A 70,760-nucleotide genomic window follows, 5' to 3' on the forward strand; every position below is an offset into this window, starting at 1 on the left:
ATACACAACACCCACTCATCACTCATGACAAACACCCTAATATTTATTGCCCAACACCAACAGAGCACAGGTGTGTGTGTGGCTGGGTTAGGCTGAGATTTAATTTCTCCCACTGGCCCACTCTCTGGGTGCTGCACAGTGGAAAATTTTTTGTTTTTATTTTCTCCAGAGGATTTGGGAAGGAAAAACCTGGGGAAAGCATAGAATGAAGGAATGGGTTGGTCCCAAACTCATGGTCTTGGGTCCAGGCTGTGTCCCATGGGGCTTCTGCTTCCATGAGCCTCACACAGCAGCACTCCTTTCCAGTCTGGGCCAGGGAAGGCTGCATCCCACTATACCTGCAGGCCCTGGAGGAAAAGTGCCCTCGGTGTGGAGTAACAGGTTTCAATAGTGTGTCACTAGATCCCCTGGACAGAGATCATTCAGGGAGCAGGGGCAGGAGCCAGGCAGCTGGGGACCCCAGGGAGGGGAGCTGTGGTTGGGACAGAATGTCTCAGTGACTTGGCCTTCTTCACCTGACCCAGCTTGTCCTGGCCTCAATCCATCATGGGGTAGCAACTGGTGTTGGGTGGTTGGTTCATGTAGGCGTGGCCAGGCATAGTGACTAGTCTATAATCTGGGGGATCGTGAAGAATCTCCACGGGCTGCCGATGTGGTGTCTGTATGGCTCTGCAGAACCTAGAAGATTCCTGGCTACTGACCGGAGAGACTTGACCTTCCGCCTACCTTCCCAGAGGCAGCTGACAGGGGAACCTTCAGAAAACTCTTTCCCTGTTTCAAAGATCATTTTGGAGACAGAGGAGGATCCTGGCCCCCACCCTGTCTGGGAGACTGGATGCTTGCTCAAGATTGGTGATAGATCCTTCACATCCCACGGTTGGGAAGATCTTGGGAAAGTCCGTGTTCTGCAGGATTCCAGCCACTAAGTCTCCTCAAAGCACATTCCAGGGCCTGATGGGACCTGAAGCTATAGACTGGAATGGTATGAGGTGGGACTGGTAGGGTGCTTGGAGGGACATGGTGGACGTTGGAGGGCAGGACTGGATCTGGCTGGACCACTGGGCAGTGCTAGGAAACTGACACCTCCCAGGGATAGCTACATCTTCCCAGGTACCTTCCCTTCAGAAAACGGCATCCTGAGCTGGTACAGGCCCATGGTGGGCAGACTGGACACTAGATACCAGTATGGAGAGAGCTCCCATATCAGTGCTAGAACAGTAGAGCCTGTGCTGTGGGAATTTTGCTCTTGGGCTCTAGGTCTTAAATGCTCCTAGATTCACCCAGAAAATGGAGTATTGGATGTCCTAGAGCAACTAGGTCTCAGAGTCTGCAGAAACCTGGCTGTGGATGGTGCAGCTCCTGGCCTTTGGGAGACAGGAGGATGCACAGGTTTGGTTTCTGTTTCCTTGTGGGTAGCTCTGAGTTATTTGGTCTGAAGGAATGGTGAGGGATGGCAAACACAGCTCCTGCCACACTGAACTGTGAGCCCAAGAAGAGTATATCGCTAGCCCCCACATCTGTGGGGTGGTGTCTGGGTATCTGTAACATCTTCAGTGGCTGAGGCTGGAAATTTAGCTGCCCTGCCTCCCAGAAGTTAGCCACCTGTCACAGGTCTTCATCCCTGAAGACTGAGGCCCCATATGCCACTTGCTGGAGGCCATGGGATTCTTACCATGAATGGTTTCCTTAGCATCTTTGAAGTAATAGTGAGACCCTAGGCAGGGGTGGAGATTAGACCCTGAATAACTCTTCATGGAAGGTCCATTGGAGGACGGGTGCTGAACACTCAATAGAGCCGTTGGTCCTACTAGCCTGGGCATCTCAGTAGGTAAGGACTCAGGATGGTTGACTATGGGGCCAAAGCTAATGCTATGGTGCCCTCCAGTTACCAAGGCCAAAAAGAGTGGACAGTTGTGACATTCTGGACTCGAGGATCACCTTTTCCCATTCTGGATGTATTGAGGTCTTTGTCTAAAGTTGAATTATGCTCTAAACTTCCTAGCCTCAGGGGATCTGGGGTCGTTTAGGAGCCTCATTAGAAGTGAGATGGAGTGCTTCTTTAACCCAGACTAGATGCTCAAGGATAAGTGTCCTGGGCCCTGTCCATCAAAGGTCATGCTCCCTGATGCCTGCTCAAACCTAGCACCCAAAGTGCCAGTTATTTTCATTGCATGCAGGGGGTAAAATGAGGTTGAAGATGCACGCTCCCGGGAGGACTAGGAAGAATCTGCTCAGAAGAAAGACTCTGCTTTCTCCCAACCCTGATCCTTTCCAGGCAGTCAGCGTTTGTGGAGGAAGATGGAAAGCTGCTGTCCGGTTCTCATCTCCCGCACTGGGCTGGGAATTGAAGGGTGACAGAGCAGGGTTGTGGTGTCAGTGTCTGCATCTGGCTTTGCAAGCGCCCGACCACAGGGGAAAGCGGAAGTTCAAGGAGGTTGGCAGACTTGCCCAAGATCCCCCTATAGACCAAGGTGCGCGGGTGTTGCTTCTCAACTAGGGGAGACAGTCGCCACGGCCACGCGACAGCTCATGCGTAGACACCGGCAGGATGTGGAGGTTTGGATGGGGCGAAGGTCCAAAGGAAGCCTAAAGACCGAGAGCTGAGGCAGGTGGCGGGAGCCCATGGTGAATGGGGTGCAGTGGGGGAGCGTGCCACCCGGCAGAAGGCGCGGGCCAGGGCATGGAGGGCAAAAAAGGTTCTATTCTCGGAGGTAGTGAGGACGCTGCCGCTCTCTTGCCAGAATCACAGACGGACCCCACAGCCTTGGAAAGGGATAAATGGAGGGGCAGACAGGGGTTCCTAGGGGAGGCGAGGTGGTCAGCCTGGGTCTGAGGGCGCGGAAGAGACCAGTGGGAAGGTCCGCGTTGGGTGGGGTCCGCGCCCGGGCCACCTATAGAACGGGTTCAGGCCCAGGCTCCCTGGTAAGCGGAGAATGGCAGTGACCGAGCCGTCGGGGCGCAGCAGCTGGGCGCCCCCTCCGGCAGCAGCGAGGGGTCCGGCGGGGAGGGCAGGGGCGGCGCCAGGCAGCGGTGACGTGCGCGGGGGACGTGCCGCGCGAGGGATGAGAGCACTTAAAGTCGCCCCCGGCTCGGCGCCGAGCAGCCCAGGCGGACAGAAGCGGACGCTGCGGCTGGCGGTGGCGGTGGCGGTGGCAGGTAGGCGCGGCGGGATGCTTGGCGCGTAGAGCGAGGCAGGGACCCTCCAGTGGCTCAGGGGTTGGGCCTTCGTTCCTCAGGTGCCGGATCCGGGCCTGGAGCTCTTGGCTCCCGGTCATCTCCTCTCCTAGTTCTCCAGCCCCGGGTCTCTCCTGACTTGGAGAACCCTCTCACCACTGCGTCTCCACCAAATGGCCCGGAGCAGCCAGTTGCGTGCTCGCATCCTGCCTCCCTACCTTCGCAGAAGCCTATCCATCCGACAGCCCTCGGGGGCTGGGCTTCATCCAGGAGGCAGCCGCTCTGAGCGACCAAACGTCCAGAGTATAAATAGCTCGGCCCAAGAGGGTTGGAGGGTGGCCAGGCGACTGGAGAACCTGGGCTATATTTGGTGGGAATGCTATAGACTTCTTGGAACCCTGAACCTCCAGCGGGCATCAGCAGTCCGCCCAGTGAGAGAGGAGGAGCACGTGCGCTTCGGAATGGCTGGGGGGAGGAATGCCCTCGGGTCTCTTCCTCCCATCTCCTCATTACATCTTACTAACCACCTTAAACTCGCTAACCCTCACCCAGCCACCACTATTAGCCCAAACTAGGCACATGAAAGTGTGGTTTCCCTCCATAATGGGATAGGTTTGCCCTATCCTCATTCCTTGGGAAAACCAGGTGCACAGCCTAGGTCTTTTGTTTGTTTGTTTGTTTTTTCCTGAGAAGTGGTTTACCTGGATGCCGGTCCAGTCAACAGGCAGCTTTAACTGCAAGGGAAGACGTTAACTCTGTCACTGATGGTTCTTGGAATCTGGGCAACAGGTAAGGGGGCAGCAGGACCCGACGCACAGGGCTGCATGTCCAGGCCGACAGGAACACTTTCTGTGATGATCAGAGTCAGGGCAACAGGGTGATCTGAGAGACAGTAAATGGCAAGGCTCCCCCATAAAACAGGGCCCAGTAGCTTGTCCAAAGCCGGGGGGGGGGGGGTTGGATTCTGTTGGTGGCAGGAGGTTTTCTCCCAGGGCCCTCAGCTTCATGCCACAGGCCCAAAAGTTGGCTGGTGTCCAGTGGGTGCTGAAAATGAGGACAGTCCCGAAAATGTTGGGACTCCCTCAGGATGGGCAGTGACTAAAGCACAGCTAGGATGGTGTGCAAGTGATGAGTCTACCCCACAAGGGGCACTGGGGAGACTACCTAGGTATCTGTGGATCCTTCTTGAACAAGGATTTTGCGGTATCGACAAAGCCTTGAACAACCATTGGTTTGGTTCCAAGACGGACTTGCCCACACCACCAGTGACCTTGGGGCAGGGCCTGCTTCCCATATAAACGATCTAGTACTCAATGCCTGGAAGCCTAAATTTGGAGGGGGAGCAAGGAGAAAGCATTGTTGAACGTACATCCATCAGGAGTGATACAGAAGGGGTCAGTTTGTGGGACCCTTAGTATGCCAGTGTGCCGGGATTACTGACTCTAGGGCCAGTTCTGCAGTGAACTGGCCCGGAAGTGGGGCCTGGTGAGGGACCAAGTGCAGGGGCACGTTGGGGCTCCAAGTCGGACCTTCTGGATGGTGGTGCTTAGCAATTGGAGACGCCTCTGGATCAGGCCTTGGTCCACTTGGCACTGGGCACTGGCACAGGGCCTGGGCAGGAATGGAGACAGCCCTAGTGGCATGAGTAGGCCCCCCGCCTCAGTTTCCATCGGTGGAATGGAAACCACTTATGAACTAGCTGCGAGACTGCAGTTCATCGGTCAGCATCTCAGAGGCTCGGCCGAGCGCCCCGGCTCGCTTCTGCGAAGGGCAGAGGGAAATGGCCCGCCTCGAAAGCCAATCTGTGGGTGAATTGTAGGGCCCCTTAGGGCATGTGGCGCCGCGCTCTGCGAGTAGGATAGGAGCGGAGAAGGACCGCCTACTCCAGGCAATACGGGCGGCGGCTCCTCCCTTGGCGCGGTCACGTCCCCCACGTCCCGAGGCCGCTTGGGTGGAGCTTCCTTCCCTTCCCGACCCTAGCCCGACCCGCTGAGCCCCGCCCAGGTCTGCTGGACCTTTACATCCAGTCGGCAGTTGGAGTGAGGGTAGATGGAGTGAGGCGGTCCTGTCGGTTGCCGCCTCTAACCCAAGCCCCACCCCCACCCATATTTCTGCCACCTCCAGACCTACCTCCTTGCCAGACAGTGATGGGAGTTGGGGGGCGCTTATGACTTCTGAGCCTCCCTTTAGCCTCGGATCCTGGCTTTAGGAAGGAAGACTGCAGGGGAATTGAGGGTTCCATGCATGGCCTTGTGAGGGAGGAGCCAGTGCAGTACCCAGCAGGCCTAGGTGGAACTTTGTGGGAAAGTGGCTCAGAGAGGATCCCACTCAGGAACCCTAACCTTGCAGAGAAGGGGCTCCCACAGCAAGATGGAGAAGGTCCCCAGGACTGCTCCATTTTTGTGACAGTCAAGCGTTGAAGGTTCCTCACAAGGTGTGGGACTCTGAGCCCAAGTATCCTACGACAGCCCTGCAGGGGTTCTGAGGTGTGTGTGGGGGTGGTTGGCTCTGGGCAACAGTGTCTATTCTGGCAAACAAGACAAGTATTTCTACCCTGCTGGTCCCTGCAAAGTTGATGTGAGCTGACAGGACAACTTGCCCTGGAGGCTGGGCGGCCAGGAGGGACGGGGTGGAGGGCCAGGCAACCCCTGTGGCTCAACCTCTGCTGCACCAATGCCTCTGCAGAAAAAGCCCCTAGGGGCTTTTCCACGGCATACCTTTACACACTGGTGGGCTCAGGGCTGAGGGCTCAGAAAGGAGAGGCACGCTGTTAGACCTGTTTGTACAATGGCAGGGGAAGGGAGGGAGGGAACTTGGAAGGAGGCCTTTCAACAGCCTCTTGCCCCTGCTACCGAGGTATTGGGGGCTAGCCTCAACTAGTTGCTTACTTGTTTTTTGGGGATCTGGAATGTAACCCAAGGAAGGTAGTTGCCTTAGTTCCTGCCACCTACTTAGACCACAAAGGCAGGGCCAAGCCTGGTCCCTCCTCTGATGGTGGGCACTTAAGGGGCACCTGAATAGACCAGAGACCAGAACTCAGGGCCTGGACCACTGTGGGCACCTGGTCTGCCTTCCTTGGACTGATAGTCCAGACCCTTGAATGCAAAAGGATGTTACAACGGACTCTCATGTACCTCTGCCATAGGCAACACTCACTGGTGTTAGGCCTTTCAAGGGCCTCTAGGGACCAGCTTTCGGGAGCACCCTGCAGCCTTTCCTGACCCAGCCCCCACCCCCAGATCAGTTTTCTGTGACCTGGAGGCTGAGTTATTTCTGGGCTGCTTCACATGCTTCCCTGGGAGGGTAAATGTCACTGAAAGGCCAGACAGCTAGGGTGTGCCCATGGATATGCTGTTGGAGGTGGGGGCCCCTGTGGATATAGACAGGGAAGCCCAAGGGTTAGAGCACTGGCCTGCATTTTGGCCCATCCATGCTGTTTCCCTGTGGATCTCATTCTCAAGGCAGGCTGGGAATCCTAGCCTTTTTCTCTACTGGGTGTGTTGAGGCCTGGGTGACAAAAAGCAGCCTAAACAGTAGGCTTAAACTCCACCCCTGGTTGGGAAATTTGATCTCCCTGAGAAGTCTCCTTCTCCAGGGTCTCTGGAGACAGGCTGGGGTGGGCACTGGCGAGGCTCGGCTCCGTTAGGGTAGTTAGCACCACACTGAGTAAGGACAATGCTGGTGCTGGGCCTTGGTGGAGAGCTTCCTGTCTTGGTGCCATCATCTTCTTGGCACTGAAGGGGGCCTTCCCTGTATTATTAGTCTTCACGGCAGCCATGGGCCTGAAAAGTTCCAGAACATGTACCCTTCAGACCTTGCTTGCCCTTCAAGACCCCAGTTCAGAGGGCCCATCATCTACAGCCGGTAGTTATGTCCTCATTTCTGTCCTTCTTGAATTCTGAGAGCTCCAGTGAGGGCCCAACCTTTATAAGAAACAAGCAAAGGTGGAGAAACTTCAAAAGGCTGGAATACCTGTTAGTACCTTGATAAGTGCTGGACATGCCTGATACAGCTCAGATGCTCAGGCCTGGGAGCTCTCATCCTCTGTGGGGGACCTCGGGGGCCCAGAGTTAGGTTAGTGCTCACGGCTGATTCTGGGCATGCTCTCCTCTTGGCTTTGCATGGAAATTGGATTTTATTTTATTTTGTGAGCACGGGGGGGTGGGGTGGGGGATTGGGGCACAGGCATCTGTGTGCCTATGTGTGTGTGTGTCATTGTTTATGGAGGTCAGGACAGCCTGTAGGAGTCAGTTCTCTTCCATCATGTAGGTCATGCTGTCAGCCTCAGGGGCAGGTGCCTTTACCCACTGAGCCACCTTGCCCACTCTGGCTTTATTTTAAAAAGTGCAACAGAAGGCTGGGCATGGTGATGCATGCCAGTAATCCTAGGACTCGAGTTAGAGGCAAAGGAGTTTGAGGCCATCCAGTGATACGTAGAGTTCCAAGCCAACTAGGGCTACATAGTGACATAGTGTCTCCACCCACACACACAAATAAAAAAACAAAAGAGGTAACAAACTTTTGTAAAGCCACAATCTGAACAAGCAGGAACCCCAGTTGGCCACCCTTCCCATTATCTCCTGGACTACCCCTTAAATTTTGGGCCTGGGGTCATCCTCATTTTTCTGTCTTTGGTTTCATCTCTAAATGGTATATCCCTAAAATGCACTCCCCCACTCCAGCTTTTAATTTCCCTTTTAAATAATCTTAAGGGTCTTTTAAACCCAGGCCTAATGGATAAGAGGTGCCTGGAACCTGGGGCTCCCACTGAGCATGTCCTCACTGGCATAAAATACTTCTCCTTTGGGTCTGAGTAGGGAGGGTCTCAGGCTGGGCCATGGCCAGATGGTCAGAAGCAGGGTGAAGCCTTCGAAGGTAGGTGTGCGTTCCCAGCAGAGCTGTGTGTTGTCTCTGAACCTTAGGAAAACCTGGGTGGAGTCACACCACATTTGGGCTTCCCAGGACACAGTCTAGTTTAGCATGTCTGTGCCCCAACCACAGGACTCTGCTCACAGGAAGAAGCCAGCAAAGGGGCAGGGCTGGAGCCTACAGATACATGCCCAGCCCTTCCAGGGTGAGCAGCCAAGGTAGCTCTCCTGGTCAGGGGTTTACATCCCAGTGCCAGCTGCCCTTAAACAACATCATGGTTTGATTTTCTCCCCAGAGTACTGTTTGGCAGCACAGCATTTGTGGAGACTGGACTGAATACTCAGGTCAGAGCCCCCCCCCCCCCCCCCCCCCCCCCCCCGCAGCTCAATTCTTGGTGAGATGGGGGGTGAGGCTGAGCAACCTCTGGGATTAGGGGAATACTGACTGGGGGTCAACACCCAAACAAAAACCCGGTCCTAGCTTTCAGACTTGCCCCTGAAATTCATGAAAAGGGAAGTTAGCACTGGGTGGGGGTAGGGTATGGGACACTTCCTGCTAACTTTAGCAGCTAGGGGCCAGAAGATCTGCCCCTGTTCCAATAGATTAACTATGAGCTGCAGCCATGACTGAGGCCTTCCTAGAATCCACCAGGATCTTCAGCCTCTCCCAAAAGCCACTGCCATGGGTGATTCTAGGCAGAGTTACAACTACTAAGCTCTACCCAGGGGAAGTAGGAAGCGCCCTCAGATACCATAGCCTGTGTTTCCTCTGCCTCTGCTCCAGACCCATGTCCTCCCAGTCAGTCAGAAAGTGGAATCCAGAGTGGGCAAAGAGTGCAGCCCAGCTCCTCAGGGGCAGAACAGGGCAGGGCTGACCTCATTTAGATTTAGAGCTGGGCAAAGTGCTGGGCACCCACCCCAGACATTCTGGGGGAGGACTCGAGAGTGTGCCTCAAAGGAGTGGGAAGTATAGGCTGCTGCCGGGATTACGTTGTGTGGCACAGCCTCTGCCCAGTATAAGTGCAGAAAACACCAGCCAGGCTGATTTCTTGGGTCTGTTCTTCCCAGGAGGTAATGTGAATCCTGGCCAAGCCCGAAAAAGTCATTGTACTTTATAGCCACCTGTGTGGGAACAGACAGCTGACTGAGGGGTCCAGACAGCTCCCCAAGGTACCGGTTAAGGGTAGCCAGGGGCGGGGAGCCCTGAGGTAGTGACATCAGGCTGCCCAAGGCTGAGCTGCTGTAGGAGTGGCCAGGTGCCAAATCTGGGACTTGCCAGGTGTCTTGCCTGTTTCTGTCCCTACCCTCCTCTGCTGGGCTGCGGCTGAGATGATCACCCTGGCAACCTGAGTCAGCTCTGTTTCTTTTCTCTCAGGGCAAGGTGAAACCAGCCCTCCTGGCTATGGGAGGAGCCGTGGTGGACGATGGTCCCACTGGAGTCAAGGCCCCTGATGGCGGCTGGGGCTGGGCCGTCCTCTTCGGCTGTTTCATCATCACAGGTTTCTCCTATGCCTTTCCCAAAGCAGTCAGCGTTTTTTTCAAGGAGCTCATGCATGAGTTTGGGATTGGCTATAGCGACACGGCTTGGATCTCCTCCATCCTGCTGGCTATGCTCTATGGCACAGGTGAGGTGGGGTTCACAGGTATCCAAGGGAGCACAGAGGAATGGGGTAAATCCTTGAGTGGGTGATCTTGCCAGAAAGGTATTGGTTCTCTGAAGGGCAAAGTGTCTCGGTCCCTGTCTAAGTGTGTAGGCTCCTCCCAGTGGTCAGGCTCCACAAGTGGTTCCTTCAAAGAGGTTGATGCCTGTTGACCTACTTAGGTCATGTGAGGAGCTGGGCTCTGCCCAGTGTCCACGAGTCACCTTGCACTAAGAACCTAGCCCCCAGTGCCCAGCACACCGGATAACTGAGGGTCTTACATATTCTGGTGGGCAGGGATGGGGCAGAGACCAGCCAGACGCCTGGCCCCTCCCTCAGCTACCTTCTCTACACAGGGCCACTCTGCAGTGTGTGTGTGAACCGTTTTGGCTGCCGGCCTGTCATGCTTGTGGGTGGCCTCTTTGCATCCCTGGGAATGGTGGCCGCATCTTTCTGCAGAAGCATCATTCAGATCTACCTCACCACAGGGGTCATCACTGGTGAGTTGGGTGGGACCTGCAGACCTTCTGCCCATGATCTGTTCTGAGTTTGGGGTAAAGTTGAGCACTGTTGGGCTTCTTGGCTGTACCCTTCCCTCCCATCCCTAAGTCTGACGAGATGCCTGGCCAGTGTCTGAGGCTCTGTACTTTGAGACCCATTAGATGCTCACCACCATTTGCAATGGACCTGCGCTCAGGGAAGTTGGGGTATGGATGAAGGTATGGGAGACACGGGGGTCTAAGCTGCCTTGCTTGGAAATCTGAGTCACAAGGTCTAAAGCTGCCTTCCCTGCAAGTCCTGGCCATGAAGATCTGGGCCTGGGGTTTCATACTGCCTTCTTTGTAGGCTTGGGTCACAGGGTTCCACATTGCCCTACTTGGAAGTCTGGGTTTGAGGTCTTACACTGTCCTCTCTTACAGGCCTGGGTCTGGCTCTCAACTTCCAGCCCTCCCTCATCATGCTCAACCGATATTTCAACAAACGGCGCCCTCTAGCCAATGGGCTGGCAGCAGCAGGCAGTCCAGTGTTCCTTTGTGCCCTGTCTCCACTGGGGCAGCTACTGCAGGACCACTATGGCTGGCGAGGTGGCTTCCTCATCCTGGGGGGCCTGCTGCTCAACTGCTGCGTGTGTGCTGCGCTCATGAGGCCACTAGTGGCACCCAAGGCGAGTGGAGGAACTGGGCCCCATGCACCCCAGCGGCCATCAAAGCATCTTTTGGACTTGAGTGTCTTCCGAGACCGTGGCTTCCTCATCTATGCAGTGGCTGCTTCCATCATGGTGCTGGGGCTCTTTGTGCCCCCAGTATTTGTGGTGAGCTATGCTAAGGATCTGGGTGTGCCCGACACGAAGGCCGCCTTCCTTCTCACCATCCTGGGCTTCATTGACATCTTTGCCAGGCCCACAGCTGGCTTCATAACGGGGCTCAAGAAGGTACGGCCCTACTCTGTCTACCTCTTCAGCTTTGCCATGTTCTTCAATGGCTTCACCGACCTGACAGGCTCCACAGCCAGTGACTATGGTGGCCTGGTGGTCTTCTGCATCTTCTTTGGCATCTCATATGGCATGGTAGGGGCTCTACAGTTTGAGGTGCTCATGGCTATCGTAGGCACTCACAAGTTCTCCAGTGCCATCGGTCTCGTGTTGCTGTTAGAGGCTGTGGCTGTGCTCATCGGACCCCCATCAGGAGGTGAGTGCTGCTGGGACACCAGAACAGGGCAAGGCCTGGCCTCCCTGAAGAGGGGCTACCTCCCCCCCCCCCTTCCTTTCATACCTGCTTTAGGAGACTAGAAATGGATAGGATCTGAGGCCAGCAGATGTCAGCAGTAAGTGCTGGCTCTGAGCCAAGACAGGCATAAACTTTTTACTTTTACTTTCTGAAGGCCAGCCAAAAACACTCCATTGAAATTGAGAATGGTTTTAGCCGGAGAGGGCGGCCTAGCTATCCTGGACTGAGTCTCTTACTCCACAGCCCTTTCTGATCCCCTTATAGCCTCTGGCTCCCTCCTTCTTTCTCCAAGAATGGTCTTGGGGTCCTCGGTTACTAGGTATACAGGGCCTTGCTAAGCCATGTTTCTTTCTAGGGGTCTGTGACTGGGAAGGGAGATATATGCCCCATGAGTGCAAACCTTCAAGGCCACTTCTATCCATCCTTTTTGATTCAGCCTTTGCTCTCATGGGCTGGAGAGGGCTGGGCAGATGCTGCTGGGGATGGAGTTCAAGGCAGACAGGGTGACTGCATGTGTGAGGCATTTCCTCAATGCCAGGAGATGGAGCCCTGGCCCAGGGTGGAAGCAGGGTACTCCCAGGAGCTTCTAGTGACCTGGGTCTTCTTTGCAGGCAAGCTGCTGGATGCCACGAAAGTTTACAAGTATGTGTTCATCCTGGCGGGGGCCGAGGTGCTCACCTCCTCCCTTGTGCTGCTATTGGGCAACTTCTTCTGCATCAGGAAGAGGCCCGAGGTGACCCAGCCTGAGGAGGTGGCCTCAGAGGAGGAGAAGCTCCACAAGCCCCCTGTGGACTCGAGGGAGGTGGAGCACTTCCTGAAGGGACAGCCTGAGAAAAATGGGGAGGTGGTTCATACCCCGGAAACCAGCGTGTGAGCGGCCTGGCCGGGCGGGCAGGGAGCAGGGAAGAGGTCCAGAGACTGGCAACGCTCATATTTATTTCACAAACAGGACCAGCTGAGGCGGGGCCATCTGCTCAGCTCTGGCTGCCTGGTCAGCGGGTCAGTGTTTTGCGGGGAGAGGTGGCGGGGTGGGAACCGTGTCGTTCCAAAGTGGATCTGCGGTGAAGCCAAGGAAGCCGCACAGTTACCAGCCGGCAGACCAGGGCCCCAGCCTGCTGAGCCCGAGCAGCCTGTGCCTCCCCGCCCCCCACTGTGGCCAAGGACCTAGAAACCCACACTTAGGAGACAACACGACTTTAATCAGAGGGCAGGGCTGGGACGGGCTGGCAGGTGGGTGCTGCCTGCAGGGTCCTCCCTGGCCCCACCATCCACCCCATCTCTGCCCTGGTCTCCTACATTGCCAATCATCCCTCTTGTCTAGGGGACAAAGCGCTCCTTCTACCTGAGAAGGTAGAAACAGTCCTGTGTGTAGAGGAGCACCAGAGGGCCTGTCTTCAGGAGCTGTCTGGTTCTGGGCAGTGGTCTGTTCACCCTGAGTCCCACCTTTGTTAAATAACAAACTGCTGATTCTTAAAAAGTGGTTCTGATCTTCATTAGCTCTCCCAGTTCTGCCTGCTGTAACCTTCTCTGCTGCCCCTAGGGTTTGTTCAGCAGCCACAGCGTTCACATAGCAGGAAGAAAAGGGGAGAGGGGAATATGAGGGAGGGAGAGGGGTGCCAGGGTGGCACTGGGAGGCCATGGGATCCCCCAGGGGTGAGGAGACTGAGCTGAGATACAGCATAAGCTCTGTTCACTGTCTGTGGGCTTCCAACGTAAGTTTCCTGCCTTCCGTTTATTCACCCCTCTGGAGGGCTGGTAAATTTCTCTATGTAGTCAGCACCTGCTGATCCTGTTCCCCGTCCTCTGTCCAGCCCATGCTCAGCACTCGGGTTTGCCCTGGGCACCTCGCACCCACCTGCCCTGTGGCCAGTGGCGGCCTGCGTGGCTGGAAGCCCGGTCAGAGGCCGCTGGGGCCGCCTCAGTAGGTGGTACGTCGTGGGCGCTGGGGACGGCAGCGGGCACCTTGGCGGGCCGCATGCAGCCGGAGAGACGACACATCCCTGCTCCTCTGCAAGGAAAAGGAGGCAGTGCTCATATTTGGTACCAGCCTCCCATACTCCCTGGTGAGTCTGGCTCTGCTCAGCTCCATGAGGAGGCCAAGGGCTTGCAGCTCTGACCCAGTCTCAAGATTGTGGGGTGCCTCTCCCATCTGGTCCTTTTGTTCCCTCTAGTAAGTCAGCTGGTGGCAGCTGTGGTCACATGCATCCTGGAGTCTCATTTGCCAACCTCACCAGAGCAAGTGGGAATGGCAAGGACCTCAGACTTAAAGACAGGCCAAGCCCCAACTGTGGCGTTAGCTGCCCCTAGAAACTAGAGGGAAAAGAGACAAAGTGATTGGGAGTGGGTAGCATTCTGATGCAGACACACTGGGCCTCGGTGGACAAAGCCTGCTCTGCCCACCTCAGCCAGCCTCACTCCTCAGGACCCCCAAGAGCCTTCAGGCCTGCTTCCTCTACTCCTAGGCCTAGCTGCAGCAATTATACTGATGGAATCATTGCCTGAGAGCAGCTCTTGGTAGGAAGGGCACGGGAAGGGCCTTTTCCCAGAACTATCATCTGCACTGATCAGACTATGATTTCCCAACCCCTTACACCCCAAATCAGCTCTTATCCTCACTAAGCTGCATCACCCTGAGTGAGAGCACCAGGTCATCCTACCCCTTCCATATGGCACAGATCCACAGTGGGCTGTAGTCTTTATAAAGGAGATGCTGGGTGGCCCTGAGACCCCTCTCAAGCCTGTATGTGCTGGTGGGACCCCACTTGCACCCCATGGTGGCAGCCTCTGTGCCCTGTAATGAGCAGGTGGTTTCATCTGTCTGCATTTCTGCAGAGATACTTTTCAACTGGACAAAAGCAAACTCCCTGTCCTCAAAGTATGGCTGCTGGAACACCTGGAGTGGTAACCATCCCAAAGAGATGATTTGTGAAGCCAAAAAGGCCTAAGGAGGGACTGTGAATGCTCTGGCAGCAGCTGGGGACACATCAGAGGACACACTGAATAGACTGCCCTGTAGGGGCTGAATGGAGTACCAAGGATATTCAGTATCCTCTGAAGACCCAAGCCCGAGTGACAATGGAGAGGCCTGTCCATCCAGACTCACCTATAACTGGGCCTGCAAAGGTCCAGGGAAAGAGATATCTCATCATCCCCAAATCAGAGTCTGAGCAAATGAGCTAGGCTTATGGGCTACTATTGCCCAACCTATTGGGTCTGTCTCCCCAAACCCTGTACTCTAGGCAGAGAACACATAGAGCTAAGTACGTGAATGACAAGTAACAGCCTACAGGCTAGTCATTCTACACCATCTGAGGAATTCAGGGTGGGCTTCTGAAGGCAGCTGCCCAGATGCATGGCTGTTTGTGGGACCACCCAGTCTCCAGTGTAGACAATGGCCTCTTGGATGTGCAGTTCACCCAGACTCTGGTTCCAAGACCAGTTCCTTTTACCTCTAGCACAAGCACCTTTACAGGAGAGGTGAAAAGTAGTACCTAACAGTGGATTGCTTATAGGACCTGTACTGTGCCTGGCTGCAACAGAAGGGAGCTCTAGACTCAGGGAGGTGCCAATATAGGCAAAGCTGGCACTAATTTCATCTCCTATTTCAGTGGTTCTCAACCTTGATAATGCCATGACCCTTTAATACAGTTCCTATTTTGTAGTGATCCCCAACCATAAAATTATTTTTCATTGCTACTTCATAACTAATTTTGCTATTATGAATTGCAATGCAAATATTTTTGGAGATAAGAGGGATGTCAAAGGGGTCATGACCCATACATAGGTTGAGAACCATTGTCCTAGCTCATGTGGGACAGTGGGACAACAGTCCCTTCTGGAATCCACCAAGCAGGCCAGAAGCCCACTTGGGATGCTCAAAGTACAGGCAGAACGGCTGAAGAGTAACTTGGAAGAGACTGGAAAGCTGAGGGTGGGGTTAGAGGGGCAAGAACTCAGGCATGATTGTGGGAGTTTCCCTCTCTAGCAAGTCCACACCTGCCATACACAGGGAACTAAGTGGGTTTTGGCCATAAATCCTGCCAGCACTTGACTGCTACAACTGAGCCTCCAAGTTCTACTGGCCAAGCTCATTAGGATGTGGGACAGATAAGAATTCCCAAGAGGCCAGGCGGTGGCGGCACTTGTAATCTCAGCACTTGGGAGGCAGAGGCAGGCAGATCTCTGAATTCGAAGCCAGCCTGGTCTACAGAGAGAGAGTTCCAGGACGGGTTCCAAAAGCTACACAGAGAAACGCTGTCTTAAAAAAATTCCCAAGAGGACAGGTCTCCACAACACAAACAGACCTAGTTCCAGCAACCTGATAGCTTTTCCCTGTCCCTCCCTCAAAAGGGTGCTGCTGTAGAAAATTCTTGTATACAGATGCCTTCTCCCTGTGCATGCCAGGAACAGTGGGACACACCCACCTCAGCTCCCCTCCCTAGCAAGGTGAAAATCTAAGGCACTAGGCACAGAGGGTTATGTAGGTTAGGGGCTTCTATCTCAAAAGGTGCTTATAAGGTGAGTGGAGAAGGGCTCACAGAACCATCACAACATCCCTAAGTAAACTCATAAGAATATCCACCCATACACCCCAGAGTCCAAGTGGGAGCCATCTTTTTGGCACCTACTCCAACTAGCTTTCCAACACTTATAGGCTGAGAAAGGACAAATAGGACTATCATCCTGAACAAGTTAGTTTTACTGGGTCTTTAATACCAACAGTCAGAAGGTTGAGGCAGAAGAATCAGTTCCAGGACAGCCTGGGCTACAGAAAGAGACTGTCTTAATCTCAGAGCCAGCACCCACACCAAGTTAACTTCCTTATGGCTTACACACTGAAAACTCAGCTGCTGAAAGAAAGACCACACAAGGGGGAGGGAAGAAAGGTAGAAGTCATTATGAATTTATTATTTACACAATTGTTAAAGTACACAAATACAGTGGTAGTACAAACGCACAGCTCAGAGACTGGTCACCAAGACACAGGTTGATACACACATTCTAACTACGCTTCCTGCGAGTGATGATGGGATTAAATGTTAGGCAAGAACCGTCAGAGTCACGCCCTGGAGGACCTCCAACGGACTAATCTCAGCGCAACCCCAACAGGGCCAGGCTGAACCCGGATCAGTCTCAAGGCCACCCTGACACCCCTCCGGCACCACAGGTATCTACAAAGAACACTTGCCAGGCAGGCCAGCCAATGAAGAGAGGAGGCCCAACTCTGATGATAAAAGAATTTGCAACAAAAATCTCAACCTTGCCCAACCCTCCCAACCTCCCTCTGCACTCCCAGACACACAGTCCCACCTAGTCAAGTCCCTGCACCCTAAAATGCTTGCAGAGGAACCAGCTCAGGACTCAGAAAGAAGCACCCACAGGCTCAGATGGCTGGCTGGCACAACTAACAGCCACATTCTGGGATGCTATCACACACCAGCAGTGTGACCCACCCCCCACCCCAGGCCAGTACTCAAGTACCAGGGAACTCTGGGAAGAAAGGAGAAGCCATGGTGGCCAGTATAGTACTCAGCATAACTCTCCACAGGCTGACAGGAAGAAATAAGAGATGGACCCCATACATGTACTGCATCCCATTTCTCAGATGGGGAGCTCAGGTCCTGCTGTCTCTTCATATCCGGTGCACATGGTGGGAAAGAGCATGTTGGCATCCTAACCGCCAGCGGCAGAGCAGCCCAGCCCGCTGATGTGTCCAGTTGAAGGTCACGAAGCGTGTGGTAGGCAGTCACCTGCTTCTTGGCACTTCAGGGTTGATTCCCTTTGGCCACTGGTCCCTCTGGGCAAACCATGGCGTCTAGGACAACCTGCTCCCTGGGCTCTGAGCAGAGAGGAGGTGACAGACCTAAGTGGCATCTGCATGGGAGTACTCAGTCTGTTCAGCAACTTCCCAAGTTCAAAGGCATAGAGGCAACCAACACTACCAAAACAGCAATCCTCTCCCCAGAAACCAGAAACACAAGCTCAGCTTTGAATCTTGGAACGCTCCAGCAGCCTATAGGGATCTCAAGGCCTCTGCATGTGAGTTCTTCAGAGTTTTGACTTCCTTCTTGCCTCCTTTGGGAAGAACATCATGCCATAGTGCCTTGCTGAGAATATAACCGGCACACCCTCGCTCCATGGCAGTTGCACTACCTGCTCTGATGATTACAGGCATATCAGTTTATAGTGGGGAAGGGTAAGCAAGATGCCCAAATTAGGCTGATGGGAGCCCACAAGACACACACGCACACACAACTGATGAGTATTTCCTTTCCAAAGTGAACAGCACAACACAAGAAAACAAAACAAACAAAACACACATCCTTGACACTCACATGTGCCCCTCTCTTGCCTGCCTCCATTTTACACAGAAGCTCCAAGCCAGCATGTCTCAGGATTCTTTAAGGTCAACATCTTTTTTGTTTAAGACCGCAAAAACAGACAAGAAAGAAACAATAAAAAGACAGAATTCTTTACACAGATTTAAGCCAGTAATTTTTAGCAAAATGATACAAAACTGTCTTAACCAAGTAGAAGACTGGTAGCTGCGGTGGGATCGTCAGGGAGTGCAGGTCCGCCACCACTGGTGGGAGCTGAGAGGCTCTTCACAGGGAGTTGGGTTCTCTCTGCAATGGTCTCCCAGCCTCTGCTCTTCATTCCAGCCCCATGATAACTGAGCTCACATGGGGCCACGGTGGCAGCCCCTGGCGATGGCAGCTCTTGGAGCCTGTCCATTTAGTTTGTGTTTTGATTCCCCATGAGCATCGCTGGGTGAGTGGCCTGGAGAGCTCCCGGCGTTAACATTTCGGGTTTAGACCGGGGGGCGTGTCACTAGTAAAGCCATTGGTAACAGAGTAGATCAGCCATGCATTGTCTGCCCTTCACAGCAAAAAGGAGAGTTCTCATCGGTGCACGACAGACTGAAGACCACTGGAAGCCACCCGACCGGGAATCTGTCGGAGCCAAAGCACAGGACAAGGTCAGCATGAGGCCAGAGGAACAGGCCAACCAGGCGTTTGGGCCCACATAACACAATAGAGCCTAGGAGGGAAGGGACACACTGCCAACTGGCTTCACTATAAACACCTTCACCCCTGGCTGCACAGAAAGGCCTCTGTAGCCAGGACAGGTGTTGAGCAGAACACAGGACAGGAAGATGGGGAAGAGGAGGCATGCAAGCAAGGAAACTGCAGAGCTGTGCTCCTGTAGATCTGAGTGGAGCAGTGACACTTGCTCCCAGCCTCCCTTCCTAGAAAGAACTTGGAGCTTTGAAACAGGCATATCCTTAGGGAAGACAGGAAAAGCAATTCTTATCAGCACATTTCCAAGGTGCATAGGTATTAAATAGAGCAGATCGCCCAGCAGCACAACCCCACCAAAGCTCAAGCCTCTGATGGAAGGATCACCAAGTGCCATGTGGCCAACAAGAAAGGAGCTCAGCGTGGACACCCAGCCATGCACTGATGGCAGGGTAGCAGGTAGCTGTGGCTGGATTAATACAGACAACAGCTGCATGGACAAGATGGCTGGGCAGGTACCGAGTTTGGAAAGAAACACAAAATGAGGACAGAGATAAATGAGAGAGCGGAAGAGGAATGACTGAAAAAGCCAGGACGAGCATAGACCACCGGGAGTCTGCATGTAGCAAGAGCTCAAGAAAGCCCAACACCAAGCATGGCACCACTCAGCCGAGTACAACAGACACATGTGCCAGCACATCTGCCCAGAGCCAGCCAGGCCTGAGGGCAGTTCCAGCATACCGAATGCAATCACAGGGAGGCGAGAGGACAAAGGTACAGCAGGATGGTTCCCTAAGGTCACTTGGTCCAGAGATTCTTAAGGATGCCACTAACCCCCCAGATTGGGCAGCTCACCACAGCTACTCCATATCCCACACATGAAGAAAAACAAGCAGAAGAAGCCTCACTCTACCTCCAGCACTTGGCATGCAAGCCCAGCCCACCAGTGAGCCCAGACGACGGGTGGTGAGTTGTTCCCACCTTGTCTGGCACCTGCTACTACCTGCAGAGCCCCACCATGAGCACACTCACCCAGTGCTGCCTTCCGATGGAGACGAGCAGCTACTTGCCGTGGTGTTCGAAAGGAATGCTATTCTGAGGTGGGGAAAAGACAGCTGTTGGTAAGTGTCCTGCTGGCCAGACCAGCACATGAGATCCTGGTACCCTGGCTGCCTGTGTTGAGCCTGAATCTTGATGTGGCCCCTGTCTTCACTAGGTCAAGACAGCAACAGACACTTTGGGGACTCCAGCTAATGGCAAGTCTCTCCACATAGTGCATGAACTCATCAGTCTCTCATGACCCTTGATAAAAGTGGCCATTGCTATTCCAGCAGAACCCTCCTAACTTTGTGCTCTACAGAAACGGCGGGGCTGAGGAAGCCCTACAAATCGGTTTGATAGCACTATGCAGCAGGTGGAAGGGATAGCACCTCCCAGGATACACCCATGGGACATACTCCCTCCTAATGAAAGCACAAGGATGATCTTATTTTAGGGCAGGTGTGGATTAAGTGAGGTATCAAAAGCAATAAGTGGCACATTTTGAACTGTGCTAGACAGGAGACCTTTCTTTTCAATGAAGGAAAAACAAATAATAGAGACCCAATGATTAGATGCCCTGCAAAGCCTATGTTCTTTTGTCTAATGAGAGCAAACTCACAGATATCAGGAAACATGAGAACATGGTCTCCCCGTAAGACATACCCAATGCAAGTGCCCTTCAGAGAAGGAAAGATGCCAAGGAAGAAGCAGCTGCCTGTGGTCAAAGCCTGAGTGAGGCTGAGGTCCTGCAGAGAAGAGGCCATCCCAGTGACCTGTACCATGCCTTATCATCATCAGAAGTGGACAAGGGCAGCAGATGCTTCTAAGGACTGGCTTTAACTGGGTGTAAGGACTTGTGGGTATCACATTCTAACCCATAGGATGCACAGCTATTAGAAAACTAGCAGCTGTAGATAAAAGGAAGCTCAGCAAAAGATATGTGCTGTTGCAACAAGGGCTTATACATGCACAGTATTCTCTAGCTCATTGTACTAAGTAAGTAGATGTCACCACTCCTACCTGAACCCTAACTCTCAAGGGGGAAGTTACTTCTGGCCTGCCAAGCCTGGAGGAACCCCACTAGTCTTTAATTTTCAAACCTCCAGGGCAGTGCTTGGCTGAGGGCCTAGAAAGAGTGGAGAGGGATGAACTGTTTGGAGAGGGATGCACATCTCACAAAGCACGACACACTGATGCTGGTGGTACTCTGCAATGAAAGGGATGCTCTGAAGGACAGCTGCCTCTTAGTGTCAGCAAAACTCCCCCCAAAGGTGCAGCTTTGAAGACAAATGAGCATTTGGAGACAACCATAATATAGGCATTCTCTAGAAAACCCCCAAGGTAGCCAAAGGAAAAACTAAGGAACTCTAGGAAGGGAGCCTCCCAGCTATGTTCAAGCCTGCTAATAGTTCTCCATGCACAAACAAGAAAGACCAAGCAACCAGAGACTGATTCAGAGGCCCAAGTTAACCATGTGGAGGAAAATGCTATTCTCTTGTCACCTTAAGGCCAAGGCAGCCACAGCCTTGGCAAGAAGCAGCAGCAGCTGGGCTGTACCCTGTGTCTTCTTGGTATCCATAGAACTTCCTGACTCTTCCATTTCCCTCCTGTATCACTAATTACCAGATGGTTCTTTTTTGTATTGAACTAAAACAAAACAAAACAAAACAAAACAAAACAAAACAAAGAGACCACCCTTGCCATCCCTTCCTTAGTCTCTGCCCAGCCGCTGGCACGAAAATGTCCAAACCCAGCCAGGGTCCACCACATCATGGGGTGTAGATGAACAGGCAAAACTGACCACTTCCTAATGTGATCACAATGGTTTGTGTGGAAAAAAACAAAAACAAAAAACTGTCAAGTCTTCCAGGAGGGAGCTGAGCTTAGAGTGTATACATCAAGGGACTCAATCTCCTCATGATGTCAAAACTCAAGGTTCACAATTTAAGTTATCCCTTGTCAAGCTCCCTACATTTGTTGTCTTTTCAGGAGAAAATCATACAAAACCAGCCATTTCTGGCAAATCAGAAATGCACAGGAACACATTTCAACAGTCTTGATTTCTGTCAGACCAGTCCTAGGTGTGGCCTGAGCCCAGGAAGCCCCAGGGATCTCACACTGACTCAACACATGTTCAGTCCTTACCAACTCAAACACCATACTAGATCCCACAGTAAGCCAGAGAGATGTTGTCATACAATCAAGTCCCAGAGCTGGGTGCAAGTATGCTTTAAAAACAAGCTCTTGGACAATAGTGGCACTGGCTGGTAAGAGCCTCCTCAAATTCAACTTGGACCCTACCCCTTATAAGTGGAAGACTCTAAAATATTTACTTCAGAAAAAGGAACCTAATGTAGACAGAAGTGACTCTAGTCTGTTGAATGAAGAGTTTTAAATGCACACAGCAGCAAAAGCACAGCATGGAGGAGGACTTGGGTGCAGGTGAGGGAGTAGCTATGAGAGAGGGCCTGGAAACTAGTCCAAACTACCCTGCCTTCCCTGAGCACCTCCCTCATTAGAGACAGACAGGACGACAGAAGATGATACCTCCAAGGATGCTACCGCTCAGGATCCCTCACAGGGACCCTCCTTATGCAGCCACTGCCTTCCATGGTGTTGTGCTAAGGAGATTCTCACTAGCAAACACAGGTGGAGTTAAAAAAGCTGGGTGTGTCTACAACAGACCTCTCCCCAACAAGAGGTGTGAGCAAGCAGGCATACGGTGTCTCACCTGGTGGGGAGGACGGCGGGGCAGGGATAGGGTTGTCCTTTAAAACTGAGCAGAAGTGAAAAAGCTTTACACATAGTTCACAGCCCATTACAGTCCTAATCAGGAAATAAACCCTTTAGAAACCCAGTTAGTCGGGGCTGTAGAGATGGCTCAAGCTGTTGAGAGCACTGGCTGTTCTTCCAAAGGACCCAGGTTCAATTCCCAGCACCCACATGGCAATTCACAACTGTCTGTAACTCCAATTCCAGGGATTCTGACCCTCATATAGATATACATGCAGGCAAAACTCCGAAGTACATTAAATGAATAAATCCTAAAATAAGAAAGAAAGAAAGGAGGAAAGAGAGAGAGAAACCCAGCTAGTCACAAGCTCCAACCAAGAATTAGAAGCCTAGCTAGTTAGACATCCTCAAAAATGAGGGAAAAAGTAGGGGAAGGAAGGAAATACAATCTTCACAAGAGTTACCCCACTCCTGACTATGAACCTGTAAAGTCAGTCCTTCAGGCAAGGTAAGGGGGAGAACCAGTGTCTGTATACAGTGACAAGGACATGCATCCCCACACCGGGGTATGGCACATCCAGGCCTCAGTGAGTTCTACATGCATACCTGTGAGGTGGACATGCGAGAGGTATCTTGTCGGCCTGTGAGATCAGATGAGGAGACGTTGACTGGTGCCCCACGGTGCAGCCGCATGCTCACTTTCCGTTCTCGTTCCATGCCAGAGACGGGCCTAGGAGAGGTGTTGGCTAGAGGAGATGAAGAGGAACCATTACTGAGTTCCCTTGGCTCTTGAACATCTCACTAGCTGAAGATGGAAAGACAGCTCAGTGGTCAAGGTACTTGCTCTTACAGAGGACCCAGTTTGGTCTCCAGTACCCACATGGCAGCTTACAACCACCCACAACTCCAGTTCCAGATCTGATGCCTTCTTCTGACCTTCATGGGCACTAGGTACACATGCAGTGCACAGACACAAATGCAGGCAGCCCCCCGCCCCACACACATAATAATCTAAATAAACTGGCACAGCAGAGGCTAATGGCCCTTGCCAAATACACAGGCTCTAGGTGGACCTTTTCAGAGCAGAACCTGAACTTATTAACTAACTGGCTCAGGGCTACACACACAACTCAAATACTCAGCAACCCCAAGACCCCCGCTGGTAGTAGAAATGCATTCTAAGACCTCAACATTTAGCAATACACGTCAGACCTGAGTAGTCAAAGGTTTGAGAAAATCTCTGAGAGAGAGAAAAAAAAAAACGAACAAGTTTTTTCTTGTTGTTGTTTTTTTTTTTTTTTGGTTTTTCAAGACAGGGTTTCTCTGTGTAGCTTTGCGCCTTTCCTGGAACTCACTTGGTAGCCCAGGCTGGCCTCGAACTCACAGAGATCCGCCTGGCTCTGCTTCCCGATTGCTGGGATTAAAGGCGTGCGCCACCATTGCCCGGCAATTTTTTTTTTTTTAAGGCAGGGTTTCTCTGTGTAACATTCCTGGCTGTTCAGGAACTTGCTTTGTAGACCAGGCTGGCCTCAAACTCAGAGATCCGCCTGCCTCTGCCTCACAAGTGCTGGGATTAAAGGTGTGTTCCACCACACCCAGCACAACAAAACTTTTTAAAAACTTATTTTATATGTGTGTGTATTTTGCCTACCCATGTCTGTGTACCATGTGCATGCAGTGCCCAAGGAGACCAGAAGATGGTAGATGGTGTTGGTTCCCCTGGAACTAGAATTACAGACAGTGTAAAAGCCGTCATGTGGGTGCTGGGAAATGAACCCAAGTCCCCTAGAAGACCAGACAGTGCTCTTAACCACTGAGCCATCTCTACAGCTCCATGAGAGCAAAACTTTACACAGGAAACAGCCAACACTAGCAACAAATTTCAGAGAACTCAATCTTTAGACCAAGTCTTGTGAGAGGAACATTCCTTTCTTTTCTTTGAGACAAGATCTCACTATGCAGACTAAACTGGCTTTAAATTCACAGAAAGCCACCTTGCTTCTGCTTCCCAAGTTTTGGGGTTAAAGGTATGTGTCACCACGACATTTCTAAAGGTGATATCACGGGCTGTGCCCCAGCCCTATTACTCTTCAGAATGAGGAATGACTGAAATGAGGACACAACTCTCAACTGATTTGCCCAGAATCCTTGTGAGGCCACCAACTAGGGTGGTCAGCAAATTGTCAAACATGAAACAAGAGGCCCCAGTCTGGTGGAGCATGCTAAGAGGTATGCTCACCCGTGTGTGAGGTAGGGGTAAGGGGCGTTGGGGGAGCCACTTCCTGGGTTCCCCGCAGACGGCCGGAAGCTGTAGAAGGGAGGCCACGGGTGGCTGGATTCCGGGAGTGTCTTAATCGCTCCTCTCGGTCCCGGCGTTCCCGCTCAGCATCATCTGCAGCTCGGCTGGCACCCTGAGGAGGAAAGATTAGGATAAAAGTCTCCCTCTGGCACTAGTTCACAGTGCAGTGCCCCCCACACGAGGTGGGACATAGTGCAGCTGACAAGGTTCCTGGTATGCACCCAAAGAAGCAGTTCTTGCCACTGCTTCGACTAGATACATTACTTATAAAGGTTCCAATTTCAAGTTCAAATTACAAAATGTCTTGATTGTCTGAGACAGGGTCTTGCTTTGTAGCCCAAGGCTGGCCTCAAGCTAATCACCAGCCTCCCAAGCACTGGAATTAATTACAAAGATGCACAACCATGCTTGGCTCAAAGAATAAATTTGTTTTTACTTTATTCTTGTTTGTCTGCTTACTCTATGTTGTCTCACTTTGTAGCCCTGGCTGGCTTGGAACTATGTATTCTAGACAGGCCTCAAACTCAAGAGATCTGCCTCCCTTTTCCCTCTGAATGCTTAAAGGTGCGAGCTACCATGCCCAGCCCAAGAATGAATTTTCAATGAAAATTTGACAAAGCCTTGAATTGTAGCAGCAATATCTGAATGATTACAGGAGCATATTCAGACTGAATATCAGGCACTTTACCCCAGAGGCTCTTCTGAGGCCTATGAGATGTACACTCTATTGGAGATGGGGTAAGGATGGATGACAGGGAGAGGCAGGGCTTAAGGAGACCACCAGGCTTCCTACCAGCCCAGACTATCATGCCACGCCACCACAGGCAGATGAATCCACAAAGCTCTTAAAATTGGTAATAGAATAATCTTCTAAGGTGGGCATGGGGGCAGCAGTACCCACAGCACCTGGAAAGCCAAAGCATGAGGACAGCTTAAGCCTAGGAGTTCAAGACTAGCCCAGGCAACAACAAACTTCAAAAAATAAAACTCAAGGTTGGAGCAATGGTTCAGTGATTAAGAGCACTTGCTGCTCTTGAGGAGGACCTGAGTTTGGTTCCCAGAACCCACACTAAAGCTTACAGTAGCTTCTAACTTCAGTTTCAGGGGATCTGACTTCCTCTTCTGACCCTAAGAGCACCAGGCACTCTATGTATATACAGATTTTCTCAGAAGTAGCTTTACTCCCTAAAAATTCAGGAAAAAGAGAAAAGAGGAGAGGGGAGGGAAGGGAAGTAAGAAGGGAGGACGCAGGCAGGTCTTTCAACTAAGGAAGACTTACCAACCCATAAGCAGCTGACTCCATGCAGACCTTCACTACAGCTTACCGGGTTTCTTATTATACATATCCACAAACGCCAGAGGTCTTTATTATTTTGTGTGTTTTGTCTGCATGTAAGTAAATGAACCATGTGCATGCAGTACCCACAGAGGCCAGAAGAGGGCATAAAGGGGAATTGGATCCCCTAGAAATGGAGTTACAGATGACCCTAAAAACTGAACCCAGGTCTTCCGCAAAAGCAGTGAGTGCTCTTAACCTCTGTGCCATCTCTCCATCCCCAAATACTACAGAGGTTTTTGCCTCACTCAGCATCTTCCCTCTCAGTACTCTGAACCAAGAGGCAAATTGGTCTCTAGGCCCAAGTTCCACCAGGTGTGCTTAGCTTTCACAATTTCTACCGTGCCTTACCACTGTGCCTTGCACAGACAGCATAGCTTTACATAAAAAACCCATCCCAGCCTTCTGAGGACCAGGATGCTGTCATCCAATGCTCTAAGCAATATCACTTACAAATTTGAGCATGTTCCAGTCGAACACATAGTCGTAAGAGAAGCCCTGGCGATGGAACAAATTTCTGAAGAGCTGTCTCAGGTAGGAGTAGTCAGGTTTGTCATCAAAACGTAAGGAACGGCAGAAATTCAGGTATGTGGCAAATTCAGCTGAAAAAACAAAGAAAAAAAAAAAAAGAAATTCAATGCTAGCTAAGTAGCCCAGACTGGTATCCATTCACCCAATTCACCTCCCACAGCATCATATAACAAAGATATCAAAGATGAAATCTGAAAACTAGTCATATTACTTAAGAAATCAAGCCTTGGGAGACTGCTTGGGGGGGAAAAAAGTCAACATCTAGAACCTGGAGGTATATAGTTCAGTGGTAGAAAGCTCACACAGCTTGTAAACCATGTGTGAGGCCTTGGGTTCCATATCTAGCACCCTCCACACTTCCCAGAAGGTCAACACTAGAGAGCAAAATTCAGTTATCCAGGGCATTTTTATCCCAGGAGCAATCTCACCAAATAGGAAAGTTCCCTGGGAAATGGCTCTGGGAGGTGGAATAGCGGTAAAGGGAAGTCAGTTTAAGGAGCAGTTAGGTCTCCCACTATTTTCCTCCTTCCCTATCCATGTAAGTCACCTCTCAAGGCTCAGTCTTGCTACATTCCAGTCTCACTGGAGCCTCATAGAACACCTTTTAAACAAAAGCACTCAGGGACGGAAAAGAAAAACAAACCAGGTCCAACTGCCACCTTCATATATGAAAAGTGCTTCTTTCATACAACTCTTCTAACAGAAGGAAGCAGGTCTGACAGCATAGCCAGAGGCTTTCCACACAAGTGTCTAGTTAATACGGGGGAGGGTGGCTGCAGTACAAGTATGAGGGGACTCACAAGGATAGCCCTTGCACAGCACTTCAATGGGAGTGGACATCTTCTTCTCACTGATCCTCTCATACTTCTGCCTCTTGGTGGCAGCCTTCAGCCCCTGCCAGGGGAGAGAGCCCAGGTTGAAGTACATCAGCACGTACCCCAGAGACTCCAAGTCATCCCTTCGAGATTGTTCTGGAAAGAAAAGGGAACTATGTCAAGGAAGGCATGTATGTCTGTGTATGTATAAAAGCAACACCTGGCAAACAAAAAAATGGAAATAAAACTTCAAAAATAACAGAAAAATATAGTTGCAGAATTATGTCACCAGCAGTTGTCCCTTACATGTTGTTAAAGAACCTCCCTAACACATCAACATCTTGGAGAACTGCTAGAGAAGCCATTTCTGCCTACCCCACTGCACCCTCCAGCAGCTGTGCACATCTGCTTGTCTGCTATAAAGGCTGGCTGACAGCCTCCATCACCAAACTGGCTCATAACCCCAGGCTGCTAAATAAGTTGGACTTTCCCTAAGCCTTATAAGGATGGACATACTAAAGATACATTAAGTCAAGTGTGGCACCCTATGTCAGGGCTCACCAATGCCAAGGTGCGTGTTGATGGAGGCATAGCGTGCCGTCCCTGTGAGGTTCTTGTTCTCTCGATAGGGGATATGCTGGTGAGTGCGGGCGTCCCGGTACTTCTTGGCCAGACCAAAGTCAATGATGTAGACCAGGTTGCCTTTCTTTCCCAGCCCCATGAGGAAGTTATCTGGCTTCACATCTCGGTGGATAAAATTCTTCGAATGAATGTATTCAATACGACTTATCTACAAACAGAGAAACAATGGTGAGACTGAATCCCATAGTGGTTCGTGCTGCAAAAGGAGGCTGCTTGGCAGTGAGGCTCACATTACACATTCTCTGCTTTCTGGAAAGCACAGAGATTTCAGTTAGGGTGGTCATCTCTCAAGGTATCATTAGCTCTCTATCCCCCCCAACAGGCCCAGACATTTCTTCTCCTTGGTTCCCATGGGAGCAGAAAAGAGAGCAGGCTAAAGTGGCAACTCACTACCAGACAATGGTTGTCAGCTAAACTTCTGCATGAGGCATAAACAAGATTTTCATGGAAACCACCCAAGAGTTGCTACCAGTTAAATGTGAGCTCCCTGAGAGAACTGGGAGGTCCATTCAATATGGACACACTTGAGAAGCTAAAAATTGGTCTCTAATCTTGAGGCCAAAGTTAAACAAATTCCCCTTCCTATGCAAAAATGGGGAAAAAATAATGGAGAAATGGCAACCCAGTAACTTCTTTATTTGAGACAGGGTTTTACTATGTAGCACCCTGCTGATCTGGAACTTGCTGTGTAGACAAGGCTGGCCATGAACTCACAAAGATCTGCCTGTCTCTGCCTCCTGAGTACTGGGATTAAAAGGACGTAAAACCATGGCAAATGTAACCCAGTAATCTATTCTATCAAGCCAGCAAGCACATGCCAAGTACCTACTACACTACCTGTGCACTTCAGGAAAAGGGGTGCTTACCATTTGGTCAGCAAGCAACAGGACAGTTTTGAGACTAAACTTCCTTGAACAGAAGTTGAAGAGGTCTTCTAGGCTCGGTCCTAGTAGCTCCATCACCATGACATTGTAGTCCCCCTCAGCCCCACACCATCTGATGGTAGGGATGCCCACTGGAAGAGAAACCAAACAGAGGACTTCAGCACAGGCATCAGATCATCTCTATTCGACATGACACAGATGTTTAGTGAATTGAGTCTGTGGGTATGGGTGTTCAAGGGGTTCAGATGATCCTGGCAATGTCTTGCCTCAAATATATCCACTCGTGATTAAGCCACATACAGTTAACACGTGACACAGAGCAAACTCTGGCAAGAGTCAAGCAAGCAGTAACAGCAAATGAGATAATTTCATAACATCAGCACCCATGGAAAGAAAAAGCACGTGAGGTAAGACAGGTCCAGAGAAGCCAGCTGGAAGCCATAGCTCCACCAGTGAGACTAGAACCTAATGTTGAGAAAACAGAAGAGAAAAACATCTACCATGGGTTGTAGAAGAGAGAAAAAAGTATTTCCTTTTCCCCCCCTGATATTGATGAGGGAAAAGCAAACACAATGAAAATTTCTTAGAGATTCATACGGACTTTAAACACACCAACCAGTAGAAGAGAGTAAGGAGAACAGGACAAATCTAACATAAAGAAACCAGCTGGGTGAGGAGATGTGCTTGTGCGACGGAGCTGTAGAATCCAGAGTTTTTGCACCTTGGACTATGTAATGAGACCCTGTTTAAAAGAAAACAACAACTATAAACCAAACAATCCAGAACTCCAAATGAGGGAAGGAACTCAAAGATGCTTTCAAGATGCTAGATCTGAAAACAAAAGTCAACCTAGAAAAATATTTCATCTAAAAACATGGATGACTGACAACAGTCACACAAAGATGCTCAGGAAAAAGCGAAGAGCACTTGCTCATGAAGACTGCCAGGAACAAGAATGCACACAGAAGCTTTGTTCAGGTCAAAGAGCAAGCATTGCAGAGAGACAAGCTTTACAAGATGCCCCGTATTCTCCTCTGCCTACCAGAGCATGTGGTCTAGTGAGCTCCATACACTGTCACTGGCTCTTATCATACATGCTCCACTTTTGGCTCTGTCATGAGCCCAAGGCCTCTCTTTCCTTCCATGTGAAGCATTTAGTGGAGCTTCATTGTGAGTTTAGATGTTTGCAGGGAGATCCTACCATTTAGAAAAAAAAAAAAAAAGCTTCATTATCTCAAAGTATTTTTTACATCTTACTTGAGAACCCATACAACAAATATCTAAATATTAAAGTAATAGAGACTGGGGACCTAACGGGATACCTAGTATATTCCTAACAGTAGCTTCTATGTCCCAGCCACCTTTTGTCACCCGTGCTCTCCATTCAGACCTCCCTCATGTGTGCTATGTAACATTTCTTTTTTTTTTAATTTTATTTTATTCATATTTTATGTATATGAGTGTTCTGCATGTATATCTGCAAGCTAGAAGAGGGTATCAGATCCTATTATAGATGGTTGTGAGCCACCATGTGGTTGCTGGGAATTGAACTCAGGACCTCTGGAAGAGCAGTCAATGCTCTTAATCTCTGAGCCATCTCTCCAGCCCTGTTACATTTCTTATAACCAGTATTCCACAATCTCTAATTACCTACCTGTCATTTGGATAGTGTGGTGGTTTGAATGAAAACTGCCTCCATAGGCCCATAGGGAATGGCACTATTAGGAGGTGTGGCCCTGTTGGAGGAAATCTTGTCACTGGGGGCAGGTTTTGAGGTCTCAGATGATCCCAGGCCCAGTGTCTCACCCTCTTCCTGCTGTCTGCCAATCCCAGATATATAACTCTTGGCACTGGATGTAGTACCTCTGCAGAACCATGTCCACCTGTATGCCGCCATGCTCCCCACCATGATGACAATGGACTAAACCTCTGAACTCTAAGCCAGCCCCAATGAAATGCTTTCCTTTATAAGAGTTGCTATGGCCATGGTGTCTCTTAACAGCAACATAAACCCTAACTAAGACAGATGGCTTAGGTTTGCTTTTCCTATTATAAAGTATGTTCTTATGTATGTCCGCTGTAACACATGGAATTCCTTTTTACCTCTGAACATACACTTATAAACACATTTGCTGTGGTGTTAAAGTATAAATTATCCAACTGTACAAGACATATGAGATGGTAACAGCAATGAGCAAGGCCCTGTTGCTGGACATTCTGCCACTTGTCCATTCCCTACTTGTATCTAGTGTATAAAATTAATCTCTCTGACCACTGTGTCTTTTATGAACACAACCACCGTGTCTGTTTCTCTTTTCTGAAATGCTCAAGCATATTTTGTGACAAAAAAAATGGTTTAATGGTTTTATGTGAGGCAAGTATCTTCTTGTGGCGAGTAATGCTTTCGGGTGTTTTGTTTTTTTTTTTGATAGGGTCTCACTATGGACCCCAGTCTGGGCTTGAGTTCCAGACTTTCTGCTACCTCAAGTGCTAGGATTACAGGGACATGTCATTATGCCTGCCCAGCTTGCTCTCAGTATTTTTCTCTATGAAACTATTATGACCCTTGAGTCATAAAGAGATCCTATTATTACCCTGTAAAAGTGTCAAAGTGCAATGGTACATATCGAGACCATGTCTTAATAATAACAAATGTTGAAGTGCAGAAATCATTTTTGCTTCTAGCAGTGATGAAGTTAAGAGACCCACCTGACCCCTGTACTGAAATAACTCAGGAGAGGTAAGATAAAACATGAACCTCAGAAAGACGATGCTGATGTTTCAAAGACAACCACCACATGCCCAAGTGTCACCATAAAAGACAGAATCAAGCTGAGCGGCGGTGACCCATGCTTTTAATCTCAGCACTTGGGAGGCAGAGGCAGGTAGATCTCTGCGAGTTTGAGGCCAGCCTGGTCTACAGAGCGGAGTTCCAGGACAGCCAAGGCTACACAGAGAAGCCTTGTCCTCAAAACAAAACAAAACAAAACAGACAAATGCAACTTGACTTCAATCTAGAAACAACAGGAGGAAGAATGTGAAAGACAGAAATACTGAACACAAAGGGGATAAGATTTTCAATGTCTGGCATCCAAAGGTTATGAGACATAGTAAGGCATGTGAGCCCACAAATTAGAACTGGTAGAGATGAGCATTAAAAGTTAAAGTATGCCAAGGGATTGTAATTCCAGCTATTTAGGAAACTTAGGCAAGAAGATCACAATAACAAGTTCAAGGCTTGTTAGGGCTACAGAGTGAGTTCTTGGCCAGCCTGAGTAACTTATTGAAACCCTGTGTCAAAATAAAAACAAACAAAAAAGTGATGGGGATGTAGCACAGTAGTGGAATGCCTGCTTGGCATGTGAGGGACTCTGAGATCAAAACCCAGTATTGCAGAAGGAAAAAAAAAAGTTGTAATTAAATATAAATGAATTCCAAGTCAAGAAAGTTAAAGGAGGCTGGGCAGTGGTGGCGCATGCCTTTAATCCCAGCACTTGGGAGGCAAAGGCAAGTGGATCTCTGTGGGAGCCCGTTTTCAGGTTCCTTGTGGCTTTACCCAGCATGTCCTCATAGAGGATGATTAGGACCACAGGCCTGAGTGCAGGTGTCTGAAATGATCTGCACTTGGCTGTGCTGGGGGGGAGGTCTTTTGCTCCACCCCTTGGCGTCTCTATAAATACCCTGGGCCAGAGACAGTCGGGGCCGTTGGAAAAGGTTCCAGGCCCTCTCAAGGCTATCCTTTTACTTTCTGTTTATCTCTGCAATAAATCCTTCTATCTAATATTTCCTGCTGCTCACACTCAAGACAACTCTGGGGAGCTGTGAGGTTGGTGGATAAATGCCCCACAAATCTCTGTAAGTTCCAGGCCAGCCTGGTCTACAGAGCGAGATCCAGGACAGGCACCAAAACTACACAGAGAAACCCTGTCTCGAAAAAAAACCAAAGAAAGTTAAAGGAAAGAAAAACTCTCTCTCATACCAAAGGTTGAAAACTGTAATGTTTAAGACTGAAAAACACCAAGCAGATTAAACATTGCGTAAGACCAATAAACTCAAGACAGCAATAGAAACTACAGAAGCAGAGCAAAAGTAAACAGGAGCCTTAGTGTACTGTGCTGCAGGCTCAGCTCAAGCCATCAGTGGAAATGGGAAAATGAAGCAGGCAAATATCTGAAATCTAGATTCAGTTCAGGTGCAAGAATCATGAAGACAATTACATTAGTGCACAACAAACTGCCCACACAAATGGTGTTCTATCCCCAGTAGTCCTGCATAAAAGCTCCTTCCTGAAGAAGGCAAGAGTACCAAGTGAGATCCATATCTACACAAAGCAACCACAATTACTTGGGAGTAAAGCCCTTCTTAGCTGTAATTTTCTTTGGAGAGAAACATGGCTATATTCATAGCAGTGGACTCAACTGTTGTGGAGTATTTCTTTACACAGTGTGAGGATGTTTCATTGTGATTGGTTTAATAAAAAGCTAAATGGCCAATAGCTAGGCAGGGGAGAATAATAGGTGGGACTTCTGGGCAGAGAGGGGAACTCAGGATGAATCTAGGGGTGATAAGAGAAGCCAGTGAGACACTGAAGAAGTTGGACATAAGGTACAGAGGAGAGGTAACCGAGCTAACATGGTAGAATGTAAATTAATAGAAACAGGTTAATTTAAGTTATAAGAACTAGTGAGGCAATCCTAAGTTAAGGCAAAGCTTTCATAATTAGTAAGTCTCCATGTCATTATTTGGGGTTGGCAGCCAAAAAAAAAGTCTGACTACATATGGCATCCAACATCAGGCACCAGATGAAGCAATTACTTATATGTTGCCCCATTATTAAATAAAACTCGGAAGTCAGATACTGGGGTAAAAATCTGGTAGATCCAAAGAGCAATGGACGAATGAGCAGATGACCCTGCCTCTCCACACTTCCACACTGGAAAAAGCCCTCAAAACCCCTCCAATCTCCTCCTCCTCTCTTTCTTGTACCTCTCTATCTGACTACCTTGGTCCTCCAACATTATCTTGGCTAATTCCGGTCAGCCAATCATTGACCCCGCCCCCTTATGGTTCAAGGTTTAACTTTATTGAAAATCTTGGAATGTCAGTGCAAACAAATATCCCACAACACTCAACAGTTTTCATTCCCTCTCCAATTAACCCATTCCTGTCATCATTTGTTTTGAAGTCCTGTTTCAGAGTTGGCCAGAAGGCATGCCTTTTTGTGTCCTCTCACATCCTCCCAACGTGGTTCTGTCACTAAGGGAGGAAGGGTACTTTCTTTTGTTCCACATGTTCCAAGTTCTTGCCCTAGTCCTGGAACCAGCCACAGCAAGTAGTCTAGGCCCCCCTCAGTGGGAAGAACACTTGAGAAAGCTTGGGACCGGGCCCTGCCCGTGTCCAGAACAGCTTTAATCACCACAGCTCTAGGGCAAGTAGTGACATTTTCAGGCAACTGCTCCTCTTCTTCATGAATACTGTTGTTAATCTTGGCCCTTTCACTTTCCTCTCTGAATTCTAGTCATCCTGTTCTCTAAGAGCCTTTGGACTAGATCTAAACAGGTTCAAATGAGATGAAATCCCAGCACTGAGAAGGGGAAGTTGACACACATTCCCATCCATCCTTATCCAAGAAGCTATTCCCTGGGGCACCTGCTGGGAAAGGCAAAACCAGTTTTCTCCAATGTAGTGTATCTGGTGTATCAACCATACTCTCCAAGGGCAGCCATGTGCCCAGAATAACTGGCCAACACAAAACACACTCCACACTTTTTTTCCCCTGTGTGTTTCTGTTTTGTTAGCTGTCTAAGTTTTTGTTCTTTGAGAGACAGAAAAAGAATATGAAATTGAGTTGGTAGGGAGGTGAGAAGGATCTGGGAGGAGATGGGGAAAGGAAAACAATATGATCAACATATATTGTATGAAAAAAATTGAAAAAAGCTGCCGATGGTATGGAGGAAGCTGGAGATATGGCTCAGCAGGTAAGAGCACTTGGTTGCTTCTGAAGATCGAGGTTTGATTCCCAACACCCATAGAGTGGTTCACAACCATGAATAACTCCAGTTCTAGGGGATCCAACACCCTTTTCTGACTTCTGCAGGCACCACCAACACATGTGATACACACACATACATACAGGCAAACACCCATACATACAGATTAAGGGGAAAAAAAAAAAAAAAAAAAGATGTGAATGGTGGTACACAGTTTTAATCCCAGTTGTCAGAAGACAGAGGCAGTGGATCTCTCTGAGCTCAAGGACAGTCAGAGTTACATAGACAGACCCTGTCTCAAAAATGGAAAGAAAGAGAGAGAGAAAAGAAAAGGAGGGTTGTTATGTTCTGAGTGGAATTTCATTTTACATTAAAAAACATTATGAGAGAACTAACATCAAGCCTTCCTTTATGTCCTCTAATAGTCTTTCAACTTTCCGCAGAGCATCAGCCTATCTCAAAACTTATTCCTTAAATACCCCATGTACTACTTCCTAGTTTGCTACTATAAATGGTATTTTTAAAAATTACATTGTGGGGGCTAGAGAGATGGCTCAGTGGTTAAGAGCATTGGCTGTTCTTCCAGAGTTCCTGAGTTCAATTCCCAGCACCCACATGGTAGCTCACAACCATCTATAGTGGGATCTGATAACCTCTTCTGGCATAATGTCATACATGTAGAGAGAGCACTTATATACATTAAATAAATAAATAAATCCTAAAAATAAAAGTTAAAAAATTACATTGTTGACAATATTTAAGGTGTACACTACCAGAAATGGTATTTTAAAATTACATTTTATAACCATTGTTGGTGAAGTAAACTGACCATATTTTAAACATTTAATCTGTATGTGTACATATGTTTTTTACCACATTGTGTACATGAAGGTCAGAAGACATCTTTTTTGGGAATTTGTTTGAGGTACAGCCTCTCTGTCTCTGGTGTTGGTCTGTGCACTCTAGGGCATCTACCTGGCTTGTGAGCTTCTGGGTGACTCTCCTGTTTCCACTTTGCATACTACCAGGAGTGCTGGGACTGCAGAGACACACCACCACACCCTGCTTGCACGTCAGCCTACTGAGCTATCTTCCTAGCCCAAACTGATGCTATTCTGATCTGAAGCTGACAAAACCCCTAATTTCTTCTATGTTTATTCTAGGGAATTCTACCATATGCAAACGAGTTCTAGGAATATATTGTCAAAAGGCTACAAAAGATGCAGGAAGCATGACTGCATTCCATTAACAGCAAATTGCTATTTAGGAGGGATGCATGCCATGGTGTCTTGATATACTTAACAGCTGGGGGGGATATGCGATAGGGGGCAGCACCTTCCTTTTCTTTTTCTTTCTTTTTTTAATTTATTATATATACAGTGTAATGTCTGCATGTATCCTTGCAGGACAGAAGAGGGCACCAGATCTCATTACAGATGGTTGTGAGGCACCATGTGGTTGCTGGGAATTGAACTCAGGACCTCTGGAAGAAGCCAGTGAGTAGTGCTCTTAATCGCTGAGCCATCTCTCCAGCCCAGCACTTTCCTTTTCAATGGGGAATAATAGTGTTATTTGTTAATCCATGGCATTTGGAGACTGGATAAAATACAGTCACTGCAAAGGATTCCTGAGTTCACGGATCCCTGGCTGGAAAAGATGGAGAATGTCTTTTGTGGTGCACTTTACCTTCAGCAAACTGCCACAAACTAACTAGTGGTGAAGCCTAGGAAGCAAGTGACTATAAAACCAATTAGGAGAAGGTTCCTGCTAAAGCATGATGAAGAACCTTCCAGCTACAGGCTCACTGCTACTCTGAAGCCAGTCATTCATGCTAGCAAAATCCAGAACCCAAAGTAGATCCATGCCTAGAAAGTGCTGCTACTACTGCTTTGTTTTTTGTTTGTTTGTTTGTTTGTTTTATTTTGTTTTTTTCCCCAGGAACAAATGAAGCTAGCCGTTTAAAGAAAAAACCCAAGTGCTGTCTGTGCCATGACTTGGGGATGAGCTACACCCACTCTGCTCACAGTTGTGAACATGGATGCTTTACCCTTATGGGGGGTCTAAGATGCCAAAATAAGTAACTGGGGCCAGACACTAGAAAACACAGGCATTGGCAAGTGCTTTCCACTGTGATTTGATAAGTATTTCAATGTAAATGTGGGCACTTAGAATTAATTCATATAGGAAAATTCACTACATTTTTAGCAATTCAGTTTTAAAATTATTAAACCTGTCAAGTATTTCTAAGTAATGTTATTTAGATTTTGAAAACCAAATTTCTTGTGGGAGGACAAGAAAGAAAAACAGCAGGGCTGAGGCTGTAGTTCAGTTGTCCAGTGCTTATCTAGCACAGGCACAGTCCTGGCTCCATCCTAGCACTCCAAAACAACCCCAACACACCCCAATCACGGCAAACAATGTATAAGCAAGGCCAGTGGAGATATGCTAGAGAGACTAGGCAGACACGTGGCTTCACAGGAGCACATTGGGGACTTTCTCAAGGCAGTGAGGGATCACAGGCATCTTTTACTCCAACATCGAATTCATCTACATGCTGCATGGTCTCTAGTGATGTTCAACGGTTCAAGACTAATTATGTGCCAGGCATGGTGGTCCAGAACATTAACTCTAACACTCAAGAGGCAGAGCAGAAAGACTGTGAATTTCACATCTTGACAAAAAGCCAAACTCAGAAGATAAACACTGTCAAGTTTATCTGAGCACTTGGAAGGGAGAGGAAGGAAGATCACCAGTCTGGTCTATGAAATAAGTTCCAGTCCAGCCAGGGCAACATTACAGTCTTAGTTTGTTTTTTTTTTTTTTAAATGCTGTGAAGAGACACCATGACCATAGCAACTCTTAGAAGGAAAACATTTAATTGGGGTGGCTACCTTACAGTTCAGAGGTTCAGTCCATTATCATCATGGTGGCATGCAGGCAGATGTGGTGCTGGAGCTGAGAGTCCTACATCATGCAGGCAACAGGTACTTGACTGACTGTCACACTGAGGGAAGCTTGAGCAAAGAGACCTCAAAGTCCACCCCCACAGTGACATGCTTCATCTAACAAGGCCACACCTCCTAATAGTACCAATTCCTTTGGGGGCCATTTTCTTTAAAAAAAAAAAAAAGGCCAAGAGAAAAAATTGCAGTATTTTCCCAGATCCTATCACAAAGAGCCATTCTCCCATCCCACAAAGTGCCCTGTTAACATTTACCAAAAGCATCTGTAAACTCTTAAATGTTTTCTGCTGAGGAGTTACTAAAGGAGGGTGTGGTCTCAATGTACTTTGGGATATATCAGAAATGGAATAAACAGTTAATAAAGCTACTAGGTCTTATCTGGTAGCACCAGGTGTTGACAAAAACTCACCAACTATTTAAAACTTTTACTGACACTGAATTCTAGTTTATTTCTAGTATTTCACCTTTAAACTATTGTGCTGACTAGATTTTGGACTGGTGGAAGTGCTTGGGGCACATCGTTTCAGAATATTTGTTTACACTGTGTGAAGATGTGTCATTGTGATTGGTTTCATAAAGAGCTGAATGGCCAATAGTTAAGCAGGAGAGAGGATTTCTGGGGAAAGACAGGAAGAGCAAAAGGAATCTAGGTGCCTACAGATTAGGCCAGAGACACACCAGGGAGACTCTGAAGAAGTCAGACATATGATACAGAGCAGAGGTAATTGAGTCACGTGGTAGGGCATAGATGAATAGAAACAGGTTAATTTGAGTTATAAAAGCTAGTAGGACCTGCATAAACTAATGGCCAACCTTTTATAATTGATAAGAAGTTTCTGTGTAGTTATTTGTGGGCTGGTAGTCCAAGAAAGCCAGATGAGAAAGCTTGCAAGAGCAAGAGCACATCCTGAGGCTGAGTGCTCAGGTTCCAGTCTGTATCCTATGGAAAGCTGCTTCCCACTCAGCACAGCAGCTTCACCAGACACTGTGACACTACTAGCACCTACAAGTCTTCCAGATAAACCTCATGTTGCAGTCAGTCACTTAATTCTATGCTTTCTTTTTGGCACAGCCAGAGCCAATGTAAACAAGATCAGGACAATGAAAGAGGTGCTTGTTCCTTTCAGAAGGTAGCACAGCAATCCCTATTTACCCACATACAGAGAACATGACATGACAAGGTTTTGCTCTCTGGCAAAACCTTGTGGTTTCTGAGCAAAGTGTATCCCCCATCCTGCCATCTGTCAACCTCCATTTAGTCTCAGATAACACACACTGACAAAACACTCTTTCCCTGGGCATATTATGTTTCCTAAAACAGAGATCTGCAGGGCATCAAGTAAGTAGGCAACAAGAGCAAACCTGACCAAAGCCTGAGGAACAGCATTCAAACACCAAGAAAGGATAATACCCATTTCTGAATCTTGTCTGGGTTCTAATAGTCTGGAGAAGGGATGTGGGCAAATGACTGAGGACCCAACACAGGAAGTAATGCTATCTACCAGCAGGTACCTGGCACCATCCAGGACATCTAATCATCATAACCAGGGAGAGCAACTGACACCTAAGATGCTCCACAGCAAATGGCAGTGATGTTGGAGCTGGAGAACTGTTTGGAGTATACTATACTCCTTTCTGATCACTATCAGGCTGCCTCTCTCCCCGCCTTAGGCACTCTAGGTTAGCAGTCTCAGAACTACAATCCTTTAAGCTCCTAGAAAAGACCAAACCTATGTCACACTGTTCTACTCTACTTGTTACAAAAGCTATGCAGCCAGTCCCTAATGCCCCTAAGAAGGCTGTCGTACTGAGGATGATGCCAAAGGGCAGGTGTGTAGGATTGGGCCTCTGCTGACCTCCCTTTGAGACAATAAAATAAGATAAAAATAAAACCAGTAAAATTGAATAGGATGAAACAAACTAACAGAAGAGAAAAAGAAAGAGCACATGAAACATACAGATGCAGAGACACACATAGAAACCATTAACACATATGCAAAAGATCTGAAAGGAAAAGCAAAAAAGAAAAATAATGCCCAAAGCATGAGACAGTTTCCCTTTTCCTGCTGACAGAGGGAGGCTGTTACTCTCTCCTTCCTGTTCCAACTACCATGGCGCTATGGAGGCTTCTGCTAAAAAGGATCACGAAGTATGGCCACTTTTCAGGTATAAAGCCTGCCAAAAGCAGGCTCCTATCAGGACATGGGGCTATGCCTTCAGAAGAACCCTGATCCTAACCCTGCTGGTGAGTTCTTCTGAAGGTTCAGCCCCATCATCTAGGACAGGAGACTTCACGGTCTTAAAAGCCTCAAATAAGAGCACTTGCTGTATTAGTCAAACGATATATTTACAAGTTCCCAGAATTCTAGAAGTGAGACTGGCCCACCACTGGCTCCAGTACTCCAAGGTCTTGGGGTAATGTTTTACAGAACCGAGAACAGTGACTTAGCTGGGAGAGTCAGAGAAGTCATGTTCAAAATTCCTATCCAAGAGGAAACGAGCTTCAGAGAGTTTGATGGGACTACCCTCTAGTTCTAAGGTAAGCATGTGGCCCAGAAAAGGCCAAGTAGCAGGATGTGACAGGCAGCACCACTGGTATGTTTATTTTGAACCTTTCATAAACCCAGATTTCAGACATTATCATCTAATGGGAAGCTAGGAAAGAGAGTTCTTAAGCAAAATAAGCAAGACTATGCTTCTTTTTCTTGGGTAAAGTCTTCTGTACCTGTAAGCCAGGCTATGAGCAGACATTTAACCCCAATGAACCTTACCTCCTCCCTGCATCATTTTGTAGATCTTGCTCTCAATGTGGAGCTGAGGATGTTTGGTTTTGACACATTCAAGCTTGATGGCAACTTCTTCTCCTGCAGCAATGTCCGTACCTTGGCAAAGAAAGAAAATTATACACATCATTTCGTGTCTACCACATAACCCAAAGCTTGCTGCAGAAAGAACAAGTGCTGGGGATGGAATCCAGAAGCCTTGCACATGGCTAGGCCAAAACCCTGCCCGTGAATCACACCCTAGATCTTACTGCACTGAGTTTCCCGAGACGGACCAAATGACAGATGCTCTTGACTTCCTATTAAGAGATTGTACTGCTGGCTGACCAACACAGAAAGCTAGCTGTACTCAAAAAAATATATAGGAAAATCTATTTGGTATCCCACCTTCCATTTCTACCCTATACCCACTGCACTTACAAGTCAGTCACCAGAGTTACAGGCACCAATCTTTCGACTCACCCGGCACACCAAAGCAGAGTAATAGGATGCTTCTGTGCTGCTTTGAAAGGCCTTTTGGAATGTGCTTGAGTCTCCCAAGAAGAGCAGAGATGGGTTTTACTCTATTCTCTGTCCTCCAAGCCTCAAGCCAGACAGGCTTGACATCTACCCACACATCTTTTTTTTTTTTTTCTACCCACACATCTTAACAGTTTCTCCTCAGTTCTCAAGTAGGCTCAATCCCCTCATGACTGCAGGAGTCATCAGTCATCTCTAACCAAACTATCACAGGCTTGGCAAAGATCCTCAACTAAACCAAGGGATATGCCTCCCTTCCCCCAGCTTTGTTTGTAGATCAGGCTGGCCTTGAACTCAAGAGATCTGCCTATCTCTGTCTCTCAAACAAATGCTGGGATTAAAGGCATGTGCCATTCTTAGGGACAAGAGACCAGAATGGACTCTCTTCCTAAGCCCTGGTCAGTTCCGCCTTTACAATATAAACATGGCACATAGTTTTTGTTATAGTTTGTGACAAACGCTATGGTGACTAGAGCCTAGGAGTTTGGAGGCAAGAAGATAGTTTTATTTATAAGTGTGTCCCTCTCATGTTTCCTTCAGGTTCCCACCTAAGTGTTCCTCAGTCTACCTGGCCCAAGCTGCTTGGGATTTTCCTCTGCCTCCACGTGGTACATCCAGGAGCTCTGGATGAAAACAGCCTACTGTACCACATTGGCCTTTCTACCTGACAGGTTGCTTCTAAGTAGAACCACACAGGACCAGGGTCTATGCTGGGTAGATAAGTTGTGGACTGAGCAGCCTGGCTACTTCTTGGTGACTCATTTTCTCTTGTCAACTGAGATGGGAGGGGTCAGCAAGAGTTTCACAGGGAGCTGAAGAAACAAACAGTTAATGAATCACTTAGACTGAAGGTGGAATAAGGCATAAGGACACCCTAATGTTAACAACTCTGTCTAGTGTTCACCCAAGAACCATAGAGACAAGTCATTTTGGTTTGTCAGATGGCTGTTCCCAGAACACGTGGGCCTAAAGCTAATCTCCAATGCTGCAGATTTGTAAGAATAACTGGATCCAATAGTTGCCAGTAACCATTCTAGGTTTAAGAACTCCACTTACTATTCCACAAAAACTCTTTGGAACACTAGTAATAAGCAATAGATCTTATTCTTCTTGCCTACAGGCAGGGCAGCCTTATCCATTTACCCAAAAAGTGACTTCATCTAGAATGTACTTGTAGATGAAAAATGACCTCTGAGTTCTTTTAAGGACCTGGACTCTGAGCTGAACTGGCCAGCCAAGAGGAATGGTGACTCACTTCACCAGTTACGTCAGTGACTCGTTGCACCCCAAAGCAGTAGTCTCTGGGGACAGCATACCACCCTTGCCAGCTGGCAGGTCCACAGGGACAGGACAGCCTGAGGCCAAGAGCCTACTGGATCAGGACCTTCAAGAAAGGTGGAAAACACCGCTAGCTTTACTCTTCTGTGGCTACTATAGTTCATGCCTTGACAATCACCCCTGGAATACTCTCAGCTTTGGGAACAAATGACCACTGACAACTGTGAATTACACTTTTTCATGGAGCCAATGCCATGTACTGTGTCAAGAGCCTGTAGAACCTATGAAGAGGGGTGCACTGAGTCTGATAATTAGCAGGAGAGGAGCAGCTGGACACAGGACATGCATACATATGAGGACAGCACAAGGCCTCCTCCACGGACTTCTGGGTAGAAGGACTAAGCAGCTCCAACTTGTGTCTATGTTATGGGTGGGTGGCAATGTAGACTCACTAGTTTGCAGCCTTGTAGTTCTGTCCCACCACCCCAGCAGGCTGCACCTCTTGAGCCCCATTAGCATGCTTGTTTGGTACAGACCTTACATTGCCACTGGGCCAAACACAGGAGAAAGGAGGACCGAGGGATTCTGGCAGCGATTTAGCACTATTACAAAGATTGAGATTTACACTACCTGGTTCTCTACCATACATACGTAAGTCTGATAAATGCTACCAGAAAGGACACTAGTACCTAAAAGATGCCACTGGAATCAGGGGTTCAGAAACAGAACAGGCAAAACATTGATTTAGGGGCCAGCAACAAGACAGTTCATTAGTTTTAAGGGTGCTTGCGCCAAACTTCACAAAGTGATTTCAACTCCTAGAATCCACACAGTGAAGGGGACAGGACCTCCACAAATTGTCCTCTTGACTTCTACATGTACACTCACACTCCATACTCACATACAAATCAAATAAAAAATTTTAAAAAACCAAAACCACCCCCCCAAAAACATTTATTGTTTGTGTTATCTGAATAGCAGCAATATCTACATGCAGTTAAACAATCCTTGCTAAGGCAGAGGCTGGACTGTGTTTAGATATACAATGTTAGTTGATGGCTCACAGCTACCTGTAACTCCACTTAGAGGGGACATGACACAAAAATAATTAAAAGAGAGAAAGAAAGAAAGAAAAAACAAAGTTATGTCCCTCAAGTTGAACAGTCCATAAAGGTTGATGGATCACATGAACCTAACCCAGAACATCACTCTGTCTAGGGACAGGAAAGGAACACTGAATGACAAGCCCAGATGCTGGTCACTCCAGCAGTTAAAAGAGCACTGGCTGTTCTTCCAAAGGATGTTGGTTTATTTCCCAGTATCCATATGGCAGCTAACAACTGTACTGTAACTCTAGTTGCAGGGGATTCAATATCTTCTTCAGGCCTCCTCAGGAACTGTATGCATGTGGTGCAGACATGTAAGCAGGCAAAACATGTAGCATAAAAATACATCTTGCCAGGCAGGCGGGGGTGGTGCACCCCTTTAATCCCAGCACTCAGGAGACAGAGCCAGGTGGATCTCTGTGAGTTCGAGGCCAGCCTGGGCTACAGAATGAGTTCCAGGACAGGCTCCAAAGCTACACAGAGAAACAGAGAAACCCTGTCTCGAAAAACCAAAACACAAAACAAAAACAAAAACAACAACAAAAAACCCAGCTGGGTGATAGTGGTGGTGCACACCTTTAATCTTAGCACTTAGGAGGCAGAGGCAGGCATCTATGTGAGTTTAAGGCCAGCCTAGTCTACAGTTTGAGTTCCAGGACAGCCAGCGAAACCTTGTGAAACCCCGTCTCAAGAGAAAGAGAAAGAGAAAAACAAAACAACCCCAAACCGAAAATCTAAAAATAAAAACAAAAAAATAATCATGTTAACAAGGAAGCGGGGAACCATCTAACAGCAAGGCAAAGGTCATCTCACAGGGCAATGATGGCAGAGTGGCACAGGGTATCATTGCTACTTATCAGAATAACATCATTCCAAGGCAGAAGCAACCCATGGCCCAAAGGCACTGCAAGATGGGGGCTCTGAAAGCTACAATGATGCTACCACAATTTTTAGGGACTAAGCCTAGATAATAGTATCCCCAAATATCTAGGTTCAGCCACCCATCTCCAACAGACCAGTTAAAAAGACAAATAATAAAACATAAATAAAAAAGGGGGTTTATTCAATGTAATCACAATGGGAAGAACAACAAAAGGGGATCCAGTGATCACTCTGCCAGGTTATCACTTGAGGTCCAAAGGTGTACTAGTTTTTGATTACATGACATCTACAAACATGTTGGGCTGCTACACCAGTATGCATGCTAAGCCCAGGTTGGACCCTCCTAGAACTTCAAATATAGGGCAAAAGTATTATAATTAAGCGGACCTGGTCAAAGTATGGTCCCACCATTACTGTCTCAGTCCAGATCTGCCCTGCAAGGTTGTGTGTGTGTGTGTGTGTGTGTGTGTGTGTGTGTGTGTGTATGCTGTCAGAACTATGTGAAATCTTTCTGAATATCAAGTTCTTTTTTGGGTGGCACAAGGACTTCAGCCTTGACTTTCCTCCAACATGGGTAAATTTAATTCTTTGATGTCTGGCTCAGTAGATAACATACTGACTACCCAAGCATGAGGACCAGAGTTGGATCCTCAGCACCTATGTAAATGCAAGGTAGGTGTGGCATCCCATTTGTTATTCCCATGCAGGAAGCATAGACTGGATTTCTGGAGCAAACTGTAGAGTTCTGGTTTCAAGTAAGAGAGCTTGCCTCAATATATAAAGTGGAAAGGGACTGAAGAAGACACACATAAGCACACACGCATGCAAGCACACCACATACATGTCATCTTCTGGCATTCACATGTATATGTATCCCTACGTACACACACACACACCCCACACACGTAAGCACACATGCATACAAACACACACACACACACACACACACACACACACAATTTCTTTTAAAGGCATCTTTCCTGTTGAAGGTCATAGTGAGATTGGACCATTCTCATGGCCTACCACTGTTCAGAATACCTTCAATGTTGTAAGGTAAAAAGATGAAAATGTTACCAAGTTTTAGCTCGCAAAGGATGCTTAAGCACATCATAAAATCTGATCAACATCAAAAGGTGGGCAGCTGAGGCACAGAGAAACTGGAATGAAGGGTGAGGAACCAATTTATATATTGGGCAAGAATCCTCCATTCTACAAATCACATCCTCAGACTTTACTCCTTGCTTCCAGAGATGAAATAAGGATGAAAAGCAGGGGCCAAACCAGTAGCTTATGCTTGCCCTGACTCTCCCGCACCTGGAACTTTGTAGGCTGGGCCTATACTGTCCAATTGAACAGACCTTGGCTTACTACACACCACTGGACAACCTGGACCCCAGCATAGCCCACTCTACAAGCTCTTCTTTAAGATACTCTGGCTTCTTTGGAGCGGAGAACAAAGTCAACATCAGAGTATGGGCTCTGTTTAAAAATGTTATCAAGTAGAGGCTAGAGAGATGGCTCAGCAGTTAAGAGCACTGGCTGCACAGAACAGTCTGTAACTCCAGTCCTAGGGGAATCCAACGCCCTCTTCTGGCCTCCACGGGCACTGCATTCACAAACAATTAAAAAAGAAATTAAAGTTATCAAGAGGCACAGTCCCAGCAAAAGCCAAAGGGCTTTCTACTGTTTTCCAACGCCTCAAAAACATCAGCTCCAGGGCTGGAGAAACGGCTCAGTGGTTAAGAGCACTGGCTGTTCTTACAGAGGTCCTGAGTTCAATTCCCAGCAACCATATGGTGGCTCCCAACTATCTGTAATGAGAACTGGCGCCCTCTTCTGGCCTGCAGGCAGAACACTGTATACAAAATAAATAATTAAAAAAAAAAAAAAAATCAGCTCCAGAGCAACATATGCCAGGAGAAGACAGGGCAGAGAGGCTGCTTAAACCAGCCAATACATCCTGCCCAGGTGTCATCTACAGGTATGTGGGCAGTGGCACACTCCATATCTGGCTGGCTTAGACAGTGGAAGACTGTGATTGGACTTTCTAAAACTTGGACAATCAAACAGACTCATGATGCTGCTTCCCTCTGAAGAGGTGGTGTTACAGAAGATGTGAATAATAACCTGGCAGGGCACTACTGCCACTACAGACTTTCCTGTGGCCTCTTGGCACAGGCCACCAGGGAAGGCATGATAACAGGTCTAATGACCACAGTCTTACACATTTTTTTAAATTATTTATTTATTATGTACACAGTGTTCTGCCTGCATATATGCCTGCAGGCCAGAAGAGGGCAGCAGATCTCATGGATGGTTGTGAGCCACCATGTGGGTGCTGGGAATTGAACTCAGGACCTCTGGAAGAACAGCCAGTGCTCTTAACTGCTGAGCCATCTCTCCAGCCCCAGCAGTCTTACACATTTTAAATCACACAAGTCTCAGGAAGAAATCCAAAGCCCCAAGTGCCAGGCTTAAAACAAGAAGAACCCCACTGGAGGAATAAAGTGCTTTATGAGGAATGGCAATGTGGGACAGTTAGGAATGTTTTCAATTACACTTGCACTAGAATGCAGGTCACACAGACTTCAAGATGACGATCCAACTCCACTCATGCTCAACTGGCTCCTCAAACAAATGATAGAAAACTATAGTATCAATCCATCCCATGGTCTTCAGGTTATCTTTCTTGAAACTTTCCTTAGACCTGCCTTTCTAGCCCATCTTATTCCAAATCACCCATTTCATGTTCCCCAAGGGTGTTGCTTGAAAGGACAGTAATGAGGGCTGAGAGCCAAGGGTGACAGAAAAAGCCTGGCAGTATTTAATCCCACGCAAGAGGCACACTCTGGGCCCAATATGGCAGCACACAGCACTTGGAAGGCAGAGACAGGCAGATCTCTGAGTTTAAGGCCAGCAAGGGCTACATGGTGAGATCTTGTCTTAAAAACAAAAGCAGCAACAAAAAACCCCACACACCATAACAGACAGGTAAGCCAGGGACTGTAACCCTAGGATCCCAGTGATCCACCTTAGAACACATCAGAGGAGTCATCAAAATAGAACTCCCTGGAAAAGGTTAGCTCACATGATCAAATGCTGTGTGCCTGGCTCTGTCTAAGCTAGTAGATGTCAAAGTACCACCACCCATATGCCTGTAGAAGACCCTGGGCAGGATGTGTACATGGTGGTTCAAAACAGTCTCTCAACCCTCTTTCCTTCCCCTGATGTTCCACTGTTCTGCATGGAGGTCAATTTTTTTTTTTTTTTTTTGAGGCTGCGGGAACCAGGTGGGGGCTGAAGGGACATGACTGACTAAGCTGCATTCCCAGACAGAGCCTGTCCTAAGAGTTCACATCTCTGAATGGCATGTGACACTACACCAGTTTGGTTGTTAGAATCAATCTTCAGAAAGTACAAAACTGCTTGGCAAAAATTTCAGGGAACAAAAAGTTTCAAAATACTTATTTTCTGATGCCCATGAAAGGGTGGCTAATGGATTGGCTTTTCAGTATAGCTCCTTTATCCTGAGGTTAAACTTCTGCCAAAATCTACTGTTCTATAAATAAGTCAAACATCTCCCATTTACCCAGCACTTTGACTCTCAAACACTGCCGAGAAGGCATCTGGCTGACTACCTGGTTATAAATATTTAAATAAGCAAACCCCAAGTACCTCTAAAGCATATTTTACTAATCAGGCCACTATGGCAAGAAGTACTGGTTCAAAGCACCGATGTGGCACATAGCAGGGTTATCTTGTATGCTAACCAGGCACCATAAATACCTATGAAATACCCATATAGGCCAGTTGTTCACCCTACACTGACAGCAGTCAAGGTCCTAGGAGTCAAGAGTAGGAAGTTCTTGAACTTGGGCAGCCTGAAGGGCAAGGCCCAAAGCACTGCTTCTTCCTGACTCTTCATTACAGGTACAACAGCCAAACAACCGCAGAAGATGGGCTCCTCAACAGAGCATGTTTGCCTCTAACAGGCAACCATCTTCAGGATGCTCATCACCAGAAGGCTGGAAGATCTCAAGTTCAAGGGTTTTGGAATGGTTTACAATTCCACTAAGAAATGCAGGGGGAAATCTTCATTTTAAAATTCCCAACAAGTGGGTTTAAGGAAAACCTGTAATTACATGTATATATGTGCATATTCTTTCACTGCTAAGTCTGACATAACCCAAGACAGTCTAATCCTAAGTCTAGGATTCTTAAGTCTACCTTGAGAATTCTGAGAGTCAAGTCCTGAGAACTTTCACACAGCTTCTCTCCCCTCTAGTCTGCCAACCTTTTCACACCGATTGTGCCTGCATTAATCAAAATTTCATTCCTGTTGATTTTCCAGGTGTCCAGTAGTCAACTTAAGATGTTCAACATATACTTAAGACCCCAACCAACCCAAGGCCAAAGGGCCAGGAAGTGATCTAGCTCAAAAGGGACATTTTCTGTCCTGTTTTGGAGTAAGGTGACAGCCACGAGTGTGTGGATGATGCCTTCAGCAGGTCAGCTAACTGGAGACATCACTGTGGAAAAGGGCAGGCCCAGACAGCCCCAAGAACCCTTAGAAATCAGCCCGTCCTTTCCCCATTTCTGGCTGGGACACTCCCCACCTCCACACTACATTCAGATTGTTTTGACATTTCTCCCCGCACACCAAAACATCCAGGATTACCCTAAAGGGGTGAGGGGCAGTACCAGACCCTCAAGAGTAGAGCATGGCCTTTGTTTACCGCGGTGACCTTAGGTGGGGGAGGATGCCGACGCCGGCCCTGCAGCCCAGGCCCTGCCCCCTTAGGGCCCCACCCCCCGCCCGCTGCCCTCCCCCGCCCCGCTCCCCCTCCCCCGCCCGCTGCCCCCTGGCTGAGCGCCAACACAGCCCCCCGCCCAGGCCCGCCGTCCTTTTCCCACGCCCTCCGACACCCCACAACCTCTCTCCGAGGCCCGCTGCCCCGTCTACAAACCGTGCCCTTCCTCTCTCGGGCCCCCGACCACCCCCCAGACTCTCTCCGAGCCCTACGCCCACAGTCCCGCAGTCCAAGCCCAGCTGTCGCCTTCCCTCGGCCCCCCAGCCCCTCCCCGCCCCCCTCCCCAGCCGCCGCGCCCAGCCCCCGGCCGCGCTCGCACAGCGGCCGTTGGTGTTGGCCGCGGCCGGTGGCCCGGGTCCTCGGACTGCGGGGATGCCGAGAGGCCGAGTGTCCACCTCGGCCTGGCGCAGGCCTCGGCCTGCCGGGAACCCCGCCCGCCGGCCGCACGGCTCCTGGTGCTCGATGGCGCCGGGCCTCACCGAGATAGATGTCTCCGAAGGAGCCGCTGCCGATCTTGCGGCCCAGCCGGTACCTGTTCCCGACCCTCAGCTCCATGGCGGCGGTGCGGCTCGCTACTGCCCGCCCGGCCGCTTCCTGGGTCTGCGCTCCGGGAGGCGGCGCCGCTGCTGCCGCTACTGCGGGTCCGGTCCGGCTCCGCCCCCCTCACGGCCCCGCTTTCACCATCGCTTTCTGGTTGCCCCGTCGCTCTCAGCGCCTCAATACGGGGCGGATGGGACAGTCCGAGCGCCGCCGCCGCTGCTCCGGCCCCTGCCGGCCCCGCTCACCCTCTCCCCGCCGCGGATGGACTCGGATCTTCCGGGCCTAAATCCCCCTTCAGCTGCCTAAAGGAGCCGCCGCCATCGCGCTGTGACGTCACTTCCCCTAGCAACTCGGAGGGGCGGGGCCACGGTGCTCGGGGGCGGGGTTTGGCTACTTGACGGATTGCGCAGTCGCAACCGGACCTGTTTCTCTGTCCCACTATCCACCACTCCCGCAGGATGACAACTGGTCACTTTGGGCTTTCCACTTGTCTCCAGCAGAAATCTGAGGAAACTAAGACGTGAGTGGTAGTCCCAGCCCTTAGGAGGATCATGAGTTCGAGACCAGCCTGGACTACAGAGACCCTGCCTCTAAACACACCACATATACCACAATAACATGTTGGAGAAGCCAAAGAGCTGTTCATTTTGCAAAGCCTGGGAAAGGCCCTAAAGTTCTGCCCTTTGCAGATGGGGGAACGGGGCAGAGAGGAGGCTCCAGTCCCGGCTCTGGGGTCACAGGTAGACAGTTTGTTTTGTAGGAATCACCAGTCCTGGGCTTTGAATGCTGCAAAACGTGTAGTTGTGGCCTGCTGCTGCTTGTCACCTTCTTGCACATAAAGGATGGAAGAAGAGTGGTCTTCCTGGGACCCACAGTGGGCAGGAATGGTGTAGAGGGTATATTCCAGACCCGGGTCTCTCTCCAGCGCCATCTGCCTGGAGACCAAGTCAGTGTTTTGTTTTGTTTTGTTTTCTGGTCTGTATTAGATCTGAATGTTCTTCCTGGAAAATATAAACATGAATTCCGAAGTCCAGCTGATGGTCAGCTTCCAAGACTTGGCTGTCCATCTAACCACTAGGGAGGGCCTTCGGAGGAGCGACCACACAGGAGGTGCATCCTAACTAGGATACAGCCTTTCAAGTAGATGCTTCTCTACGCCCACCCCACCCAGCTAGAAACATAGAGCCATAAATCAATCTGATGCTTTTATCTGGACAGCTAGCACCCATACCACTCTGTGCACAGGGTATAGAGCTGCATGACACCTCACAGCAACTCCTGGCTCGTGGGCAAGAAAAGCAGTCCAGCAATTGCCCTGCAGGAACACGTGGAGCTCATATCTCTTCTCTTCTAGTCTCCTGGCTCCACCACCTTCCTTTCGGTGGTGCGGCCACGCCTGCCTGCGCATAGCTGGCAGTCAGGTTGGGGAGTATTGTACAGCATGGCTGGAGACGGAAGACACCAGAAGACAAACAAATCAGTAGCTACTGAGTGGTAGGTAGTTGGGAACTGCCCAGCTTCTCAGTCCAGGAGTCAGAGCCAGACTTGCCCAAACTAGTAAAAATAATCTCACTGACAGAATTCACTTATGATTTTTCTAATGAAAAATTAGAAACGTATGAACAACACCTAGCTTCCCCATCAGAGAAACCCATATGTTGAACTGGAAACAGAACAGACCTGGTAACTGGACCAACAGCCTTGGGCTGATCCTGGCCTGATCTTAGGCTAGTAACCCTCCATCTTGAGGCACCTGTTCTTTCTAGCAGGAAACAGGGTGTAAGCTGCTGTATGCCTAAGGTTCTGCCTGACTCTCCTGTCTTAAGTCAGGACAGTCAGTGGTAAAGTGATCAAAGTTCTTGTTATATTTTACTTGATGGTCAAAAGGAGGCAAAGCATGGAAAGGGCCTCAGGAGGGATCAAGGCTCTTATTTTTGAAGGTCATTTACAAGTGGCTTGTGCTGGGATTCTTGGTTTCCCATCACATTACCATGCTGCCAATCCTGGGCCTTCCAGGGATTGCAAAGGCTGAGCTTATGACAAGTGTCCACCACCTGCTCCTCTGAAGCTCAAGTCCTTTCTGTACCCACACACCACCCTCTCCTACTCTGCTATTAATTTGTATACTCTGAGAAGGGTGCCAAGTATCAGACCTCTCATACAAGACGGTGCCTACACAAAGGCCCATGTAGGTCCTTAGCAAACATGCTGTGTTTGTTTGGAAATGGCTTTGTTAGCTTCTTGGCTCACAGTGACCCTAAGTGATACACCACACTAAGCATTCACTAAACTTCAGCTTCATGAATGACCCCTGAATAGATGCCCAGCTCAGTGTGGGGTGTAAGGTCAGCTCAGCTCAGCTCAAAGCAAGACAGCAAGGTACAGAAACTACCTTGAGGACCTGGGGTAGCCTCTGTGGGGTACTGGCTACCTCCCTCTTAGCCTCACTTACCAACAAGGGTGCTGATTTGGTCTCTCTCCTCCTTCAAAACTCATACCTGGATTCCCTAGGTATGTTCTAGACTGGGCACCCCTGCCCAAACAAAATCTATTTTAACCCCAAACCTCAACAGAAGCTTAATTTCCTCAGGAAGGTTTGTGTGGCCCCTGTTGGAGTTGGGAAGCTAGAGGACTTCCTGGCTGCCCCACAGAACTTGGAGCATAGCTTCCATCATGGCCTTGCTGAGCACAGCCTTACCTCCATCCAATGGGCTTCACTGTGAAAGTCGTATGTGTCTGCAGATCCCCCTCACTCCCAGCTGTGAGCTTCCAGATACACACAAGATCACTTGTCTTCAGTCCAAATTTCTCCAGCCTCCCAGGCACAGGGTGAGGTTCCCTTTTCCAATCCCAAGTTGGGAAACCATGTGAGGTGAGTAAAAGTCCAGCCTGACCTTCATCCTGTGCCATCAGAAAAGAAAATGAGAGAACAGAATGACCATCTTCCTCCTGGTAGTATGGAGGATGTCTCCTGTTGAGCAGCCTGTATGAGTGTGTATAACCTTATTTAAATAGAGTTCACCTTCCATGCAGCTCACTCATTTAAGTTATGCAAGTCGGGCTGGAGAGATGGCTCAGTGGTTAAGGGCACTGGCTGCTCTGACAAAGGTCCTGAGTTCAATTCCCAGCAACCACATGGTGGCTCACAGCCATCTATAATGAGATCTGGTGCCCTCTTCTGACCTGCAGGCATACATGCAGACAGAACACTGTATACATAATAAATAAATAAATTAAAAAAAAATTATGCAAGTCCTCAACAGAAGACTTCTCATCCATATCCTCAGAGGTACACCACCAAGCCTCCACAGATTTTGCCACTTTTTATTCAAATTTTTTTTGATTTATTTTATGTGTGAGTGTTTTGACTGCATGTATGTCTGTGTACCATGTCTATGTTTAGTGCCCTTGGAGGTCAGAAGAAGGCATCAGCTCCCCTAGAACTGTAGTTACAGATGGTTGTGGACCACCATGTGGGTGATGGGAATCAAATCTGCTCCTCTGCAATAGAACCACTGAGCTATCATATCTCCAGTCCCCAGATTTCACCTCTTTATACTCCCCACAAAGAAGCCAAAAGTCACAGTATCACCTACGCCTCAGGAGTGAACAGAGAGACAGGGCTTGGGCTCTGGGGGTTCAGAGTTTACATTTCCTGTGTAGCCATCAGAACTCAAAATGATGACCCAAAGAGCACATGCTTCCATTCTCCACCCAATCTCGAGGTGCCAGTGTCAGGCAAGTGGTAGACACATACCCCATTTCCAGAATCGAGGAGGGTGCTGTATGTGCTGTGTGCACGTGTCCTAGGAAAGACAGTGAAGACCTGACCTCACCTGGGCCAGAATGAGAGCTGCTCTGGGGGTTCCCCTACAGGTAGCTCTCACAGTGGCCCCACTCTTCCTTGTAGTTGGATTTTTTTCACTCATTGCTCTTTGAGGGGCCTGCCACCCAGCTCCCCAATACATACACGGAGAATTATGAATTACTTATGAATGCCAGGATTTAGCTTGGCTTGTTTCTAGCCAGCTTTTCTTAAATTATTCCATTTACCTTTTGCCTCTGGGCTTTTACCTTTCTTTATTCTACATACCCTTCTGTTCTTCTTACTCTGTGGCTGGCCCCTGGCATCCTCTCTCCTCTATTTTTCACTACTCCTTCCTCTTCTCTTCTCTCTTTATTTATTCTCTCTGCCTGGCAGCCCTGCCTATTCCCCTCTCCTGCTTAGCTACTGGCTACTAAAAGACCAATCAGGTGTTTTAGACAGGCAAAGTACAGAGTTAAACAAATGCAACATAAAATAATGCAACACGCCAGGCGGTGGTGGCACACGCCTTTAATCTCAGCACTCGGGAGGCAGAGCCAGGCAGATCTCTAAGTTCGAGGCCAGCCCGGTCTACAGAGCAAGATCCAGGACAGGCACCAAAACTACACAGAGAAACCCTGTCTCGAAAAATCAAAAAAAAAAAATGCAACACATCTTTGCATCATTAAATATTTCACAGCATAAACAAATGTAACACATCTTAAACTAATATTCCACTTTCCCCCTTTTTGTCTAAATAAAAATGAAAGATTTTAACTTTAACATAGTAAAACTACAAACAACCAGTTATCAAGTAAGAACTACATTTACAATATGCAGTCCATTTGTATTTAGCAAATTCAGAGAAAATGCTCCATTGTCTATCATGATTCTAAAGTTTTATACTTTATTTACTTTCTATTATAACTAAAGAAAACTATAACTCTATTTAGTCTTTAACTCCATCAGAGGCCCCAGAAGGATGTAATATTACCTAACAACAGAGACATCTGGTTGCCTGGAGAGTCACCCAAAGTTCCTCTGCAACATTGGGGCATCCATCTTCAGCCTAGAATATCTGGCGGACTTTTCAGTGAAGCAGGAAATTTGAAGAACTTTCCCACCTTGTATTGGCAGAGTTTGTCAGGTGCTTTTCTCTGTGTCCTACAGAATACCTGGCGGACTCTTCTGTGAAGCCGGAATGTCGAAGGACCGTCCTGCCTTGTATTGGCAGAGTTTGTCAGGTGCTTTTCTCTGTGTCCTACAGAATGCCTGGCGGACTCTTCTGTGAAGCCGGAATGTCGAAGGACCGTCCTGCCTTGACAAAGTCTCACAGTTGTTCTCCTGTGTCCCACTTGTCCTGTCTATACAGCACAATCGGCAGTCAAGGCGAGAGCAGTTTCTTGCCCAAATGGCTATCCTTGCCACGGTGAAAACAAACTCCAGATGGAGTTTCTTCAATGCCCAACAACCTTTTATAAAGTAAATTGGGGCTGCCAGGAGCAGATCTGTCTCGTTGTCATGAAAAATCTTAGATTATTAAACATCTTAAATGTCATATTCTATAGTAATGGAATTTTCCCAGGGGCCTGCCCTGAAAAGATTTCTCCCAGAGTCCTGAGGAAGACTCTACATCTGGTGTGGGGTTATCTGAGGGAAAAGAATCTATGTATACCATGCTCTTACATCCGTTTATTTCTCTGTAACAAACTTTTATCTACACAGCTTCAGTTCCATCATGACACTCAGTTCCTCATAGTTTTAGTAAGCTCCTGTGCTTGCAACCTCATCTTCATCCTCTGTTCCTTCATCTTCCATCTTTCCTTCCTAGCTCCTTACCCCCGGCTCTGAGAAACTCTTCCTTCTTCTCTTCTCTCCAGCCACACAGCTCTGTCTACCATCTACAGAAGTTCTCCTTGTTCTCTTCTCTCTGGCCACTTGGCTCTGTTCACCATCTACAGAAATTCTCTGTGTTCTTTTCTCTCTGACCACATGGCTCTGCCTTCCTCTGGAATTCTGCTCCAGTTCTTACTGCACCTGTTTATGCAAAAAGCCCTGTTGTCCTGAGTCAATAGCTCTGCAATGCTACTAGGCCTGAAGGCAAGGGATGGTCTGAGCTTCATTTGCATAAGAAACAAAGCTATGCATCTACAGCCTTCCTGTCTCCTAGGCCCTGCAGGGGTCTTAGTTACCTAGTGGATCAGCAGTAGGTCTGAGAAGCTTAGCTCTTTGCCAATATGGCCTAGTAGTATATGGGCGCACAAGAATTTCATAGCAGAAGACAGCTGATATATATTAATAAGCTAAATAACACTAAATGGCTTCCTCTTGAAGGACGCCTTGGTCAATCAAAGTATAGCTTATTATATACAGCTGAATCTCTATAATATATTCTTGTGGCTCACTGCATTATAGGTCTTTGAAGTATTTGAAAATCATCTGTGGGCCCAGAGGTGGTGGCACATGCCTTTAATTCCAGCACTCAGAAGGCAGAGGCAGGCGGATCTCTGTGAATTCGAGGCCAGCCTAGTCTACAGAGCAAGATCCAGGACAGGCACCAAAACTACACAGAGAAACCCTGTCTCAAAAAAAAAAAACAAAACAAAATCATCTGTCTAAAATATACCTGTTTAACCTTGAAAACATACCTAATATGATTACAAGTTTGATTATTATAGATTGACTACAAGCCTCATTTCTTAATTATACATTGCACTTTTTAAATGAGCTGCATAAGCACAAATAACACTCCAAAGAAGAGTAGAAACATATACACAATTTAACAAAAATAACTTTAAATTTGTATCAATATACCAAAATCCATGCCAATGCAAAATATATGAGATTAATAGTTGTCTTTTTATCCTATATTCTTATATTCCCCTAAATGATAACAAATATCTGTAACCCACCAAATAACGAACGATCACCCACCCCATCTCTTGGGAATGTGGGCATCGTGTTCTCCAGACTGCTTCCTGTTGTCTGTGGGCAAAGGCATCTTTAGGGTCCCTGAGAAAACTGAGATAATGGCCAAGTCCTGTGAAGACCAGCAGTAGCCTTTGTTGATATATATCACCTGTCAAGATTCAGGAGGTCTCCCACAATCAAACCTGATCCATATCAACTCTAAAGGAATCCACAGCCTCTCATTTCCTGTGGAAATAAAAGCAAAATCCTTCTCCAAAGCAATGCATTTTTCTGAATTCCATTTTGAAGTTAAGGCATTCATAAAATATCTAGGTTGGTTCAATTTAGTAGTCTTGTTCACAATCCCATGTCTCTTAGCAGCTGTCGTTTGCTTATCAGTGCTGTGGGATGGTCTGTGTGTCAAATGTGTTGCTGATTGGTCAATAAATAAATCACTGATTGGCCAGTGGCCAGGCAGGAAGTATAGGCGGGACTAACAGAGAGGAGAATTGAGAGAACAGGAAGCTGGGTGAGGGAGACACTGCCAGCTGCCACCATGACAAGCCGCATGTGAAGATGCCGGTAAGCCACGAGCCATGTGGCAAGGTATAGATTTATGGAAATGGATTAATTTAAGCTGTAAAAACAGTTAGCAAGAAGCCTGCCACGGCCATACAGTTTGTAACCAATATAAGTCTCTGTGTTTACTTGGTTGGGTCTGACTGGCTGTGGGACTGGCGGGTGAGAGAGATTTGCCCTGACTGTGGGTCAGGCAGGAAAACTCTAGCTACATATCAGCAATCAAAAAATTCAAAATCAACATAATACTATATAGGATCCAGACTCCCTGTGTATTCCCCAACTCTACATGGCTTATTCTTTTTTTAAATATTACTTTTCTTCTCTCTTTAAAGACTTTACTACTATTTTTAAGCTACTTACTTTTTTATGACTGTCTATTTCCTTTCTCTTTTCTTTCTTAAGCCTATGCATATTGCAGATAATCCACAGATTATTGATAAAGGAACTATTTATTAAAAAAAACCCTACTTATTAAAAAATTATAGCTGGGCAGTGGTGGCGCATGCCTTTCATCTGAACATCTGGGAGACAGAGGCAGGCAGATCTCTGTGAGTTTGAGGCCAGCCTGGTCTACAGAGTGAGTTCCAGGACAGGCACCAAAACTACACAGAGAAACCCTGTCTGGAAAAAAAAAAAATTATATTAAGGAGAAAACTCACTAATCAGGATAAGGCAAATCTGTCTCAGAGTCCTGGAAGGCTGATGGCCAGTCCCAGGCTACTTCTGCTGCCTGAGTCAGTTCCCACCATCTACCCATGAGGGAGAGAAGATAAGGGGCTGTGTATATACCCCTCAGGGCTTAGGCTAGCTCAGAGGCCATGCCTTAGGGGCTGGTACCTCAAGGTCATGGGTGGAACAGGTACCCACTACATATTTTTAAACACATTGGAACCTGTTTAGAGGTTTCTTTCTTCTGGATCTGTCCTTACTGCATATCTCTATTCTTTGCTGATTGCATGAGCCTTTAAACTGCTAAGTGGCATGGCTAAGACCTCTGCCACAGCTTTGGCGGCTAGTGCCACCCTGCTTCTTGGGTCCATGAAAGTCAAGCCTAAACCTTCTAGCCCAGTTAGAGGTAGGTGACCAATAACTGCATTCAACCCCCAAGATCTGGAATGCCAGTGCCTGCACCGTGGTAGACATTTTTTGCTCAGTTTTTTGTTTCTACTTAGTGCGAAAAAGGCTGTTTAAGTGCTTTGCTGTATGGCAGAACTTCCTAAAGGAGCTGTGTCCATTTTTGTTGTTTGTTTTTTAAACTTTCTCAGGCCCTGTGGAAATTCCAGCCTCATGTTGGAATGCCAAAATGTTGTTGGGTTTATTTTATTTTATTTACTCTTTTGAGGCCCTCTCTCCTGCCTAGCTATTAGCTGTTCAGCTCTTTATTAAACCAATCAGGTGTTTTAGACAGGCAAAGTAACACAACTTTACAGAGTTAAACAAATGCAGCATAAAAGAATCTTTGCATCATTAAACATATATTCCACATAACAAATTCCACATAAACAAATGAAACACATCTTAAACTAATATTCCACAATACTCCCTGGCCACTTGAATCTTTTTCTTCATTTGTCAATGGACTGCTCTGACTTCTAGAGGTTTCTGCTCATAACAGCTTTTCTGGTCCCAACAGCCAATCCATTCTGCTTGTTAAGAGATGATACCTGGCATTTAACCATTTCCTTTTTGCATCAGATCATAGGTCACAGATCTCTGGCTAACCCCATACTGTCACCTTGGAGGCAGTTAGGAGGGTACTGGACCATTCACACAAACTGTGGCCACTTCTGGTTTCCGCTGTGCTAGTCCCTGTGGCTCTTGGGGTCACTGAAAAGGCTTTGTACTTGGAGAGAAGGCCATCAGTTCAGGTCACCTGGCTCCCTGATGAGTAGCAAAGGTCCAAGGTCAGGGATCCCCTTTTTGGAGCTCCTACTATCCTTGCAGAACCACAGGGATGTTGATGCACTTTGCCCAAGGTAGTACAAGCCTGTCATTGCTGGTGGGGTGGGGAAAGACTGATAAACCAAATCACAAATGAACAGAAATTGCCAAGTTAACGAAAGTTGTAAGATCTCATGACAGCATCCTGCAACACAGGACTTGCCCTGGCTGCAGTTTACAGCTTCTGGCAGTGCCTAGGGTGGATGATTATGTTAATCAGAGGAACAGAACTGATAGAATGAATACATACACACCACACACACACACACACACACACACACACACACACACACACACACACAGGGTATTTATTAGAATTGCTTACAGGTTGTGGTCCAGCTAGTCCAACAATGGCTGTCTACCAGCAGAAGGTCCAGTAGTTGTTCAGTCTACAAGGCTGGATCGCTCAGCTGGTCTTCAGTATAAGCTGGAATCCCGAAAGAGTAGACTCCAATGCCAGTAAAGGAATGGATTTGCCAGCGAGAATGAGAGCAAGCAGGCAAAAAGCAAAAGCTTTCCTTTTCCATTTCCTTTATATAGGCTGCCAACAGAAAATGTGGCTCAGATTAAAGGTTTATCTTCCTAACCTCAAAAGAACTGAACTAAAAGTGGGTCTTCCCAGAGGAGGGGATTGAAGGGGTGGGAGGGGAGATGGAGGAGAGGGACTGGGAGGGAAGATGGGGGAGTGGACTCTAGCTCGAATGTAAAATAAATACATGAATAAAGAAAGAAAAAAAAGTGGCTCTTCCCACTTCAAGTGATTTAATTAAGAAAAAAATCCCACAGGTGTACCCAGCCACTTGGGTTATAGTTAATTCCATGTAGTCAAGTTGACGACCATGAATAGCCATCACATTGACCATTGGTGGGCCCTTAGGTCTGAAGGATGGGAAGTAACCTTGACTTGAAGAAGAACAGCCCTGTAGAGGATCCATAGTGGAACACGGGGGTTAGTTACTGCATGAGTGGCCAGCAGTGTGCACGCACACACAGGTGTACGTGTGTTGGACCAAGCTAGCACCCAGCCACATGCTGAAGTAATTCCAGGAAGTTCTGGGCTTGTAGCACTCAGGTGAGACACGGGCACCCACAGAGCTGAGAGGAGAGCAGCTCTTCATGTCCTCAGAAGGTCTGTGCCCGTCCTGATGACCAATCAGGCAGAGGTGGGAATCCCTGACCCACACCAGAGAGAATGGAAGTGAGTTTGTGCCTCCAGCGCCCTCAACTCAGCCCCAAGGGGTAAGGCCTGACAGAAGCCAGGACCATGGAGAGTCAGCCCCAGGGGCTCCTTGTGGAAGGCATCAGACACATGTGGCTACTTAAGTAGACTGAATAAATATAGAAAAACAGCTGCTAGGTACATGATTCATGGAAGTTTGGTGATGGTCACCTGCCTGGGACCTGGGAGACAAGTTGGACCCTGTGTGCACTCCTGGCTGGGCATCGGCACTGCAGTACATCCTCACAGCAGAGCTTTGAAATAGGTATCACTGAGTTCCACACTCAGGAGTTAAAGCTCAGGGTTGAGTAATACTGTTCTAAGAAAGCCAGGACTCAGGCTGAGCCTCTTAATCTTGACTCCTGACCTGACCTAGTTCCTGTCGAATATCACTCAGACACAGGGGTTTGTGTATGTGTATGTGTGTGTGTGTATGTGTGTATGTGTGTGTGTGTGTGTGTGTGTGTGTATGTGTGTGTGTGTATGTGTGTGGGGGGGTGTATGTGTGTGTGGGGGGGAGTGTATGTGTGTGGGTGTGGGTGTATGTGTGTATGTGTGTGTGTGGGGGTGTATGTGTGGGGTGTGTGTGGGTGTGGGTGTATGTGTGTATGTGTGTGGGGGGGGTGTATGTGTGGGGTGTGTGTGGGGGTGGGTGGGTGTATGTGTGTATGTGTGTATGTGGGGGGGTGTATGTGTGTGGGGGGTGTGTGTTGTGTGGGGGTGGGTGTATATGTGTATGTGTGTGTGTGGGGGTGTATGTGTGGGGGGGGTGTTGTGTGGGGGTGGGTGTATGTGTGTATGTGTGTGTGTGGGGGGGGTGGAGTGTATTGCAGCAGCTCTGGGCCTACAGTTCTAGAGCTACCTGTGTAGCTTTGGGTTCCTCTTAACCACCCTTCCTTTACATCCTTTCATACCCTGATTCCTAGGCTTTCCTACCAAGTACAAGTCCTGGCCCTCAGTAAACCCTTTTCACAGCCTTGGTAGGTGACCAGAGCTCCTGACACCATTGCAGCTGCCAACGACGGCAGAGCAGCAGTGGGGAACACCGGCCTGGTCTGAAGGAAATCACAACAGTCTCCAGATGTTCCCTCCCTACTCGGGCTGTGCCTCAGTCCCTCTTACTGGGGCTAAAGCTGCAATGCTAGGAAGGTCATGCCTGCCTCTGGCCTGGGGTCTTGCTCCCTTCTTGTGGGCATGGAGGCAGCTGAGAGGCCCATCTGGTACCCCAATGTGTCTAGGCACCAGCCAGACCAGCATGAGAGCTGATGCAGACACTGACTTGTGAGTTCAGATGCCCCCATTATCTCTGCTTATCTGCATCTCAAGCTTGCAGGGCACTGACTGGGCAGTGAGTCACCAGCCTAGTTTCTCTTGGTTCCTTAAGGTGAGCACCCAGTGAGCTGACAGTCATGGGAACATCCTCAGCACCTCCTCCCTGAGGCCTACCCACCCCAGCAGGCTTGGGTCTCAGTGGAGCAATCCATGAAGGGGTGGGCACTGCAGCCTCTGATCCTCCATCCTCCTGCAGCGCTCATCCTCCAGGCAAGGCATCACACCCAGCTCAGCTGGTAGAGCTCTTGAGGCCAGATAACCAAGTGTGGCTCTGTCTAACTTTGAGCATGCTCATTGGAGGCCAAAGGAAGTGTGCCCTAGTGCTGAGGGAGTTCTGAGTGAAGTCTGACTAAGATTTGTAAACTCTCAAAGGGGGCTCGCAAGCCCTGATTGGGAGGACAAAGGGGACATATGGGATTGGGAAGAGGGCCACACACAGGTGCTGGTGAAGGTATAACTGTCATGAAATAATTGCTGGGGCCAGGCAAGGTGGCACAAGCCTGTAATCCCAGCATTCAGAAGGTAGAGGAAAGAGGATCAGGCACTCAAGGTCATCCTTGACTACACAGTGAATTATTTGAGGAAAGAGTAGAGTACATCAGATCCTGTCTCAAAACAAACAAACAAACAAACAAACAAAAAACAACTTTGGGGAGATGGTTTAATAAGCAAGGTGCTTGCTGTACAAGCATAAGGACCTGAATTTGATCCCCAGAGCCCAAGTTTAAAACAAAACAAAACAAAACAAAAACAGACATGCCAGGCACAGCAGCATACGCCTTCAGTCCCAACACTCAGTAGGCAGAGGCTGGCCTAGTATATGTAGAGTTCCAGGACATCCAGGGCTACTTAGGGATACTGTCAAAACAAGCAAACAAACAAAGTAACAGTCATGGTAGCCTGCATTCAATCTTGGTTCTCAAAAGATAGAGACAGCGATTAGCCAGCTGTTGTTGTCCTCTGAATTAAGCAACTGCCATCTTGAGTTTAGCTGTACCCTCTTGCAAAAGGATTGTCCCATCTGGGATTGTTGACTGTTTACATTCCCTCATGGAGGGTCAGGGAGGGTCATGAGACCCTCACTTGAGTATCAGCTCCCGACCACCTGTTATATGCATGCAACTCTGCCTTAATTGCAAATGGCCTAGGGTAGGAAATAGAGAAGTGGTTCTCAACCTTTCTGATGCCACGACCCTTTATTACAATTCCTATATTGTAGTGATCCCAACCATAAAATTATTTTCATTGCTACTCTATAACTGTAATTTTGTTACTGTTATGAATTGGAATGTAAATATCTGTGTTTTCCTATGGTCTTAGGTGACCCCTGTGAAAGGGTCATTTGACCCTCAAAGGGGTTGAGACCCACAGGTTGAGGAATCACTGGGTATATAGGAGGATGGGGGCTAGAAGAGGAGACTCTATGGAGATGTTGGAAAGCCCTCATTCCTCCTGGGCAAAAGTTTTCCGGGTTTGACTTGTGGGGAATAGCACCCACACCCCTCTAAGTAAGCCCTCACCAATGCTCTGTAAGGAAACCTGCTGGTTCCCCAGAGTAAGCTTTGGCAAAATCATGCCTGGGTTTGACACTAGGATTTAGGAGAGGTGGGTAGATATTGCCTATGTATCCCTCTGGGAAGGAAATTTAGCAACATCAGCGTAGCCTACTCAGTGAGATACCTATTCTCAAAAAAAACAAGGTGTCAGGGATGGAGAAATAGCTCAGCTGTTAAGAGCACTTGCTGCTCTTGCCACGGACCTAGGTTCCATTCCCAGCACCCGCATAGTGGCTCACAACCATCTATAACTCCAGTTCCAGGAGATCTGACACCTTCTTCTGGTTTCCTTGGGCACTAGACACACACATAATGCACATGCAGGCAAAACATTCATAAAAATAAAGTTAAAAACAAAAGGTAAATGGTGTCTGAGGAGTGATACCCAAGGTTAACCTCTGCCCCCTCCACATGTGCATAAATGTGAATGCACACCACCACATAGGTGCTCCCCCCCACACATGCACAAGAGAATGAATAATTGCTAGGGAAGGGGTGGGTACCAGAGATAGTGGATACAAGACCAGCTCTTCCCCAACTAAGCTTCAGTTCTAGAACTATAACCAATCAATTGAGAACAAACTAAAGAAACCAGGAAAAAGAAAGAAGTCAGCAGGAAAAGGGAGAACAAGGATAAAAAAACTGAAAGCTAATTCTTGGAAGAACACCAGCAGGCAAGCTCCCCACAGAAACGATGCCAGGAAAGCATGTTAGCGAACAGACACACAGGGGCAAAGTTTAGAAGAACAGGGTTAGGAACGCCAATACCCTGATAAAGAGGAAAGTCTAAATAAAGAAGAAAAATGTCCCAGCACTGTAAACAACAACAACAACAAAAACAAAAAACAAAACACTCCAAACAAACAAAACAACAACAACAAAACACAAAAGAAGAAACCACCACCAGAAAGACTTCAAAGTAACTGTGGAGCCTTCCTGTCTACAGCTCAGAGGGGGCCGCTCCACCCAGCTTCCAGGGACCAGCAAATTCTTGCTTTGGACAAGATGTTCCAGAGGTGAAAAAGAGGGAGGCGGCAGCTCATTTTACAAGGTCAGGACTGTTTGGAAACCAAACCAGAAAGGACAAACAAAGGATTGGGTGAGGAGCTGGAGAGATGGCTCAGCAGTTAAGAGCACTGACTGCTTTTCCAGAGGACCTGGGTTCAATTCCCAGCATCCATATGGCAGCTCACAGCTGTCTGTACTCCAGGGTCCAGCACTCTCACACAGACATATATGCAGGCAAAACACCAACGCACATGAAAATAAATTATTTTTAAAAAAGGATGGCGTGAGTGTCCACTTCACTAGGAGTTTTAAGTGCAAACCAACCAACAAATAAATAGTAGTGGGGTTCTGTCAAGATGGCTCAATGGGTACACCAAGCCTGACAACCTGAGTTCAATCCCTGGGACCCACATGGTGAAAGAAGACAATCTACTCCTGCAAATTGTCGTCTGACCTCCACACACACACGCTGTAGCACAGGCACTCCCCCCAAATAAAAATAAAACAAATAAATGTAACACGTACAAATTTAAAAATAAAATACAGGGCCTGGAGAGATGGATCAGTGGTTAAGAGCACTGGCTGCTCTTCCAAAGGACCCGGGTTTAATTCCCAGCACCTACATGGCAGCTCACAACTGCCTGTAACTCAAGTTCTGGTGAATCTGACACCCTCACACAGACATGCACACAGGCCAAATACCAACACACATAAGAATTAAATAAATAAAATTACTTTAAAAAAATAAAATGCAGCTGGGCGGTGGTGGCGCATGCCTTTAATCCCAGCACTTGGGAGGTGGATCTCTGTGAGTTCAAGGCCAGCCTGGTCTACAGAGCGAGCTCCAGGACTGGCACCAAAGTTACACAGAGAAACCCTGTCTCAAAAAACCAAAATAAATAAATAAATAAAAAATAAAAATAGCCGGGCGGTGGTGGTGCACGCCTTTAATCCCAGCACTCGGGAGGCAGAGCCAGGCGGATCTCTGTGAGTTCGAGGCCAGCCTGGGCTACCAAGTGAGTTCCAGGAAAGGCAAAAGCTACACAGAGAAACTCTGTCTTGAAAAACCAAAATAAATAAATAAATAAATAAATAAATAAATAAATAAATAAATAAATAAATAAATAAAAATAAAGTGCAATACAGCATTAGGAACTGTATCCAATTGTACATGACAAATGGACTGTATGGTCCAGGTTTTTCTGGCTTAGTTATCAGACAATGTCAACACAATCCACCCTTGAGGAGATGAATGAGACAATTCCTGTCATTAACTCAACAGACACAGAAATTATTTGATGGGATAGGGTAGACTTTGTCTCCTTTGTTTATAATTAAAGAGCTCTTAGTGCAATAGAAATGAGACTCCCATGTCTACTGCAATCAATATGTATATATAATAGTAAAATATACAATAACAAATATATATATTACAGTAGTGGAGTATGTGTAATAGAAAAATGTCAGTGGTCAAGACCATGGCCAGACCAAGAGGCCCAAGGAGGGCCCTCCTGCACACAGCCTCTGAGACAAAACAGTCCAGCAGTCAACCTTCCGGATGCCCAACTGAATAGGAAACTTGTGTTCAGCTAAACAATGACTCAGCTAGCAAAGATGTTTGCTGTGTAAGCCTGACAACTTGAGTTTCATCCCTGGAACCTGTGTAAAGGGGGCTAGAGAGAACCAACTCCACAAGGTTGTCTTCTGGCCTCCTGCGTGGGTCATGGGCATGTGTACTCACATAAATCACACACACATACACATGATGATAATAAAATTTATTAAAAAAAAGAAAACTAGCCTCAACACAAACCTTTTCTTCTTTATTTTCCTTTTTGTGTTTGAGAAAAGGTCTCACTATATAGTTCAAGCCTTGAACTCACTATGAAGTCCAGGCAGGCTGGCTTTGAATTTACAACTTCATTCTCCAAAGTACTGGGATTATAGGTGTGGCTTTCACTTTTGTTTCTCATAAAAATGTTCATGTGAGGGGCTGGAAAGATGGCTCAGAGGTTAAGAGCACTGGCTACTCTTCCAGAGGTCCTAAGTTCAATTTCCAGCCACCACCTAATGGCTCACAGTCATCTATAATGAAATCTGGTGCCCTCTTCTGGCTGTGGGAATGTATGCAGACAGAACACTGTGTACATAATAAATAGATCTTTAAAAAAAAAGTTCTGTCTCGAAAAACCAAAAAAAAAAAAAAAAGTTCATATGAATATTTGTAGCATTTTTTAAAAATGAGCCAAATTCTATCGTTTATTTCTTTTATTTGAAGTATTCTTTGATGACATGCTGGCCTGGGGTTCTTTGCCACAGTCCTTCACGACTGCAATCCACCACTCTGTGTGTCCCCCGCATGTAGCAGGAATCTTAGAAGTTCTTATTAATAAAATCAAACCTGAGCCAGTTATTGGGGTCAATGCTGGTAGATCAGAGAGACAGAACAAACCACAGCTACCTCCCCTTGCCGGATCCTCAGCTGGCCTTGTTTCCTCAGACTGGAGGCCTCTGAGTCCTCATCCAGAATGGGTCTCAGCTGAACTGTGCTGCTCAAAACCTAAAAGCTTAACCAGGCCAAATGCTTCTAGTTTCTGGTCTCCATGCCTTATATATCTTTCTGCTTTCTACCACCACTCCCTGGGATTACAGGCTTGCTTTCTGGGATTAAAGGCGTGAGTCACCATGCTTGGCTGTATCCTTGAACACATGGATTTCTGCCTCTGGAATGCTAGGATTAAAGGCGTGTGCTACCACTGCCTATCCTCTATGTTTTTTTTGTTTGTTTGTTTGTTTTTTCCTCTATGTTTAATATTGTGGCTATTCTGTCTCTGACCCCAGATAAGTTTATTAGCATGCACAATATTTGGGGGAATACAATACCCCACCCTCATGATCAGTTTTACAGAGGCTTATGCATCTCCCCTAGTTTCTTATTGTATCAACCTTAATTAGGTTGCTTGGTGCTCGGCTCAAAGGGCCTCCACCCTTGAGGCCCTTGACATACAGAGGCTCCTCACAATTGGATATCAGCACACAGAGAGGGCCTTGGCTCTCATCTAAGGTTTAGGCTGCCACTCAAACTTCCACAGACTAGTCCATCATGGACGAGGGTAGCCTTCAGCACCTCTTGTAAAGCGGTATAAGCATCTACTACACCTCCAGCAGCAAGGCTTCCTCTGCAAAGGTTGTGCTGTGGGTTATGTGAGAAGCCGGATCTTGAATGCATGCAAGCTTCTGCCTTTGTGCACCTTGGTGGGAGTAAGGGGAAAAGATCTGTAGCATCTTTCCTCGTACTTGTCCCAAACTAGAACAAGCAGGACTTCCTTCAGTAGGTGAATAGGTAAGTGCGATAGCCAAGGAAAACAGAATTAAGGGGTGATTCACTTTGGTTCACAGTCTCAAAGGTTTTAGCGCATAGTCCCTTAGCAACCTGTTGTTTGGACCTGAGGTAAGGCAGCCCATCACGAGGGCGGGGCATAGTAGAATCAAGTAGCTTTACCTCATGGTGGACTGAAGCAGGTACAGATAGGAGAGGAAGGAGGGCACAAGACTGTCTTTCCAGGATGACTTACTTCCTTAGACCAGGCCCCATCTTCTACTTTTTACCACCTCTCAATAATGTCATTATATTATGACTCCATCGAGGGATTAATTCACAATGAGGTCAGAGCTCTCAGGGTCCAGTCACAGTTCCAAAGTCCTCAGCTGGCTACCACATGCCCCAGTACATGCCTGTGAAAGAGCAGTCATAGTCAAATGATAACAATAAATAAACCATTACATACATTCAATCACAGAAAGAAGGAATATGTTGCTCAGGAATGTGGGAACAGGGATGAGTCACAGTGCTCGGACTAAGTGGAAGAAGCCATTCAAAAAGGCTAGGTAGACACTCTGGGAAAATCAAGGAGCTGGGTGGGGAGGGGAGGAAGAAGGGATGCTGGGTAAAGCACAGGGTTTTTTTTTTTTTTTTTTTTTTTTTTTTTTTTTTTTTTTTGGTGTTTTACGAGACAGGGTTTCTCTGTGTAGCTTTGTGCCTTTCCTGGAACTCGCTTTGTAGACCAGGCTGGCCTCGAAATCATGGCTCTGCCTCCCGAGTGCTGGGATTAAAGGCAAGCGCCACTACCACCCAGCATTTTTGTTTAAAACTTTTTTTTTTTTTTAAGATTTATTTATTATGTATATAGTGTTCTGTCTGCAGGCCAGAAGAGGGCACCAGATCTCATTACAGATGGTTGTGAGCCACCATATGGCTGCTGGGAATTGAACTCAGGACCTTAGGAAGAGCAGCCAATGCTCTTAACCACTGAGCCATCTCTCCAGCTCAAGCACAGGGGATTTTCAAGACAGTTGAACTATTTTGTAATTGTAGACACCTGAAACTCTACCTTAATGTATGTGAATTTAGTCATTTAGGAGGTGGGGAGTCCCAGGATGGAATTCAGATGTGAGGAGGATTATGACTGTATCACAAATACAGCAGATGGCATTGCTGAAGAGGGCTTGGTGCTGACCTAAGTAATTTTAGAAGCGAGTGAACTCTGAAAGATGAAAGGCAGAAAGAACTGCACATAGATGCTTATCTCTGTTTGGTAAAGTTGATTGGCAAAGGATTCTGAAGCGTCTGTCCAAGCTCTTGGAACCACAGAGCAATGTAGACGGAGGCCAGGTAGCAAGGCTAGGTGTCTCACTGTGCAGTGAGAGTTCTGTCACAGAACAACCAGAGACTGGGCTTGAATAATCCAGGTGGTAGCAAATTACGATTGGAGACATCAGTTGAGCTCCTTCTTAATATGGCTGGTCATGGATACATACATTACACACATGTATGTGCAGAGTGCAGCACACGTATGTTTCTACTTTTGGTAGAAGAAGCAAAGACACTGCAGGGAACACAGATATCACCCAGATAGTGGCTTCTAACATCATTCTTTAATAAAGGACCCGCAGCACCTGGAGACACAGAGGATGATGGACTAGCCTCAGGAAACATCCATGTTCCTGGAGTATCTTTTAGTGCTACTGTTATGGACCAAATTGTGTTCCCCTTCAATCATATACTGAAGCTCCAGTGTGATTGTGTTTGGAGCCAAATTCTCTAATGAGGTAATTACAGTTAAATGGGATCATGGGGGGTGGGTCCCTCGTCTCATGGATGGTTCCCATGTAAGAGGAAGAGACTCCTGGAGCACACAGAGAAAGCCAGGTGAAGTCATGGGGAGAAGGGAACATCTGCAAGCTTAAGAGAGAAGCCTCAGGTGAACCAGCCCTGCAGGCATCCTGACTGCAGATGTCCAGCTCCAGAACTGAAGAAAGGAGTGTCTATTCTTTAAACTACTTTGTGGTCCTTAGTTATGGCAACTCAAGCAGATTAATACACTCAGGAAGTGAAAAAAGCATCGGCAAAACAAGCGACCCTCGACGGTGGGATTAGACCAGAGACACAGCAGAAGGTGTTCCTAATGGCCGACGCTGGAGTGATCTAGATTCTAAACAGTAAAATCAGTAACATAATGCTGGGCTATGAGCCAAATATAAACAAGTCCACATGGGTTCTCACACATGTAAATGAAGAATGACTGAATACGTAACTGGGGAAAAGAAATGAATGTCCCAAGTAGAACATTCCATATAGTAGATTCAGGAAGAGGAGCCTCACTCCCCTGTCCTAGTCAGCTTTGTCTACTTGACACAGCCTAGAGTTATCTGGGAGAAAAGTCTCAACTGAGGAATTCCATAGTTCACATTGGCCTGTGGGCATGTCTGTGGAGGCTTGTCTTGATTGTTATTGCAGGAGGACCTAATCCATTGTGGGCGGCACCATCCTTAGGCAGGTAGTCCTGGGCTGTATAAGAAACCAGCTGTATAAGGGGCCTGGAGAGATGGCTCAGAGGTTAAGAGCACTGGCTGCTCCTCCAGAGGTGTTGAGTTCAATTCCCAGCAAACACACCATTTATAATGAGATCTGGCGCCCTCTTCTGGTGTGCAGACAGAACACTGTATACATAATAAATAAGTAAATGTAAAAAAAAAGAGGGGTTGGGGATTTAGCTCAGTGGTAGAGCGCTTGCCTGGCAAGCGCAAGGGCAAGGCCCTGGGTTCAGTCCTCAGCTCCGGGGGTGTGGGGGAATAAAAAAAAAATAGAGAGAAAGAAAGAAAGGAAGAAAGAAAGAAAGAAAGAGCTGGGTGGTGGTGGCGCATGCCTTTAATCCCAGCACTCGGGAGGCAGAGGCAGGCAGATCTTTGTGAGTTCGAGGCCAGCCTGGTCTACAGAGCGAGATCCAGGAAAGGCACAAAGCTACACAGAGAAACTCTGTCTCGAAAAACCAAAAAAAAAAAAGAAAGAAAGAAAAACTAGATAAACATGAGCCTGGAAAGAAAGAAAGAGAAAGAAAGAAAGAAAGAAAGAAAGAAAGAAAGAAAGAAAGAAAGAAAGAAAAACTAGCATAAGCCTGGGAGTGATTGAACCAGCAAACAGTGTTGTTCTGTGTTCCTGCCCTGACTTCCCTAAATGATGGGCTGGACCTAGAAATGTAAACCAAATAAACCCTTTCCTCCCCAAACTGCATTTGGTCAGAGCGTTATATCACAGCAATGGAAAGGAAAGGAGCACACTCCCATCCAAATACAGTGACCCCTTTCCACAGGACACGGTGTGAAAAGAGAGGATAACAACCGAGTAGTGTCATGGTGAGATACGGTGATCTCACCTTGTTAGGCCCTTGAGACAACATGACAAGAGGGGCACCATATTACTCTTCTACTGCTATGATAGGATAGAATGTCATGCTAAGGCAATTTACAGAAGAAAGGGTTTATTTGG

At 47.8% G+C, this 70,760-nt stretch overlaps 2 protein-coding genes across 7 annotated transcripts; one reads left to right on the forward strand and one right to left on the reverse strand.

The window, feature by feature from the left end:
• Positions 1–7,519: 7,519 nt before the first annotated feature.
• Positions 7,520–12,886, forward strand: Slc16a3 (solute carrier family 16 member 3). Of its 2 annotated transcripts, XM_059272322.1 has the most exons (5): positions 7,520–8,387; positions 9,418–9,667; positions 10,039–10,182; positions 10,603–11,370; positions 12,021–12,886. In XM_059272322.1, the coding sequence occupies exons 2-5, from the start codon at positions 9,445–9,447 to the stop codon at positions 12,281–12,283; spliced, it is 1,398 nt and encodes a 465-aa protein (XP_059128305.1). In that variant the 5' UTR covers positions 7,520–8,387; positions 9,418–9,444; the 3' UTR covers positions 12,284–12,886. The 2 variants fall into 2 exon arrangements, with proteins under 2 accessions (XP_059128305.1, XP_059128306.1); XM_059272323.1 differs by lacking the exon at positions 7,520–8,387 and having other exon boundaries at positions 8,536–9,667.
• On the reverse strand, positions 12,326–49,925 carry Csnk1d (casein kinase 1 delta). 5 transcript variants are annotated; one of them, XR_009380815.1, is made up of 10 exons: positions 49,521–49,925; positions 40,434–40,544; positions 28,692–28,840; positions 27,745–27,973; positions 27,169–27,339; positions 26,291–26,439; positions 24,442–24,613; positions 22,809–22,948; positions 13,265–13,417; positions 12,326–12,465 (listed from the first exon to the last, which is right to left on the reverse strand). XR_009380815.1 is itself a non-coding variant. In XM_059272326.1 (10 exons), the coding sequence occupies exons 1-9, from the start codon at positions 49,594–49,596 to the stop codon at positions 19,491–19,493; spliced, it is 1,230 nt and encodes a 409-aa protein (XP_059128309.1). In that variant the 5' UTR covers positions 49,597–49,925; the 3' UTR covers positions 16,292–18,362; positions 19,461–19,490. The 5 variants fall into 5 exon arrangements, 3 of the variants coding, with proteins under 3 accessions (XP_059128307.1, XP_059128309.1, XP_059128308.1); XR_009380817.1 differs by lacking the exon at positions 12,326–12,465 and adding an exon at positions 12,588–12,945; XM_059272326.1 differs by lacking the exons at positions 12,326–12,465; positions 13,265–13,417 and adding exons at positions 16,292–18,362; positions 19,461–19,523.
• Positions 49,926–70,760: the final 20,835 nt, after the last annotated feature.

Source organism: Peromyscus eremicus, chromosome 8a (assembly GCF_949786415.1).
Source record: "Peromyscus eremicus chromosome 8a, PerEre_H2_v1, whole genome shotgun sequence".
In the NCBI taxonomy this organism is placed as follows: Eukaryota; Metazoa; Chordata; class Mammalia; order Rodentia; family Cricetidae; genus Peromyscus; species Peromyscus eremicus.

Bases quoted from the DNA above. Each gene is read 5' to 3' on its own strand.
- Slc16a3 (XM_059272322.1), top strand. From the start codon at position 9,445: ATGGGAGGAGCCGTGGTGGACGATGGTCCCACTGGAGTCAAGGCCCCT. The intron at 9,668-10,038 runs GTGAGGTGGGGT...TTCTCTACACAG, and splicing joins GGCTATGCTCTATGGCACAG to GGCCACTCTGCAGTGTGTGT. The intron at 11,371-12,020 runs GTGAGTGCTGCT...TCTTCTTTGCAG, and splicing joins CATCGGACCCCCATCAGGAG to GCAAGCTGCTGGATGCCACG.
- Csnk1d (XM_059272324.1), bottom strand. From the start codon at position 49,596: ATGGAGCTGAGGGTCGGGAACAGGTACCGGCTGGGCCGCAAGATCGGC. The intron at 40,545-49,520 runs GTGAGGCCCGGC...TTCTTTGCCAAG, and splicing joins CTTCGGAGACATCTATCTCG to GTACGGACATTGCTGCAGGA. The intron at 24,614-26,290 runs GTAAGTGATATT...TTTCCTCCTCAG, and splicing joins ACTGGAACATGCTCAAATTT to GGTGCCAGCCGAGCTGCAGA.